The sequence below is a fragment of the Nannobrachium achirus genome (genome assembly GCF_963921795.1).
Source record: "Nannobrachium achirus genome assembly, chromosome: 5".
Taxonomy (NCBI): Eukaryota; Metazoa; Chordata; class Actinopteri; order Myctophiformes; family Myctophidae; genus Nannobrachium; species Nannobrachium achirus.
Window position 1 is genome coordinate 69,867,899 of NC_137814.1, and position 72,089 is coordinate 69,939,987.

The 72,089-nt window shown below is 41.5% G+C and overlaps 1 protein-coding gene across 1 annotated transcript; it reads left to right on the forward strand.

Annotated features, from left to right (window-relative positions):
* Positions 1-2,431: 2,431 nt before the first annotated feature.
* Positions 2,432-45,885, forward strand: LOC308285285 (extracellular calcium-sensing receptor-like; the record flags this gene model as incomplete). Its single annotated transcript, XM_080726001.1, has 10 exons — positions 2,432-2,524; positions 8,634-8,870; positions 11,574-11,783; positions 23,329-23,592; positions 35,498-35,725; positions 36,810-36,933; positions 37,876-38,161; positions 42,134-42,440; positions 44,838-44,951; positions 45,679-45,885. 10 exons carry the CDS (start codon positions 2,432-2,434, stop codon positions 45,883-45,885), a joined length of 2,070 nt encoding a protein of 689 aa, XP_080582127.1.
* Between the last annotated feature and the right edge of the window lie 26,204 nt (positions 45,886-72,089).

The following is a 72,089-nucleotide window of genomic DNA, read 5'->3' on the forward strand; positions in this document are numbered from 1 at the left end:
ACGGCACCAGCTCTCTTACTGCTTCCAGTCAATCCGGCTACCACATGTAAGTAGACACTTTTAAGAAGAATTCAGTATATATTTGAGTATATGTATGATGATCTTTCACACTGCGGTAGAGACCAAGTCTGTCACTGCTGAGGTGGAGAAAAAAAATATCTGTGTGATCACGCCAGGTCAGGTGACCCTGTATACCCCAAACATAATATGTAGGGTGGAGAGATAGTCTCGATACGATAGAGAACCACTGGTTAAAACAATTAAAAGCCCAAATAAGCAACTACACTTTAGAAGAGGGGCCTTCAATGTTTTCAGGCCAGGGACCCTCAAAATGATGGGGAGATGGAGCAGACCCCTACCACCTCGTCGGGTTGGGTGGGGTGGGGTGGGGCAGCTGCAACATTATATATTGATTTATAAAATAATGTTTCATTATGTATAAACATATTCACACTTTTATTACTTCTTATCTCTATTTGGTAGTTCCGTGCCAGCTAATTTAGGTGTTTTTACCTGTTTTGGGAGGACGATCATGCACGTGCACGGTGCTGTGCGCTTTCAGGCAGCAAGCAGATAAAAAACGCTTGCTTGCGGTCAATTCTATACCCCTTGTGTGTGTCAGCATGCAGTGGTTGCCTTTCCCTGTTCAATGTACTCCTAGTGCCGTGGGCAAACATTCATGAGGGCGGGGCCATTTTAACCCTTTCCAGCACTAGAACAGGAGATATGGCCCATTCTTCTTCGTTGGTATAATGGAACCAAATGGGGAAGGGATGTTTTGTTTCCGGGTTGTTTTGACTCCTAGCAACTATTAGCAATGCTAGCTGGATACAATGATAGGTAAGATCGATCTTAATACGCTGATTAAATAAAAAGATAAGAAGGAGATCTCCTTCTTTGGCATGGGCTAATGACCATAATTCAAAACCCCTGGCATCACATACATGCCATACTAGCCTACTTTCATTTCTAAACATACCTTATTAACTGAGAACGATGGTCAATACTATGAACAATATGTCAATTGCACAGTAATCATACTATCTATTCAAAATGGACTGAACCATGATTAGTTTTTAACATAAATGTGGATTTATTTTTTCTTTTAATATTTAAAGACGAATGAACATTTTCAGGGGAAAAACTATATTTATTCATTTTTATGAATGAAGCAATAATTTGTAGACCCCCTGCAGTACCTCTGTGGACCCTCTAGGGGTTGTGGACGCCCTGTTGAAGACATTTGCTTTAGAAACAAGATACCTCTATAAAATTGCACAGTGAACATCGAACATAGCCTATTTTCCTTTTTTTTTTAAATATATGATGTCTTTTATTTTCCAGAAGTGATTATTTGACAAAGGTAAAATGATGTGATTAATCTCGATACATATATAAAAAATAAATAAAAAATTGGAACTTCAAGATTTGTATTTGAGGACCCCTGTTATACATTATGACATGATCTAATATTCCCCTTGGATATCAATACAAAAAAATATTTTAATAAATAACAGTATGTTACATAATGTTTGGTACATTTGTTAGGTCAGTTATTCTGCCACCTGTTCTTGTCTGAGTGACCGTCAGCAGTTCCCTTCATTCTTCAGAACCATCCCAAGTGATGTCTTCCAGGTACTAGTACACACTAACAAGTACACTTTACAATTTAGGCATTTAGCAGATGCTCTTAATCCAGAGTGACTTACAACAAGCAAGGTAATACATCAATACATCAAATGCATAGAAATATCAATCTAGAGAAAAAACACAACAGGTCATTATTTAACCCTATCTGGTCATTATTTAAGTAAGCCATTTACCATGAGAGGGAGTGGGTTGTTGGCTGATTTATCACTGTTTCAGGGCCAAACAACCCTGAAACAGTGGTAAATCAGCCAACAACCCACGACCCTCGAATGGTAAATTGCTTTTCTACCACTTCTACCATATAAATGAAATAAAACACAGTTGTAACTTGCAAGGTTATTTAGTTATATACAACTGCAACACACCAGTGGGCGGGGTCCATGAGACAACTCATGGTTGTTGACTGATTTACCACTGTTTTAAGCCAATCAGAATCCAGTATCTGAACATGTGACCACAACAAGTGGTAGAACCTTCATTTAAACTTTAACTATCAGGTAATTATTTAACCCTATCCGATCAATATTTAACTAACAGGTAATTATTTAACTAACAGAACCCTATCAGGTAATTATTTAACCCTATCAGATCATTATTTAACTATCAGGTCATTATTTAACTATCAGGTCCTTATTTAACTATCAGGTCCTTATTTAACTAACAGGTCATTATTTAACTAACAGAACCCTATCTGGTCATTATTTAACCCTGTCAGGTCATTATTTAACCTTGTCAGGTCATTATTTATCAGGTCATTATTTAACCCTATCAGGTCAGAGCCATGCAGCAGATCATGAAGCGGTTCGGCTGGACCTGGGTAGGACTGGTGGTCAGTAATGATGCTTATGGACTCAGCGCTGCCACATCCTTAAAGGTACGCAAACACTGTGTTTTATATCACGGATATTCTAATTAGAAACCTGTCTATACTCACTCTGTGTCTCATAAGTTACTGCATTACTTTCTGCATTTGGCTCATGCTCAAAAAAAGGGCAAAGGGCCAGGGCACACATGTAGGGTTTAACCCTTTTCCAAAACCTGGGGGGAGGCGGGGGATACGGCTCCGTTCAATTCATTCCCTATGGAAGTCACGTATTTTAATAAGGGAAGCTTCCCTTAAGCTACCCTTATGGCTGGATTTAAGGGAAAAGGTTTTCATTAGGTTTTCATTAGTTAAGTTGTAGGCCAGCTGCTAGGAGCAGCCACGCTGTTGGGAATAGCCTTGATGAGACAAAGGGGCAGGGTTCAACCGCCGACCAATAGGACAGAATGGGCCGTGCTGAAATGCCACAGGGCGGGGTCACACCTGTAGTCTGCTTCAGAGCCTCTGGTCTGCAGTGACACTGCCCACTTCACGCAAAGCATTGTGGGAAGTGTATTCTTATTTGGATAAGGTTCTGTTAGGTTAAGGTTCTGATAAAGTTTGGATTATGTATATCACCTACCTGTGTGAACCCACCCTAACAGTGAAACAGTCCCGTAAATTAATGTCACGTCATGTCAGAAACACAGAACACCCAGCATAGCAGTGTCACACAGTTTGCTACCCAAAGTATCTCCTGATATGGTGAACATACATTCGTGTTCTTATTCTGATCATTTTCATTGCGTAGGCTATTTAATAGCAAGCTGTCAATGCTTAGGACTAAAGTGGAGCAGATCAGTGAAACCTATCCGTGCATCACAAATGTCTAGGTATGTGACAAACCAATGTAGAGACATGTGGTCGGACAGAAAACTGTGCATATTGCATTTCAGCAGTGCTAGAAGATATAGATGTATCTTTTTCAAAATGGCCACCAAATAACCATTTTTATAAAAGCTATATAAAAAGCTAGATACCTCATCTGCCGCTGCAGTTCATCTGCACGACTGGTAAAACAGGACTGGCGGAAGTGTGGAAGGCACTCTGGCACTCAAAGTGAATACTGACCAATCACAGCATGTCTTTTCCGCAGAGGCGTCAGAGCCTCTTAGAGAGTGGGGGGGATGACATGTGGGGGGGTCATGCACGCGCGTCTCGCGCGCGCGAAAAATGGCGGTTTTTCGCGGATTTGAACGCGTTTTATTCGGATTTCCGCGGTTTATTTCTTTGCAAGCTGTATACCATTTTAAAGCTAAGATTCTTGTGATTCCGAATCCGCAAACCATTTGATTATAGAAAGTGAGCGTAAGGCGGAGTTTCGCTCCAGATGACGTATTTCCCGTCGCCATCCTCGAGGGACGTCACTTATAATAATAATAATAAGTGCACTATAAACGTTTACACAACCTCCATGACGATCCTATTACTGTATGTATTGAGATAGATTGTTGTAGGCTACAACAGTTATCATCAAAATAAACCATATCAAAGTGTGCAGGACATTTCTCTCTCAAAATAACAACTTTTCTAGTGTTATTTCTTATCCTGGTAAACATCATGGGTCTGTCCCTTGTTCAGCCATGTCAGATATATTTTCTCTTTAAACAAAACCGTTTGCTCAATCTCATTGTAGGCTATATCCTATAATATATTCAATAGATATATTTTTATGACAGATTTACTGGCCTCAACCTCCCGTGTAATATGTATTAGCCTAGACACTTCAGTCAACTCTGCCACTTTACGCAGATCATCTGAGAGAGAACATTGGGTCAAGCAAGGATCACTTTGTATTGAGAGAGAGAGGTGCGCTTTCTCTAATTATCCAACAGAAGAGAGAGAGAGAGAGAGAGAAATGGTCAAGCCTATAATAAATAGAAATATAGTTCCGTCCCGTTCTGATTCCCTTTTTTTTTTTTTTTTGAGACCTGTGACATTGTCCTGAAATCCGTTCATTTCCGAGGTTCAGAGAGACCCGAGCATTTAGCTTATTATTAGGCTATTTCCATGCGTGCCTCTGCCTTTCATGTGGTGAGGTCTACTCAATAATCTAACTAACTAACTGTCTGCAGCTGTGTTAACTGATCGACAGACTGGCACTGTCAGAAGTCAGAGCGGTGTAAACTTTATCATGTAATGTAGACTTATTATTGTCCAATGCTGCTGGTTGGTTGCCTAGGAATCTATAATATTAACATTGAAACAAAAGCCAGGGAGAAAGGAATGCTTTTAGGCTATTTTCTATCTACAGAGGTAAGTCATTTTCCGTTTGTTTGTAATAGTAGGCTAGAAAGAGAGAGAGAAAGAGAGAGAGAGAAATGGTCGAGTGAGCTTCACTTTAAGACGGGACCTGTGTTGCATTGCCGATTAATATATAATCTCTTTAGGCCTAATTAAGCCTATTTATTAAATCACAATCGAATGTTGTTTACTTGATCAGTATCTGATCAGTACTGTTGCTTCAAGTTTTTTTTTTTTTTTTTTTTTTGACTGGTCCCCCTCAGCAATGGCGCTGGTTTTGTAGGCCGATAACTCCAAATCGGCCTACAAAACGTCATACGCACTAAAACTCACGCCGCAAACAATGCAGAAGTCCGACATAAACAATAAAGGTTTCCGCGGTTTCTTTTTTTGCTAAACAATCAGGAACGGCACACTACACTTTCCCTTTGCCTCTCTCCACAAGCACCAGCCAGCAAGATAGTCTATATAGTTATAGTAGCTGTAATTCTTGGTACCAACACTCCAACAGACAGACAACACCAGTATCATATAATCATTCAGTTCCAAAAGCTTTCAGTTAATCTACATAATTTTACACCACTGTCTACTACTACAGCAACTTGCACGCATCGATCCAGACCCCAGTGTTAGGAAACAGTGGTTCTGGTTCACATAGCCACTAGCCCACAACACGACAACAATGTACATTAGCCAGCAGGCAGCATAGCATTAGCATCCATTCCATCATCATTACTCTAACTCTAATATAGCCACGAGTCACGACTCACCAAGTGTTGAGTTGTTAGGATGAGAGGAGCAGAGGACGATGTTTAATGCCTTTATGTCTTGGTGTTATTCCTTTATGCCTGTAGTGTGTTGTTCATTTCACCATCAGTGTCAGAGTCCATAATACGCACGGAAGACAGAGAGGTAAAGGGACTTCCTATGAAAGCCATTTCCTCTCTGCACAGAAGCGCATTTCAAAACAAGAGCCTTTATTTTATTTTTTTCATATACAATCGATCATTCAACATGTTTATTTTGAAATTGTCCTGGAAATATAAGTAGCCATAGCCCCTACTACGCGTTTGTGTTGATGAGAGCCAGCTTGCAGCGCAGGGGAGGGAAAAAAAAAAAAAAAAAAGCACCCCGGCCGGCCAAAAAGGTGGGGGGGATGAGATCACGGTTTTATGAAAGTGGGGGTGTCGCGTCGTACTCACAATGAATGGGCGTGACGCGCCTGCTTTTCCGGTACTTACATTCAATTTAAAGGAGCTTTATTGGAGCTTTACAGTCTGGAAACAAACACAAATGGATTGTAGCTCTTAACTCGCTCTTAACACACGGGTGACTAACCGGTCCTTTAGGCCGATTTTGAGATTTCAAAGTGCAATAACTCTCCCTGTGAAGGTCTCAGAAATGTCCCCTTCCATGACTTTTCCTAAATACTCAAGATATATGTTCTCGTTTTTTTTCCCCTTCTGAAACGTTTCCTAATTATGAAATAAAATACAATTATACCACTCTGACGGTAATTATCGGCAGAATAGACCGCTCTCCCCCAGTTCTCCCCCTCCTAAGAGAATGCACACGTTTAGCGCTCCCGTTGTGCGCCTTTGTTCAAGGTAATGGATCATTTGCATTTCACTGTCAGCTTAGCAAAGACATTAAAACCACTACCTGGAAATGTTTTATTTCATAAATAGTAATATAATATTAATTATGAGAATCGCTATGGTGTATATAATGTAGGCCTATTATTATTTTAGCCGTGCATGAGCAATCATTTGCGGGGAGATGATGCTCTTGCTGACCGGGAGAAGTGCGACGCTGCTGCCACTGCACAGCGTGTTTCTAAAAGCTAAGCATCATTTCAGCTAATAATACATATAAAGAACAACTGGGTGATCTATAAGTTATCGGCCAAAATTAATATCTTGTATAGATATGCCTAGGTACACGGCACACGCTGCGCACACGCTGCGCCTGTTCTGTCCGAGTGGAGACGGCTTTTAGACGGCACGCATGTCACGGTGACATGGGTGCGATCAAACAGTATAGGCACCCGACACTTGTGTCCTGCACGTTTAATTTCTATGGATAATCATTTGCTTTTTATTGTTACATGCCTAAGCAAAAAACACTACGTGAACATTTTACAGAGTGAAGAGAATGTGAATTATCTCTCTCTCTCTCTTTCTCTCTATATAGGCCTATAGATCGCATCACCCTGCAACGCTTTGTGCCGCGTTGTGCAGAGTTGAACAGCGCGATGGATATAAATAAGTGTCAAAGACTCAAAGTGAACTTTTATATTACTCCAAAGGTGCAGAGATTGTTGACAAAATGTTACATAACGTCCATCATAGGCTATTGAAGTGGTTTGTTTCTCAACTCAAGTGAAAACTAAGAGATGCACGCAGGCTGACGCAGCACAAACCAGGCGCCGTCAGCGCAACAATAGAGTTGCGCATAAAAGCCGTGAATAAAATACATTTCTACCTTTAAAGTTTTCGGGGTCCGAGAAGAGTAGTCCTATGAACTTGTGTCTTGAGTAGTGAGTAGGCTACAGTAAAGCAGAGAAAGACATAAGACAACAACTCCAGGTATGAGGAGTCCTTGTACAGGAGTGGGACAGGACGGGATTTATTTATTTATTTATTTTTAAGATGTGTTGAGTTTTTGTTGAGTTCTGAACGCTTCGGAAAGGTTCTGTTTGGCTAAGTTATTGTATTTTTCGTTTCCTCTTATTTAGCTTATTATTTTCGTTGCTTTATAAGTTGTGTTTAGACCATTCTTTATTTGTTATTTCCCTTGTTTATGTAATTTCTTTGTTAACTTTGTGTTGGGCCACGGCTTCGCTCGCCACGGCTTCGCTCTAGTGAGCCTACTGATCAACGTTCTCTTTATAATTAACTAACTTATATCAATTTCTAGTAATAATAATAATAAAGTCGGGACATATATGAAAGCTTTGCCAAACAAATGTTTAATTATATAAGCTCACAAACTGTGTGGCTTTGGTGAGCTTGTTGTCCCGTCGTATTTTGAGAGGTCAATTGAAATGCTAATTCACATTTGGAAGACAATAGAACCCCCGCCGGCAGCAGGGGGAGGAGGTGTTGCGCAGCTCGGCCAAAAGGGAGAAAATCTAACGGTCTAAATGAACGGTAAATGCAGGCGGAGGGGTAGTTTTTTCAGTTCAGTCACCCAAGTGTTAATAGGTGTAACGATGTCCGAATCCATGCCCAGCAAGCACGGTCAGGACCTGGACCAATCAGTGACGTCTCGATTGGGGCCAGATCAAATCAAGCCATGACTAGTCAGATCTGGCCTAGAATATCACCTGATTTCAACCAACAAAAATCCTGCCCACGAAAACGGACGTCCTGGATTAATCAGAGAGGGTCCGATCGAGTCTAGATAAATATCATAGCTAGTCAGATATGTCCCAGAATATAACCTTATATGCTCATATTTCAACTAACATTACAAACAATAACAATCCTATAATAGTCCATATGACGTCCTGGTAATGACGTCAAGATCATCCCCATATGGGCTGTGATCTGGCCTACTTCTGAACGTCACCGGAGTCACCGGAGGACGTTATCATAACGTCATCATGACGCCATTTGGCTTGCAGGGTGTTTTTGTTTGGATATTGTTCATGGCAAGCACAACCGACGGTCCGACGGAGCAGGAGACGTAGAACAGATTGTTTTCCATACGTTTCAGGAACAATGCACTGTGGAAAAAAGACAACTTCCGGGAAAATTCAGCCCCACCTCCTAGAACACTCTCTGCCTCATATCTCGCCCAGGCTTTTCTCTTTGCAGATGAGTAAGCTTGGCTACGTGAGGTTAGGTTCTATATAACCCTGGTTCTTCTACAGATGGACCTCCAGAGTTCTGGTGAAGCCTGTCTGGTCTACACAGAGGTTCTAACCCTGGTTCTTCTACAGATGGACCTCCAGAGGTCTGGTGAAGCCTGTCTGGCCTACATAGAGGTTCTGCCCGGGGGCAGGAACCCAGCAGAGCTGCAGAGGATCGTTTCGGTCATGAAGATTTCTACTGCCAGAGTGGTGGTCGTGTTCGAACTCGGAGCACACATGAAGAAGCTGATGGCTGAGGTATGCTCATTAACAGTTCATTAATAGCTAATTAACTATTGATGTGTTTGAACTGGGAGCACACATGAAGAAGGTGATGGCGGAGGTATGCTCGTAAACAGATAATTACTGCAACGGAAGTTATCTACTTGCTCCACTTCATTATGGTGACGCAGTTCCTAGTGAAACGTTCCAGGAAGGAGGGACATAGCGCTGGAGGGAATGTGATTTGAGGGTAAAAAAGTAGGCGCTTTGATTGAAGACTTTATTAGAAGTTTGCATAGGAAATGGTTTCATGCTGTCACAGTTTCGTGACAGAAGCAAGGAGAGAATTTCACACCTTTTGCGCTCCCCATTTGAGAGGTGAATTGAAATGCTAATTCACATTTGGAAGACAATAGAACCCCTGCTGGCAGCAGGGGAGGAGGTGTTGCTCTCCTGGGCCAAAAGGGCGAGAATCTACCTGTCAATTTGACTGATAAATGCAGTCAAAGTGAAAGTGATTTTTTTTCAGTCACCTGAGTGTTAAAGGAACTATAGTATGTTATGTTTAATACAGTACAACAGGTAATGCTGTCATGACCACGGCCTCTACAGTAAGCCCATGTGACTGTTTGCCTACTATGGAAGCGAATGGCTGACAGAAATAAAATGAAATGGCAAATTCGAAAATTAAATTGAAATACAATAAATGCTTTTTAATCAATGCGTTCATTTCCTGAAGATTAAAAAGCATTTATTGTATTTCAATTTAATTTTCGAATTTGCCATTTCATTTTATTTCTGTCAGCCATTCGCTTCCATAGCCCACGAGTGTGCCTCTGCCCCTCCCTTGCTCTACTCCAGGAGTCTGATTGCCCTGAGTGCAGTCACCTGTGAGGACCAGCTGAGCCTGGTTTGGTGACGAGCTGCTGAGACTATAAAGACTGTGTTTTTGTGTGTGTTCAGTGTTGGGTCATAAGTAGCTCCTTTCGGAACCCCTCACTCCACTGCTACGCAGCTCCGAGATGGGGTTCCTACTGGTCGTCTGCCGAAATCTTGTTGTTGGATCCATGATCCGCCGTTAGCGATCACTTCTTACCTTTGATGAACACTCTATCCAAAAAGTAACGGGCCTCTGTGAAAGTATAATCGTTTTACTTTTTAAGTGTGGAACAACCTCGAAGCACTGGGGTGAAATGAAGACTTTATATCGGTCGAAAGACCAGCCGGCTCTGTGTTTTCCCCGTTGTAGTCTCGCGTGGCCAGACTGTTGCCTCCGCGATTTGGTCAAATGCTCACAGCCACGCAAGACTACAACGGGGAAAATACGGGAAAACGGAGGCAACAGTCTGGCCACGCGAGACTACAACGGGGAAAACACGGGAAAATACAGAGCCGGCTGGTCTTTCGAGCGATATAAAGTCTTCATTTCACCCCAGTGCTTCGAGGTTGTTCCACGCTTAAAAAGTAAAACGATTATACTTTCACAGAGGCCCGTTACTTTTTGGAGAGTGTTCATCAAAGGTAAGAAGTGATCGCTAACGGCGGATCGTGGATCCAACAACAAGATTTCGGCAGCCGACCAGTAGGAACCCCATCTCGGAGCTGCGTAGCAGTGGAGTGAGGGGTTCCGAAAGGAGCTAGGTCATAAGTGTATGTCAGGTCCTCCATTCCAGCGTCTAGTTATGAGTTCAGTTATTGTGAGTTGTATTATTCTGTCTTTTATTAGTAAACTTATGTTTGTGACCTTCAACTGCTGCCTTGTCTGAGTTCCTGCACATGGGTCCTACAACACCAGTTCCTGACAAATGCAGACATAATATAACAGGCCAACAGTATATAGTATATTAATTATGTTTAATACAACAAGTAATCAGACAGAACCTGACAGGCCTACTATAACTATAGGATACAGGGACATGCAGAGAATGTTAGAGAGGCAGGGGCCTTTTGGTGAAAATATCGAAAATAGCAGACCTCCATGTTGTGAGCTTGGAGGTTGGCTATTTTCGTTGCTTGATACCACACTCATAAGCATAATAAAGCCATTACTGGAGATGTGGCGTAACGGCATGGATTTCTACACAGAGAGGGCAATTCGTTCAACCTAAGATGTTGCGTTCAAGTTCAGGAGAGTTTGGACATGGCAATTCTCTTCAATGCTGGAAACGGGGCATTTGCATTTCTTTCTCCATAGTAAAAAATGCATTCATGGTCTGGAGAGGGCAGTATTTACAGACCTGTAAAAGGGCAGGGGCTCAAGCCCCCTTTGATGTCTATGTGTGCACGTGCCTGATTGCTACCGCCATGTCGCAGTTCCTAGCAAAACCTCGACCAGCTGTCTGTCAGTCCGTCCGTCAGTCTGTCTGTCACACGTCACACTTTTGCCCTGCTCATATCTCCGCAACCGGTGCCCCGATCCATGCCAAATTTTGCACACACACAATTCTCACATGGCCCTCTTCTAGCGCCACCATGAGGCCAATTCTTGCAAAACACATTTTTGGACACTGCTCCTACAAATCTTGCCCTAAAATCACGTAAATCGGTACACACTTGCTCTACACTCATCTCATCAACATGGATCTGTCCCATTTAGCGCCACCTTCAGGCCGATTTTTTAAAACACATTTTTGGACACTGCTCCTACAGCTTTTGCCCTAAAATCACGCTGCGACCTGACGGTCGCTTATCTCCCGATTAGGGAGTCTTACTGATAGTATATTATGTTGAACTCAACAGGTAATCCGACAGAACCTGACAGGTCTTCAGTGGGTGGCCAGCGTCTCGTGGGCCACGTACCCGGGCTTCCAGACCCCGGAGTTCATGCCGTACCTGACGGGCACCCTGGGGATCGCCATCCGTCGCGCTGAGATCCCGGGACTCAAGGACTTCCTGTCGAAACTCCACCCCGAAGATGGGGGCCCTGACAACGACCACGACTCCAACCTAGTGAGTCTATCTGTTTTTTTTTTCATTCACTGTTTACCATGAAACGAACCAGTGTTGATTTTGTCAACTAAAATTATGACGAAAAATGTTTGTCGACTGCGTTTTTTTCACTGAAGAAAAATAAAAACAAAATAAAAACTAAGCTGTGATGACTAAAAGTAAGACTAGATAATATTGACAATTTTGTCAACAAAATAAAAACTAGACTAAAACGTTAGGGAGGGACTGGTGGAGAAGAGAGTAATGTTATGTTTGGTTGCTCTCAGGTGTCGATCGCGTGCTGAAAATAGCAGATCTATAATATATTGTGAGCTTGTAGATCTACTATTTTTAGCACGCAAGCAAGTGTAAAATCAGTCATTATGATGCCATCGAGGCCTGCCAAAATACAATTCTGCAGTTGACTGAATCAACAGTGGATTTAGTCGACTAAAATCTTATGATATTTAGTCGACTAAAATTAGACTAAAACTAAAACTGTTTGGGTGACTAAATTATGACTAAAACTGAAAGACATTGTATTCAAAAGACTATAGTGGCGTTTCGGTCAGGGTACTAAAGTATCGTTAGATTTTCAATAGGAATTGAATTTAAAAAAATCCCTTTTCTCTCAATTTTCTAATGTTCTAGCTCCCCCATAAAATCAAATATTGGTTCATTTTTCCAATTTTCTAGCTTGCAAAAAAATCAGGAAAATGCTTCAATTTTTTAAATGTGTGATTCGTATTTGTCATTATTTGATTTGGAACCAACAAAGGAAAAACATCTTTAAAAAAGGTATTTTTGAATTTATTACCACATTACGAATATCAAAAAATTGGCTCATTTTTCCAATTTTCGAGCTTGCAAAAAAATCAGGAAAATGCTTCAATTGTTTGATTGTGTGATTCGTATTTTGGCATTATTTGGTTTGGAACCGACGACCGAAAAACATCTTGAAAAAGGTATTTCTTAATTTCTTACCCCATTACAACAATCAAAAAATGGGCCCATTTTTCCAATTTTCTAGCCCACAAAAAAATCAGGAAAATGCTTCAAATTTGCTAAATTTTTTGAATGTGTGATTCATATTTTGCAATTATTTGATTTGGAACCAACAAACAAAAAATAGGCCAATTATTAGTGGCCAAGGCCACGAAGTGGCAATGCCTTGGCCACTCATTGTTATTGGACTTCATCTCCTTCTTCCGCCACTTTTTCTCTAGCGGCTAGATCGTGCAGTCGCTTTTTACGAAACTCGGCAGTATGGCAGAGGACTATGCCAAATGGCTAAAACGCGAAGCTCGCAACAATCGGCCAAAGGGTGGCGCTGTAGGAAGCCTTTGAACAATGCCAACTTTGAACTGGTGTAGCTCATGCCCTGTTTCAGGTACAGCAATGAAACCTGTATACACTTATGCGTCTCCTCATGCCAAACAACTTTTACGCTCTGACTTTTGACCTCTGACCTTTACTTCTCCCACAATTTTGAATTATATGAAAAACAGTCAAAATCTATCTCCTCCTGGGATTTTTGCGTAACGTGCGCAAAACCTTTTTTTACATGAACTTTGGACCAATGCGGTCATCGCACAGCGGCCGGATTTCTTTTAAAGCGAAACATTATTTTTTAATAATTCACTCAATGTTGCAGTTTTATGCAAATTATTCTTCTGCCTCTAAATCATACATGCAAAGTGACACGTTCATGGCATTTGGCAAATATGTCGAGGGTTAGTCCAAATATCACTGAAAGCAATCTTACTCGAATTGGCCAAAGGGGGGCGCTATACGAAGCGTTTGAAAACTCAAACTTTAAAGGGGCATAAGTCATGCCTCATTTTGTTTAAAGACATGCAACTTGGTTACACGCGTGCCTTGACTCAAGCGGAAGCCATCCGTGTCTTTGTTAAGTACGCTCCGTCCTTAGATTTTCTGCCATTTTGAGCAGTTTGTAAAACACTTAAACTCGCTTTTATTCCGGAACTTTTGCGTCACGTGCACGGAACTTTTTTTACATGAACTTTGGACCAATATCTAAAGATCTGTCAGATCGGATTTTTTTTAAATTTAAACATGCTTTTTTAATAATTCAATGAATATTGCAAGTTTTATGCAAATTATTCTTCTGCCTCTAAAACATACATGCAAAGTAACATTTTCATGATGAACTACTGTAGAGGGTAAGTCCAAATATCACTGAAACCAATCTTACCCCAATTGGCCAAAGGGGGGCGCTATATCATTTTGAAAGAAGGCGTCAAGTACATTACTTGAAAATTTTTCTTTTTTCTTTTCTTTTTCTTTTTTAAATGACAGGTCCATTATGTGTGACTGCCGTAGTGTAGTGGTCAGTGCCTGTGCCTGGTATACGGATGGTTGTCGGTTCAAACCCCACATCGGGTTGAGTTTATGTTAACATTCACTTTGGCCTATTATAGAGTCACCACTAGGCCAAAAAAAACCTACCTGACCTGCCGGAGTCCTGTTCGGAAGAACACTGCTTCTAGTTTTTCTTTGATGTCTTCTTTGCTTTCCCTTGATGCCTTTTTGCTTTCCTGCTTTTTCTGCCTTGGCCACTTTATCGCTGCTTGCAGCTATATTTAAATTTTCAAGTCCAGGAAAGAAATCGTCATCATGAATGTCACATGACCACGTGTCAAGTCACATGGTACACAACTTCAAAATAAAAGCTGTAGGCTAGTCCAACATCCAAGTAATAGGATCAACAGGCAGGCAGGCAGGCAGGCAGGGGGTCCATGAGGGGTTTACAAGGGGGTCCATGGCTGGTTCCCAAAGTGTGGTTTGGGGACCCCCAGGGTTTCTATGGCTGGTTCACAACAGCCTGGTACACGTACAGCCATGGCTGGTTCCCAAAGTGTGGTTCGGGGACCTCTGGAGGTCCATGACGGATTTCCAATGGGGGTCCATGGCTGGTTCTCAAAGTGTGGTTCGGGGACCTCTGGGGGTCCCTGAGGGGTTTCCAAGGGGTCAATGGCTGGTTAGCAATAAGTGTGGTTCGGGGACCTCTGGGGATTCCTGAGGGGTTTCCAAGGGGGTCCATGGCTGGTTAGCAATAAGTGTAATAGTGTAATAGGTGAAATAGTGTGTCGCAGTTACTATCAAAACCTCGACCAGCTGTGAGTCCTTCCGTCCGTCCTTCCGTCCGTCCGTCCGTCAGTCAGTCAGTCAGTCAGTCAGTCAGTCAGTCAGTCAGTCTGTCTGTCACACGTCACACGTCACACTTTTGCCCTGCTCATATCTCCGCAACCGTTGCCCCGATCCATGCCAAATTTTGCACACATACTCCTTGCCTGCCAAACCACAACCTCCACCCATCAATTCACACATGACCCTCTTCTAGCGCCACCATGAGGCCGATTCTTGCAAAACACATTTTTGGACACAGCTCCTAAATCTTTTGCCCTAAAATCACGCACATCGGTACACAGTATGTCTACACTCATGTCATCAACATGGATCTGTCCCATATAGCGCCACCTTCAGGACGATTTTTGAAAACACATTTTTGGACCCTGCTCCTACACATTTTGCCCTAAAATCACGCAAATCGGTACACAGTATGTCTACATTCATGTCATCAACATGGATCTGTCCCATATAGCGCCACCTTCAGGCAGATTTTTGAAAACACATTTTTGGACACTACTCCTACACATTTTGCCCTAAAATCACGCTGCGACCTGACGGTCACTTATCTCCCTATTAGGGAGTCTTACTGGTAGTGTAATAGCGCAATAAGGGTAATAGTGTAATATTGTAATAAGTGTAATAATATAATAGTGTAATTGCGACCGTCAGGTCGCAGTTACTATCAAAACCTCCACCAGCTGTCAGTCTGTCAGTCAGTCTGTCAGTCAGACTTTCAGTCACACTTTTTCCCTTCTCATAGTGATTTTGGCTGCCAAACCACTACCCCCATTTCTCCCTCTTCTAGCGCCACCATGAGGCCGCTTCTTGCAAAACACATTTGTGGACACTGCTCCTACTAATTTTGCCCTAAAATCACACAAAGCGGTACACAGTATGTCTACACTCATGTCATCAGCCTGGATCTGTCCGAGATAGCGCCACCATCAGGGCAATTTTGATTTGATTTTGATTTTAGGGCAGAATTTGTAGGAGCAGTGTCCAAAAATGTGTTTTGCAAGAAGCGGCCTCATGGTGGCGCTAGAAGAGGGAGAAATGGGGTAGTGGTTTGGCAGCCAAAACCACTATGAGAAGGGCAAAAGTGTGACTGAAAGTCTGACTGACAGACTGACTGACAGACTGACAGCTGGTGGAGGTTTTGATAAGAATGCTCTATTACACTATTTCACCTATTACACTATTAAACACACTTATTGCTAACCAGCCATGGACCCCCTTGGAAACCCCTCAGGGACCCCCAGAGGTCCCCGAACCACACAGCCATGGACCCCCTTGGAAATCCGTCATGGACCTCCAGAGGTCCCCGAACCACACTTTGGGAACCAGCCATGGCTGTACGTGTACCAGGCTGTTGTGAACCAGCCATAGAAACCCTGGGGGTCCCCAAACCACACTTTGGGAACCAGCCATGGACCCCCTTGTAAACCCCTCATGGACCCCCTGCCTGCCTGCCTGCCTGCCTGTTGATCCTATTACTTGGACGTTAGACTAGCCTACAGCTTTTATTTTGAAGTTGTGTACCATGTGACTTGACACGTGGTCATGTGACATTCATGATGACGATTTCTTTCCTGGACTTGAAAATTGAATAATGGGCCTATTTTTTGTTTGTCGGTTCCAAATCAAATAATGCCAAAATCTGAATCACACATTCAGAAAATTTAGCAAATTTGAAGCATTTTCCTGATTTTTTTGTGGGCTAGAAAATTGGAAAAATGGGCCCATTTTTTGATTGTTGTAATGGGGTAAGAAATTAAGAAATACCTTTTTCAAGATGTTTTTCCTTTGTCGGTTCCAAACCAAATAATGCCAAAATACGAATCACACATTCAAACAATTGAAGCATTTTCCTGATTTTTTTACAAGCTAGAAAATTGGAAAAATGGGCCCATTTTTTGATATTCGTAATGTGGTAAAAAATTCAAAAATACCTTTTTTAAAGATGTTTTTCCTTTGTTGGTTCCACATCAAATAATGACAAATACGAATCACACATTTAAAAAATTAAAGCATTTTCCTGATTTTTTTGCAAGCTAGAAAATTGGAAAAATGAACCAATATTTGATTTTATGGGGGAGCTCGAAAATTAGAAAATTGAGAGAAAAATGATTTTTTAAAATTCAATTCCTATTGAAAATCTAACAATACTTTAGTACCCTGACCCGTTTCCATAAAGCCACTTTTTGCGCATTAACGGCTTATTCGCTAAATGTTTTTATGGAAACACTTCAAAATGCGAAAAAGATTATCCGCTTGGAGGAGGAGGATTTTGAGCCTTTATCGAATAAACTAAATGCGCATAAGTGAATGGAAACGGGTCAGACAATAAATGCGAATAGATTATGGCGTTCTAGGTCCATATCGTCTTCCAATTCAACACTTTCCTCTGTTGCTTTACGTCCATGTTAGCCCACAAAACAAACCGGTTGTTTGTTACACACAGAGTGACACGGACGGTCAGGGTACTAAAGTATCGTTCGATTTTCAATAGGAATTCAATTTTAAAAAATCATTTTTCTCTCAATTTTCTAATTTTCTAGCTCCCCATAAAATCAAATATTGGTTCATTTTTCCAATTTTCTAGCTTGCAAAAAAATCAGGAAAATGCTTCAATTTTTTAAATGTGTGATTCATATTTGTCATTATTTGATTTGGAACCGACAAAGGAAAAACATCTTTAAAAAAGGTATTTTTCATTTTTTTACCACATTACGAATATCAAAAAATGGACCAATTTTCAAAATTTCTAGCTTGCAAAAAAATCAGGAAAATGCTTCAATTTTTTAAATGTGTGATTCGTCTTTGTCATTATTTGATTTGGAACCGACAAAGGAAAAACATCTTGAAAAAGGTATTTCTTAATTTCTTACCCCATTACAACAATCAAAAAATGGGCCCATTTTTCCAATTTTCTAGCCCACAAAAAAATCAGGAAAATGCTTAAAATTTGCTCAATTTTTTGAATGTGTGATTCATATTTTGGCATTATTTGATTTGGAACCGACAAACAAAAAATAGGCCCATTATTCAATTTTCAAGTCCAGGAAAGAAATCGTCATCATGAATGTCACGTGACCACGTGTCAAGTCACATGGTACACAACTTCAAAATAAAAGCTGTAGGCTAGTCTAACATCCAACAAGTAATAGGATCAACATGCAGGCAGGCAGGGGGTCCATGAGGGGTTTACAAGGGGGTCCATGGCTGGTTCCCAAAGTGTGGTTTGGGGACCCCCAGGGTTTCTATGGCTGGTTCACAACAGCCTGGTACACGTACAGCCATGGCTGGTTCCCAAAGTGTGGTTCGGGGACCTCTGGAGGTCCATGACGGATTTCCAAGGGGGTCCATGGCTGGTTCTCAAAGTGTGGTTCGGGGACCTCTGGGGGTCCCTGAGGGGTTTCCAAGGGGGTCCATGGCTGGTTAGCAATAAGTGTGTTTAATTGCGACCGTAGTAGGTCGCAGTTACTTTTACACTCTCTACTATCCAAACCTCCACCAGCCGTCAGCCTGTCCTTCCCTCCGTCACGCCCAAGGGGGTCCATGGCTGGTTCTCAAAGTGTGGTTCGGGGACCTCTGGGGGTCCCTGAGGGGTTTCCAAGGGGGTCCATGGCTGGTTAGCAATAAGTGTGTTTAATTGCGACCGTAGTAGGTCGCAGTTACTTTTACACTCTCTACTATCCAAACCTCCACCAGCCGTCAGCCTGTCCTTCCCTCCGTCACGTCACTCGTCACACGTCACACGTCACACTTTCCCCCTACTCATATCTCCGCCACCGTTGCCCCGATCCATGCCAAAATTTCCATACAAACTCCTTGCCTGCCAAACTACAACCTCGAAGGACCCCCGGAGCTCCAGGGACCCCAAGGTCCCTGGGGGACCCCCAGGTGTAAAAAATGACCAAATGTGCAAAAAAGACCACCCCAACGGGGCTGCTCACGGGGAATTCCCGGGGACCACCGACTCCTGGTGCTCCAGAACGGATGCAAAAGTGGTGGCGCCCCCAGTGGAGGACCCCCTCCACTGCAGCTCACATAAAATGCCTTAACTCGGGCTAGGAGCGACCGGGAGAGCCGGGGCCGGTACCTATTCGTCCGCCTCGGCGGCGCGGAGACCCCACCTCTCATTTCTCATATGGCCCTCTTCTAGCGCCACCATGAGGCCGATTCTGCAAAACACATTTTTGGACACTGCTCCTAAAATTTTTGCCCTAAAATCACACAAATCGGTACACAGTATGTCTACACTCATGTCATCAACTTGGATCTGTCCCATATAGCGCCACCTTCAGGCCGATTTTTTAAAACACATTTTTGGACACTGCTCCTACAATCTTTGCCCTAAAATCACGCAAATCGCTACACAGTATGTCTACACTCATCTCATCAACATGGATCTGTCCCATATAGCGCCACCTTCAGGCCGATTTTTTAAAACACATTTTTGGACACTGCTCCTACAGATTTTGCCCTAAAATCACGCAAATCGCTACACAGAGACACTGCTCCTACAGATTTTGCCCTAAAATCACACAAATCGCACAGTCATGTAATCAAAACGCATCTGTCCCATCCAGCGCCACCATCAGGACGATTTTGGTAAAACAAACTTTTGGCCTTTTTGTGGAGATAAGCGACCAACGGTCGCTTATCTCCCGATTAGGGAGTCTTACTGGTAGTGTAATAGGTGAAATAGTGTAATAGTGCATTCTTATCAAAACCTCCACCAGCTGTCAGTCTGTCAGTCAGTCTGTCAGTCAGACTTTCAGTCACACTTTTGCCCTTCTCATAGTGGTTTTGGCTGCCAAACCACTACCCCATTTCTCCCTCTTCTAGCGCCACCATGAGGCCGCTTCTTGCAAATCACATAATTTTTTGGACACTGCTCCTACAAATTCTGCCCTAAAATCACGTAAAGCGGTACACATTATGTCTACACTCATGTCATCAGCATGGATCTGTCCGAGATAGCGCCACCATCAGGGCTCCTACGGCAAAATCTGTAAAAGCAGAGTCCAAAAATGTGTTTGAAAAATCGCCCTGATGGTGGCGCTATCTTGGACAGTGTAGACATACTGTGTACCGCTTTGCGTGATTTTAGGGCAAAATTTGTAGGAGCAGTGTCCAAAAATTTGTTTTGCAAGAAGCGGCCTCATGGTGGCGCTAGAAGAGGGAGAAATGGGGGTAGTGGTTTGGCAGCCAAAATCACTATGAGAAGGGAAAAAGTGTGACTGAAAGTCTGACTGACAGACTGACTGACAGACTGACAGCTGGTGGAGGTTTTGATAGTAACTGCGACCTGACGGTCGCAATTACACTATTATATTATTACACTTATTACAATATTACACTATTACCCTTATTGCGCTATTACACTACCAGTAAGACTCCCTAATAGGGTGATTTTAGGGCAGTGTCCAAAAATGTGTTTTCAAAAATCGGCCTGAAGGTGGCGCTATATGGGACAGATCCATGTTTATGACATGAGTGTAGACATACTGTGTACCGATTTGCGTGATTTTAGGCCAAAAACTTAGGAGCTGTGTCCAAAAATTTGTTTTGCAAGAATCGGCCTCATGGTGGCGCTAGAAGAGGGTCATGTGTGAATTGATGGGTGGAGGTTGTGGTTTGGCAGGCAAGGAGTATGTGTGCAAAATTTGGCATGGATCTGGGCAACGGTTGCGGAGATATGAGCAGGGCAAAAGTGTGACGTGTGACAGACAGACAGACAGACAGACTGACGGACGGACGGACGGACGGACGGACTCACAGCTGGTCGAGGTTTTGATAGTAACTGCGACCTAACGGTCGCAATAACATTTATGCTATTTCAATATTACAAGTAATGCACTATTACACTATTTCACCTATTACACTACCAGTAAGACTCCCTAATCGGGAGATAAGCGACCGTAGGTCACATGTATACACAAAGAGGGCTGTAACTGCCATTGGTTCCTAGTTGTGTGGGCAATGTGTAGACATACTGTGTACCGATGTGCGTGATTTTAGGGCAAAATCTGTAGGAGCAGTGTCCAAAAATGTGTTTTGCAAGAATCGGCCTCATGGTGGCGCTAGAAGAGGGCCATGTGAGAAATGAGGGGTGGGGTCTCTGCGTTGCCTTGGCGGACGAATAGGTACCGGCCCCGGCTCTCCCGGACGCTCCTAGCCCGAGTTACAGCATTTTATGTGAGCTGCAGTGGAGGGGGTCCTCCACTGGGGGCGCCACCACTTTGGCATCCGTTCTGGAGCAGCAGGAGTCGGTGGTCCCCGGGAATTCCCCGTGAGCAGCCCCGTTGGGGTGGTCATTTGGTCATTTTTGCATATTTGGTCATTTTTTACATCTGGGGGTCCCCCAGGGACCTGGGGGTCCCTGGAGGTCCGGTGGTCCTTGGAGGTTGTAGTTTGGCAGGCAAGGAGCGTGTGTGCAAAATTTGGCATGGATCGGGCCAACGGTTGCGGAGATATGAGCAGGGCAATAGTGTGACGTGTGAGGTGTGACAGACAGAGGGACAGACAGACAGACAGACGGACAGTTTGTGCAGGCTGTGATAGTAAGTAGCGACCTACGGTCGCAATTACACTTATTGCTAACCAGCCATGGACCCCTTTGGAAACCCCTCAGGGACCCCCAGAGGTCCCCGAACCACATTTATTGCTAACCAGCCATGGACCCCCTTGGAAATCCGTCATGGACCTCAAGAGGTCCCCGAACCACACTTTGGGAACCAGCCATGGCTGTACGTGTACCAGGCTGTTGTGAACCAGCCATAGAAACCCTGGGGGTCCGCAAACCACACTTTGGGAACCAGCCATGGACCCCCTTGTAAACCCCTCATGGACCCCCTGCCTGCCTGCATGTTGATCCTATTACTTGGATGTTAGACTAGCCTACAGCTTTTATTTTGAAGTTGTGTACCATGTGACTTGACACGTGGTCACGTGACATTCATGATGACGATTTCTTTCCTGGACTTGAAAATTGAATAATGGGCCTATTTTTTGTTTGTCGGTTCCAAATCAAATAATGTCAAAATATGAATCACACATTCAAAAAATTGAGCAAATTTTAAGCATTTTCCTGATTTTTTTGTGGGCTAGAAAATTGGAAAAATGGGCCCATTTTTTGATTGTTGTAATGGGGTAAGAAATTAAGAAATACCTTTTTCAAGATGTTTTTCCTTTGTCGGTTCCAAATCAAATAATGACAAAGACGAATCACACATTTAAAAAATTTAAGCATTTTCCTGATTTTTTTGCAAGCTAGAAAATTGGAAAAATTGGCCAATTTTTTGATATTCGTAATGTGGTAAAAACATGAAAAATACCTTTTTTAAAGATGTTTTTCCTTTGTCGGTTCCAAATCAAATAATGACAAATATGAATCACACATTTAAAAAATTGAAGCATTTTCCTGATTTTTTTGCAAGCTAGAAAATTGGAAAAATGAACCAATATTTGATTTTATGGGGAGCTAGAAAATTAGAAAATTGAGAGAAAAATGATTTTTTAAAATTGAATTCCTATTGAAAATCTAACGATACTTTAGTACCCTGACCAGGGACCGTGTGTAAATTCCTCCCGTTTTCACCTCTCGGAGTCAAGCAGGAGTCAAGCCATCGGTGGCTAACCCTTCCTCATCACACGGTGTTGCGTGCCTAAAGTGGCCAATCTATAAGCTCACAGCAGCTCGCATCCACGTCTCCGCGCCGCCTTGTGAGCTTGCAGATCGGCCACCTTCCAGAGGACGCTGAAACTTGCAGGATGAGCACTGTGCAGCGACGCGACCGCGGTTTTCCCGGTGAACGCAACGGTGGGGGCGCGGGAGTGTAGGGAACACACACCACTGCACTGACTATTGCCGATGATGGAGAGGTTATATAGCTTTATGTATTGAGAGGAACTCTTGCCAATTTCGTTAGAGACTCGTCGCCAATTGTAATATACAGTCGAACAGTCGATGTGACCATTTTGGCTAGCTTAGCCCTTAGCACTCCAGCTATGCTAATGTTATCCTCCAGACAGTAAACGGACGGTGTCAAGGAAGCATGAAGAAGGAAAGGCCATGACGTCACCTCTGCTTCATGTCAGAGCAGCCATGAGCTATCGGTGGACGAGCGGTGACTAGGGAAGGTTAGACGATCGCCGATTTTCGGATAAAAATAATTTATTTCGGTTTTAATGACCCAGTACGGGAAAAGACGACGCGGCTGAGACTCCTTGCTCAGATGTCCGATATATTCCGGTTTTAATATTAAGGGGCTCCCCGTGGCTTGGAAAGGGTTAATTCGGGTCTTGCAGGGTTTTTAAAATCGATTTTTCGATTGAGTTACTATATCGTTACACCCCCTATATTTTATCCATGACGCATCGTGGTGTTGCTTCTCCTCCTCCGCAGGTGAGGCAGTTCTGGGAGCACACGTTTGGCTGTAGGTTTGCCCCCGCCGCCCCGCCGGGCCGGGTGGACGACGGAGGGAGGCTGTGCACGGGCCAGGAGGACCTGGCCGCGTCCCGGACGGTCCTGCTGGATGTGTCCGACCTCAGGGCCGAGTACAACGTCTACAAGGCGGTGTACGCCCTGGCCCACGCCCTGCACCACATGCTCCGCTGCAGCCCGGGACGGGGCCCCTTCCCTGGGCACCGTTGTGCCGGCCTCGACACCGTACAACCATGGCAGGTGGATTATTCATATATTAGGCTAGCCCAGCGCGAACGTTCTATGACCCAGAAAGGCGGGGATATACTGGAGCCGGTGGCTCCTGACGGGCAATGGCAGTGGTTCACTGATCTGAGAACACTATGTTATCTTCAATATTTATATATAGTGAGTTCCGTCGCAGACAGTACAAAGGCAGGGCCCTTAGCCAATGAGAGCTTCACATGACAGTTAGCACGCGCCGCAGAATATAGTCACGAGCGGGCCCACACTGTTTCCTAGGAGCAGTACTACCGTACAACCATGGCAGGTGGATTATTCATACATATAGACCAGTGGTTCTAAAGCTTTTCAGGCCGCGACCCCCAACATAATCATATTTGAACTGGAGAACCCCCACCCTGACGAGCACTAAGAGTTGAGGCATTACCTATTGTTTAACACGGTCCGGTCCTATTGTCAAAATAGCAGATCTACATGCTCACAACGCATCACGTTGCAAGGCATTATGAGCATGTAGATCGATGTAATGTTTGACAATTTGACCCATGTTTGATTTGTCATTTTAGACGTATTAAAAAAATTTTTTTAAAGGGTTCATATTTTAGATAGTCATTCGACAAAAGAAAAGATGAGTGTTAAAATATTTTCATTTACTTTCGTCCTTGGCCTGAAAACGTTGAAGACCCCTGCTTTACAATGTTGGCTCCAATAGCACAGCAGTTCTCTGGTTGGCAGCTTTGATCTCTGTGGCTGTCACTGTCCAGATATTCTCCTGGATGTTATCTTGTTACACTTTGTGGACCCCATGGACAGGACCATTGCTCCTTGGCACAGAGACTTAACAAGTTACAATCATGGGTATGTTTGGGCCCATCTGTCTAATAGTACATGGCCCTTCCTATTTGACCATTTACAAAGCTGACAAGTGTATGAATATTTGTATTTTCAAATACATTTTGCACTATCATTAAAAAAGAGAAGATTGACTGTTTCACTGTTAGCATGAGGTTGAGACCGCTAAATACCTGTTTACTTTTTTTAAATAGCTGTCTGGACCTGGGTGCTGGACCAAAAAAAATAATACTAGAAAAGAAGAAAAGGTCTGCACACTGTCTATAAGCTCCCCAAATAAATGTATTAATAGAGCGGAATAAAAAATCACAACGTTTCGGCCTACATCATCCTTTTTTTAAATAACAATGCTTGGAAGCATCGATTTCACAAAGCTCCCCACAAGTATCTCTGTAAAAGATGACGGAAGCTCATTCAGTGCAATAATATTTAATTAAAAATGCTAAAATGCAGTGCAAGAACAGCAACAACAAAAAAATATGTATTAAAATGCAATGCAAAATAAAATAACAACAGGCTCAACAATGTCTTTTAACAAAGATTACACAAAATGCAGTGCAAGAACAGCAACAACAACAAAAAATACGTATTCAAATGCAATGCAAAATAGAATAACAGGCTCAACAGTGTCTTTTAACAAAGATTACACAATCAGGAGAGGCTTCACGGTGCCTTAGCCTATAGTCAATCTGAGGTTTGACCAAAAAATAAATTGCAATAGTAATGGTTCAAGGTTTTTTATGATCCTAGGGTCATCCAAAAAACATGTTAAAAAAATCAATTTTATTCTTAGTGGATCACGGTGAATTCATGGGGTTCAAGTTCACTTACTATACAGGGGGAAAAAAAATACCTAAAGAAAATCTTCTTTAAGTGGCATCTGAGGGGGTCTATAGAGTTTTTTCATGATCCTGAATCCATTGCAAGCCTTTTTTTTGCACGAAAAACATTCCTCTGGCAAAAAAGGGACAACAAAACTGAGCTGACCCCAGAAAAGTGATGACTCATCACTAAACCATAGATTTGGGGGTCCGTTTTTTTTTTTGCTCGGATTGACTGGCCTACCTCTCCCAGTGGTCAACATCCACAGGGAGACCAAAAACAAGGACTAAAAAAAATTCAAGGCACAACAGCGTTTGAGAAACATAACAATGGAGGGATTAGGGATTAATTGGCCTTTAGTCCCTAATGGTCTCCCTGTGGATGTTGACCACCTCATCCAGGCCATTCATTACGAAGTAGTTTTCGTTGAATTCACCGTCTCGGCATTTTGGGCATGCAGAATGGTCTTCAAGCCATCTGCGGACCCACTGCAAGCAGCCAATAAGGCTGCGGCAGTGCGGATCCATGACTGGCTCGGTCATCGTTTCTGCAAGAGTCAAACATCAAAACAATTCATCATGACGTGTTCATGTCAATTTCCACCTCAATACCATGTTCAATATTATGGTCGTCTACGGAACGCATATTTATTCTCAACTGAACCATTACAGGGCGTTTGGTGCACATGTGTACTGATCTGAGAGCAAATTCAAGAACGTTTTGCATGTAAAACAGGCTACTTCAAACCTGAGTTCCAATCAGGACTGGAAAGGGCGGGGCACATACACTTTGCACTGATCTGAATAGCAATGATGCTCCTAAATGAAAGTTTAATGTCAACGTGAACAAAATGATTTACAAACCTCTGCAGATGGCACAGCGGAAGGCCTCCTTGAGCGCCGTCACCTGGTTGTCCGTCAGGATAACAGTGGTTCTCCTGTTGGAGTTGGTGTATTGGATAAGCTGCTCCATTGCGTCTCGCACCTGAGACAGACCATCCGCCACCCTCATGAACCCTTGGAGCTGGTCTGTCAGGTCCTTGATGCCACTATTACTAGGAGAAGCAAAAATGTATGAGACTATTTTGAAAAACATTTTTAAATACTTCAAATGCTGATCTACATCTGCATGCTGTGAGGTTGCAGATCAGCTATTTGAAATATTAAAAAAATATGTCTATATAGTAAAAAAAAAAAGGCAAAGAAGTTAAGGCATAAGGCATAAGACCTGGATCATAATAGAGCCCATGGGTCTTATTTCCATCCATGCTAAACCCTCAACTTATTTCCTTTTTTTCACCCTTTTTAAAAACATTTTAAAATACTTCAAATAGCCGATCTATATGGACACGTTTTTATTTTATTTGCAATGATCTAATATATCGATATAGTAGCATTATAGCCATTACACAACTTCTACTAATTCAAGTCACAGTTTATGTTACCATCAGACGAGTTAATGTCAGGAACCAAGCTTGGTTTTACTTTCTCTTATGTAAATACAAAAATACCCACTCACTTACACCTGTAAAGCTGTAAATTGATAATATGATTCTAATGAAATCAACATTTTGCATCTTAATATTGCATGTCATTCTTGTCATTTACCACCCATTGAAAAAAAAAACATGCTCTTTTACACCACTAATTGGTTATTAGCCAACACCGACATGTTGACAGTCACTCACTCCTATAGAGCAAGGCTAGTGTCAAAAAGGCACATGAATCAATACCCAATAAATCTTAAAAAAAAATCTAAATCGGTCCTTGTGTGCAATAATAAACAGTGTTTATTCACCTTCTCAGAATGAGCAGGAAATGGTGAGACAAAACAAAGCAGTTACAACTATTTATAAAAAACACTGGCCAACTATTGGCATTAGGTCTACTCTCCTTGACAGCCCTTCATGACTGCTTCCTTGACACTTTGAGCAACAGATGTCTTGGTCCAGATACCTCCCAAAACAAACGCAGCATAATGTGCATGTCTGTTTTGATCATTGCAAATGCTCACCCTGTTTTCAGCCTCTTGGCCCTCTGGAGCTCCTGCAGTGAGCTTGCTGTTAAGGCCACACATTTTCTGGCAGGGGCAGTCCACCATTCAAGCTCTACAGAACAAACAATGGGACCAAAATACATACTTGGTTTCCAATAAATAAACGTATTTACCTCTCTCGCACCACACGCACGCACGCACGCACGCACGCACGCACGCACACGCACACACACACACACACACACACACACACACACACACATACATATATATATATATATAAGCTGTCAGGCCAGAGATCCAGCCTAAATAGACCATTTGTAGCATTTACAATCGTCTTAAAAAAACATGCACCATATATATTGACAACCTACTTGAAGTTAGGTCTCTCTCCATAATGCGAATGCCTTTAGGGCAGCAAAGAAAGACCTCCTCATCGGTACGCATTGTTGCTTTCATCTTTGCAATCATCACGGGCAGGTGGGCCTCTGGGGTGGTGTATTCCATGGGGATTTTGTGGGAGGTGTCCAAAGTGCCATTGTGCACAATCCCAATATGCAGTGTCCTTTAAAGACAAAATAAGAGATTGTTCAGACTTCAAAGTGTTAAAGTTTGTATGAATAAAAAAAGAATAGTCCTGGTAAAGCAACAGTGCAAGGACTGCCATTAGTTAGTGAATTAGGTTCATTTACAGAGCTGTACGTTCCCTTAAAGACAGGGTGAAATCAAAAACATGTTTTTCACACTTTTAGAGCATATCTGTAGTGATAATATGGTCATACCTAACACTAGATGCCAAAAAATAGAAAATACATTTTTTTTTGTGTATATTTATATCAAAGGTCCCTAAATAGGCCATTCTTAATTACTTCCTGTGAACAGAAATTCAAAAAGTGATAACATAGACGGGTCCGCTTGCATATAAATAAACCTTTGATTACATTCACCTGTTTGTTTCCCATTGCTGGCTCCCATTACTCCCATTAGATTTTAAATCCCATCGCCTGAAGGGCTGGTGCCCTCGGATTGGTTCAGAAACACACAGGCTTCCTTTTCAAACTGAAACTTCAAAATAAAATACCCAAAATAGTCTTTAACTTTGGGGAATATTATGTGATCCAAAGCATACACACTGCATTCACAGCCTTGCTGTGCTGCCTCTTGATTACCCAAGTATTCAACTTTGATTCATACAATTTGTGTGTTGTAGCAGGCCTTGGTGCGGTTGGTGTTCCCACCCATGCCGCTCCATACGAGGACCTTGTCAAACGGAACACCTCCCTGGATGGTCCTGGGGTCGATTCTGCATCTGAAAAAAATTATCGAGCAGTCAAATAGCTGTCAACGATACATTACACAGTCATTTCAGTATCCACAACTAACTAAATAAACATAGAGGCCTTTCCGAAGAGCACTCACTGAAAAGTGAATCAGGCAGAGGCGGATTAATATGGATGAATAACAGGTGTTATGCTTATCCTTGATGATTCAAATGTTTCAAAAATATAAACAGTAATATATGCGTGTGTAGAAAAAGGTCTTGATTAGGTATTAGTTAAGAGTTAAAGAGCTGATGCCATACTGTAGTAGGCCCCAGGGACGTGCTGGCCATTGGGAAAAGCGGGACAACTCCCGAACGGCCGCTTCATTCCTGGCCGGTCCAGGCCGGCCATTAGGAAAAAAATTAACTGTTTGCACAAAAGTAAAAATTAAACTGTTTGCACAAAAGTAGTAAAAACAGCAGATCTACAAGCACACAACGCCTGTGTGCTTGTAGATCGGCTGTTTTCACTAGTTTAAATCATTTTTAAAATGATAAATACAAAACAAACGGTTCCACCCGACAACGATGAAATATAACTCATGTAATTGGCCCACTGGCTTGTCACTTGTCACAAATCTTTGAGTAGCAGCAGCACTATAGAGAGAGATCTCTTCTCTATAGCGCGCAATGAGGGCCTCTACAACTCTTTTTCCCGGGCTGAATCAGGGGCCCAGCACGTCCCTGGTAGGCCCTACCTGAATTTGCTTGGGAGGAAAGCTCCTCCCCAGAGACCTCATGCTGGCGATCCAAATCAACCGAATCATTTAAAGTGCTCACAGTCTCCTGCATCAGACAGCAGGAATATTGTGTCTGGCCTCAACTGAAAGCACAATGGGTCAAGATGTAAATTTACGCAATCATATTATATATACATTTTTTTAAATACATAATCACAACATCTATCTAAATCACTAAACTATCGTTTTAGTGATTTTAACTATTTTAATTTGCATGGGGGCATGCATGCAAGTGGCTAAATATTAGGGGTGTGTATCCATCCCTTACAAGGCGATTCGATTCGTATCCGATACATGGCCTGCGATTCGATTCAAAGACGATACATCTTACATACAGAACGATTCGATTCGATTCGGTGCAATTTCGATACGATTTCGATTTTGTGGAAGTTTATGCGATTCGATTGGATTCGATTCGATGCGTTTTGCTGTGATCTGATACATACGTTTAATGAAACATTCATTCATTTTCCAATCAATTAAAAAGCTATAATCTATAAAGTAGCATTGCTGACCTTCAAATAATGGATATCTCATAAAAGACCAAGGAATAACAGGAAATTGTAAAGAAAGATGGATGAGAAATCATTTTAGTATCATGTCGTTGTTGTGTTAATTCTAAATAGACGCAGACATGTAGAATTGTAGATATAAAAAATAATTAATGTAAACTACAAAGCCTACTGACATGGTTTGAAAATCTGTCTCACACACCCATTTCTAAGAGCTTCACTTTAGCAGTTACAGTTAGTCAGGTGGAGAAATATTAAAAAAAACACAAAAGGGCTGGCCCTTCAGGCTTCAGTACATTGCAATAATTGTACTTTGCAAAGCTGCTATAACACTGAAAAACTAAAATACATCCTCACCAATGCCACAGATCAGATCAATCCTCACCAATACCACAGATCAGATCAGATCAGATCAGATCAGATCAGATCAGATCACCAAATAAAACTAGTAAAAGAGCCTGCTGTTATTCAGTCAATAAGATCATTTCAAAGAGATCCACTTTACAACAGTAACAACAGCAGTATAAATTTATAAGTGCAACATTTGAAGTCTGGCACACATCATGTCTTCTTGTTATCTTATGGCTCTACTGCAGTAGTTCTAAAAAATAAAAATAAAACAATGTCAAAGACCCCCAGTTTGACATGCACATGCTGCATGTTTGGTGCATGTGACATGCACCAAATGGGTCCATTTGGTTCGATTTGTACACTCCCCTGAGTTACACATACCCAAGGGTCCATTTGGTTCCTATCATTACGCCGAGGACCCCCTAGAACTCCCTCAAGGACCCCTGGGGGTCCCCGGACCCCACTTTGAAAACCAATACTCTATAGTAGCGTAGCCCTTTGCAATAAAAACAGATGCTGTGATTATTACCTTTGCTGTCGACAAGTGCGGGGATAACCTCGCGTCACCAGAGTGCGGGGACTTCTGACGGTTCTACTGGGAAAAGTGTTATGTGTAATCCAATCCATTACTGTCGCATTCTTAATCCAAACGTTGCATTTCTCCACTGGAATAATACATTGAGTTATGGAACTTCCACGTTGGTTTGTTTACAAGTCGCTGTTGTCGCGGAGTTGCGAGCGTCAGCAGTGTGCTGCGCCGGAAGTAGCAGATATCCAAGTTTACAACTCATCCACATGCAACACGCTGTGGGCTTGTAGATCTGCGGCTTTTCCCGCAGGACAGGAGACGGGTATGACTGCAGTACGCAGAAACCCAGCTCTATTGGAGGACAGAGCAGGCAGCTTTTTCCTTTTTTTTCTTCTTTCCATTACACTCAATGCACTGACCGTGTTAGCAGCGCTAACTTTTGAACTAATGATTTGTAACATTAAACGCTGAGTAAGTGAGTTCAGAGTTTCACAGCAGGTTAATTATTTAATGCTAAAATCCGATTAATCCGATTAATAACTTTAGGACCGATACATCGACCGATACGGCCGCGATTTGGACCGATCCAGGTAAACGCGCATCGATGCAGCCGTATCGCTAGTGTTGAAACCGATAATCGATTCATATCGATTTTTTCCGGCACCCTTACTAAATATGTCTTTTTAGACACAATAAGCCCATTCCCAAGATGCACGGCAATCTTTCATGGGCAGATGTGACTTTTTGGGGCTGGTGTGAATAGTAACAAAGACATTGCTGGCTTATTGTGTCTAAAAAGACATATTTAGCCACTTGTACGCATGCCCCCACCCACTGAAATCAAAATACAAAAATTGCTAAAACATAGAAAGCAGTAAATGAAAACATTTTAACACTCATCTTTTCTTTTCTCTAATTACAATCTAACCTGACTCCAGATGGTGGCAGCAGTGCGTATACTGCATATACCACCCTACTTTTACCATCTGAATTTCCCCCGTGAGATAATAAAGGTATCTATCTATCTATCTATCTATCTATCTATCTATCTATCTATCTATATGGGATTGCTTGGGCAACATCGATGTAAGGGGCGGGCCATTTTTTCAAGTTCTTTAGCAGCTGATTGGATGGGGCCGTCTGTCTATCACAGTCTGGGACTGTGATAGACAACCACTCCAGCCACTCATATTGGCCTGTCTGCATGACGTTATTGACGTATCAAGGAAGTTCTGTGACGAGAGCCCGTCCGTAGCTGCCGCTGATTGGTCCGGACTGGGACATTCCGATGATATCCACTCTGAGCGGGTTCAGATGGTAAAGTAGGGCGGTACGGTACGCACTGCTGCCACCATCTGGCGGAGTCAGGTTAATTGCAATCTAAAATATGAACCCTTATTGTACAAAATTAAAGTTGTCCTTTAAAGCTGAAGGTTTTCTGGAACCAGTAGAAGGTGAAATAGTGACATCTGCTGGGCCATTAATTGGAGCAAGTGGTTAAAAGTCATTTTCAATCTGTCCTAAAAATGGAAACAGATATTCTCTCAAGTTTACTTTGTGACTGGCCTTGGAAACCGACATAAACTGTATCTTAGGGGGATTGACATATTGACATACGTGGCATAGTGTTACTAAGGTTACGTTTAGGAATACCGGTTAGGATTAGACATAGTTTTAATGTGTTTACAATTAGGAATAAGGTTAGGTTTAGACATTGTTTGACTGAGGTTAAGTTTAGGAATCTGGTATAGGTTTAGACATAGTTTTACTGTGGTTATGTTTAGGAATGAGGTTAGGTTTATGCATCGTTTGACTGTGGTTAAGGTTAGGAATAAGGCTAGGTTTAGACATAGTTTTACTATGGTTACGTTTAGGAAAGAGGTTAGGTTTAGACATAGTTTTACTGAGGTTAGGTTTAGACATAGTTTTACTGAGGTTAGGTTTAGACATAGTTTTACTGAGGTTAAGATTAGGAATGAGGTTAGGTTTAGACATAGTTTTACTGAGGTTAAGATTAGGAATGAGGTTAGGTTTAGACATAGTTTTACTGAGGTTAAGATTAGGAATGAGGTTAGGTTTAGTTTGACTGTGGTTACGTGGCATAGTTTTGTCAGCATGCAACGTCGCCGTAAGTGACATCCCGTCAAGTCAAAAGTTGACATTTCAGGGCTACTACAAAATGTGAGGCCATGGGGCAGTTCACCCAAAATGTATCCAATGGTTTGATGATGATGATGATGATGATGATGATGATGATGATGACGTTTAGAATCTCTATCCGACTCAATCTGCATTTGGCTCAATGTTTAATAATGAATAAATCAAGACCCGAATTAATTTCTACTTGCCAAAAAAAATTGAAAAAATCAGATGGTGTTGTAGGAGTCCTAATCACAGGAAAATGTAATGTTTAAAAATTAATAATGTTTTTGTAAGGTTTTATAGCCATAAATCATTTGCATTTTGGGGATATTTTTCACAATAATATCGCACATGTTCTAGACATTCTAATGATCGCCAAAAAAAATATTACAGGCATTTTACTTATGTTTTAGTGAGGAATAGCTTCAGTTAAAAAGTGAGATGTTGTTCGTCCAGGCGCTGGAATTTCAACTTCTCTGGGAGGTGTGAATTTCAGTCTCTGTAGGGGGTATTTATATGCAAATATCGTAGCCAATGGCATTGTAATACTAAACAATAGGATTTAATGGTGATGTTAATGTGAAAAAAGAACAGGAAAACTAATTATATATATATATTTTTAATGATTTAAAAAACGTTGCCAAAAGGGCAGGGTTAAATGACTTTACAGGAAAATATCAGTAAAGACTAAAGGTGTAAAGATGTTATATCTGTATATCGTATAAAGTAGGGTTGTATTAACGTCTCATGTCCTTCATAATGTCAGTAAACTATAGCTATGTGCGCCAGCAGGGCGCGCAAGTACTGAGTTCGGCTGCATATGTACATATGTACGTCTGTTTAAAGGGATTTTTCACTTTTTCTTTTTTTTTTTTTTTTTTTCATTTTTCATTTTATCGTCTAATCAGCCTCTTGGGAACACCCAGGACAGTTTTTGAATTTCTTCATTCTGTATTTAGATATTTGATATTCATTTTCCCCCTTCCAGGACCTTCCTATACAAACCCATTGTAACTTCAAACTCCATTTTTTTCTGGTGACTCCTGACACCTTCTGAATACCTGAGCAGGCCGTGTTTTTCCGATACAAATTTTCATTGATTTCTATTAATCTTTTGGGGAAATAAAAATGATTAAATACAATAAAATATTACAAAAAATAAATGAAAAAAGTTATCGGTTAAACACCCTAACCCACCTATACGGAGGGTGTCAGGAGTCACCATAAAAAAAAGGATGTTTGTCCTTGTTCCTTTGTATAGGAAGGTCCTGGAAGGGGGGGAATGAATGATCAAATATCCAAATACTGAATGAAGAAATTAAAAAAACTGTCCAGGGTGTTCCTAAGAGCCTGATTAGACAATAAAATGACAAAAAGTTTTTTTTTTTTTTTAAGTGAAATATCCCTTTAAGCCCATAGCCCAATCGGGGTCTAGAATTTCGGGAAATGTCATCATTAACAGCCACTGAGGGACCAGCATTCCTAAAGATGCCAGAGGTGATGACATTGCCAGTGGTGATGCCAGTGGTGAGCGCACCTCATGGCTCGCTCTGTTGGACTGTTTATATTGTACACAGTAGGGCATTAAGAAAAAGTCGACAAGTCGACTCAGTCGACTTCAAGTCGACAAGTCGACTCCCACTAGAGAAAGTCGAAAGTCAAAGTAAAAAAAAAAAATCCTTATTCAATATTAAGTGTTTCTCAACCTTTTCAGGCCGCAACCCCCAAAGTAATCATATTTTAACTGGGGACCCCCACCTAGACGAGCACTAAGAATTGAGGTGTTACATTTGGTATAAAACGGTTCTATAGGGTTAGGGTAAAATAGCAGATCTACATGCTAGGCTGTTTTCACAATTTCTGCCTCTATATATTTGACAATTTGGACAATGTTTAATTTGTAATTTTTAATTTGGTATTAAAAAGTCCTTAAATTGGCACTTTAGAAATGTGAAGATACCCTCTATATACTTAAACTTTATGTTGGTTTGTTTACAGTTGAGTGAGAAAACAATGTTTCACATTAAGTTAATCATCTGGGAACCCCCCAAAATAATTGTGAGGTTGTGTGTGATGTGATGACGTCATCAAACGATAAAGTCGACTTCAACTCAACTTTTTACTGAGTCGAGTCCACTTGCAAAATTCACAAGTCGTTAATGCCCTGGTACACTTGCCTGGCTCCAGCCCATAGACCCACCCACTCTCTGAGCGGACTGGTTCTCTTGGTCTGGTGTTGTCACATGACGCTTAACTTGATATGGTATCTTGGCGTACCAGCCAATGAAATCAATGCAAGGCGGTGGAGGGGGTGGGTCTAACTTTTGAAAATCAACAGAAACAGTGGAGGGGGGAGCTCAGCCAAAGCTCTTAATTGCTCCCTTTGAACTTCAAAGGGGGGTTGTGCAGGGGGTTGTTAGCATCAAAGACAACAACCTGTTTGATGCCTGTTATAGAGGGGAGGGGGAGGGCGGAATGTTTTTGTGTACACACAAGTCAAACACAACCCCTCCCACCAGATCTCTTGTTATTGGTAATTTCAAATTTCAAATCCCCTCCCCTTTGAAGTCTCTTGTCAATGGGACAATGTCAGACTCAAGCTCAGGTAGGTTTTATCATGTCATGTCCTCCATGTTGTTCGCAGCTCCTTCATTACCTGGAGAAGGTCAGCTTCACCACGCCAGCTGGTGATCATGTATCATTTGATGAGAACGGCGATCCTCTACCAATCTATGATGTCATGAACTGGGCGTGGCTTCCTGACGGACGCATCCAGCTGCGGAACGTGGGCCTGGTCAGGACGTCGGCCTCCGGCGACGAAGAACTCTCCCTGGACGAAGACGGGATCTTCTGGGGCTTTGAGTCCTCCAAGGTCTCGTTTAACATCTGGCATGTCCCCCTGTAGTATCTCCGAGGACCCCCTTGGGGCCGCTCTTGTAGATCTAGAGTGAAACTTGTTTTTCTGTGCAGTGAGAGCTGGTCCTCTGGCTGGTTGCGCGTTTTGATGCTGGATGGCGCTGTTCGCTAGACCAGTGGTTCTCAACCTTTTAAGACCGTGACCTACGATCACAACGTGAGGCGTTGTGAGCATGTAGATTGGCTATTTTCACAATTTCTGTCTCTAATATTTGACAATTTGGCCAATGTTTAATTTGTCATTTTAGAGACATTAAAAAGTCCTTAAATTGTCACTTTAGAAATGTGCAGTTACACTTAAACTTTATGTTGGTTTGTTGTTTACTGCTGAAAGAGAAAACAATGTTGCACATTAAATTCATTACCTGGGGACCCCCCAAAATCATTTGGGGAACCACCTGGGGATCGCGACCCACAGGTTGAGAAACACTGTTCTAGGACACCCAGTGGCGTCTTTTGAATACTCGACGTGGAATATTCAGCCATTTTTCAAAAGTTGTCGAAAAATGTATCATTGTTATTGGAGCCTCCTGGTTTAATTAAATGATTATTCATTAGATTAGTACCAGTAAGACTCCCTAATCGGGAGATAAGCGACCGTCAGATCGCTTACACAAACTTTGGAAGGCAATGGTAGCCAATCAGGAGGGAATATGGGAAATGGGACAGATCCATGTTGATGACATGACTTTAGAGATGCTGTGTACCGCTCTGCGTAATTTTAGGGCAAAATCTGTAGGAGCAGTGTCCAGAAATGTGTTTTGCAGGAATCTGCCTCATGGTGGCGCTAGAAGAGGGCCATGTGAGAAATGAGGGGTGGAGTGGTGGTTTGGCAGCCAAGGAGTGTGTGTGCAAAGCATGAATGGGGCAACGGTGGCAGAGATATGAGTAGGGCAAAAGTGTGATGTGACGGACAGACTGACAGACTGACAGATTTTTTATTTTTTTATTTTTTTAGGTTTTGATATTAATTGCGACCTGACGGCTGTCCTGGATGGTTTAATTAAATGCTTATTAATTCATGATCTTAATTTATTCAGCCTCCTCGGTCAGTGTGCAGTGAGAGCTGTCCTCCTGGAACTCGTGTGGCCAGAAGGAAAGGAGAACCTGTCTGCTGCTTTGACTGCATCGCCTGCTCTGACGGACAGATCAGCAACCACACTGGTTGGTTTACACTAACTGGTCCATTCTCATTGGTTGGTTTACACTAACTGGTCCATTCTCATTGGTTGGTTTACATTAACTGGTCCATTCAGGCATTATTCACACCAGTTGGTTTACATCTGCGGTAATCTCAACCACTTGAACATCTGAAAAGCTTGAAAGTGACCCCTCAACACAGCTGAAGTGTTAAGTGTTCATCTTCAATCAGTCGATTGCGGCTGTGGGAAGATTTCAAAAGAGTACCGCTCAGATACGCCAATTCATAAAATCACTGAAATGAAAGGCAAGGCTTAGAGTTAACCCATTTAGGCCTAGAATTATTGACTGCTTTAACTATTGAAAAATAGCAGATATACAAGCTCACAGCGCGGCACCGAGTGCCGCGCTGCGAGCTGGTAGATCTGCTATTTTTGAAAAATCATGATTTTTCTTTGCAAGTCTTATTTAAAAGTAAACATTTGTAACTCAAATATTTGCTTCTGGGGGGTCCCTGGAACAACATATTTTGAGATGGGGGTCCGTGGCTAAATACCTGTAATTTTGGGGGTCCTTGACATGAAAAAGTTTGAGAACTACTGATTTAGAGGAAGGATTTAGAAGTCGGGTCAAAGATCGGGTCAAAGATATTCAAAGACTTGCACACATTTTCACGATTTTTTCAAAAATAGCAGATCTACAAGCTCGCAGCGCGGCACTCGTGAGCTTGTATATCTGCTATTTTTCTAAAGTTAAAGCATACTATAATGGTTAAAGTGGTTAAAATCTAACGCGACTCGGGCGCGTTCCAGCCAGGCATTTGAGAGTTAATGAATTGTTTGGTTTTTTTTTTGGGGGTGGGGGGGGGGGGGGGCTGGAAGAGACACTGGGAAGACCAAAAAACAAGAAAGAAAAAGTGAAATTCATGGTGTAGTCCCTTTAAACCTTTTGCTGTCTTTGTGTCAGACTCTACAGAGTGCGCCAGCTGTCCAGAGGACTTCTGGTCCGGTCCTCGGCGCGACCGCTGCGTCCCCAAGGGCGTGGAGTTCCTGTCCTACCACGAGGCCCTGGGCATCTCCCTGGCGGCCGTCTCGCTGCTGGGCGCGCTCGTCTCCGCCGTCGTCCTGGGGATCTTCGTCCGCCATCGGGACACGCCCATGGTGCGCGCCAACAACTCGGAGCTCAGCTTCCTCCTCCTGTTGGCGCTCAAGATGTGCTTCCTGTGCTCGCTGCTGTTCATCGGACTCCCCAGGCCAGTAGGGCATTGTGCATTCTTCCGTATACACCATAGAGTTATAATAAGAATAGAGAGGACACCAGATATCCCCGCCCGTCCACTTGCATGGGAGGCTCTCTCCATTCCGACATGTCGCCACTCCGAAATTGACTTCTTATTGTCGGAGTGGCGACACTCCCATAGGCCTAAGGTTTAGGGTTAGGGTTAGAGATAGGGTTAGTGTCGGAATGGAGACATGTCGGAAAGGAGACATGTCGGAGTGGAGAGATGCACTCCACTTGCATTGAGTTGCTCACCCAGTGCATGAAGCGTACTTCCGCGTTTGAAACGCCTCTGAAACGTGACGTAGTGGGGCCACTGTGACGCATTTTGCGTCATAGTTTGTGTTCATGGACGCGCTGGGGCTCCAATTCATGAACGAGCACTTCCGGTATGAACGCGCGTCAATACAAAGAAGCCTAGATGCGCGTTCAGGATTAGTGGCCCCACCTGCAGTACCTCAAACGGCCACCATGTCCATTTTTCAGAGGGTTCTGGGGGCTTGGTATACACATGTCCTTGTATGAGCGAATGGGGGAATGGATCAATGTCACGTGATAAGTGCAGCCATGTTTAACCAAAATCAGTGACACTCCGACACACACACTTGGTAAAAAACTATTTTTATTGAAAAATACAGACTAATACATTAAACAAGGCTTCCTACTCAGTCGCACACATTTTGCAGAACTACTACGGAGTCCTATATTTTTCATTTGTGCATGTGTAGAGCCGCTATTCCAGTTTTGCCGACCATCCCCCCGAACTGTCTGACAAGTCTGTAAGACGCCCCTGCCGCCGCCACAACGTCTCTGCAAGGAGTCTCTTAATGCAGGGGTTCCCAAACAGTTTTTTCTCAGGGCACCGCATAAATATTTTTTTAATCCGAGGCACCCCTACATTATCATTTTCACTCCCAGCACCTTAAATTTATAGCATATCGCCGTTGTCGGGTGGAAACCTTGTACAGGTATGTCCAAAACCGTTCGTTTTGCATTTATCATCTATAAAATGTACTAAACTAGTGAAAACAGCAGATCTACAAGCACACAACGCCTCGCATCGTGAGGCGTTGTGTGCTTGTAGATCAGCTGTTTTCACTAGTTTTGTGCGACAGAGGCCTCTGCCCAACAGTGACGATATTTTAGTGATTATGTTGCGAGGAAAACGTTGAGATAATAGCCATTTTGGTTAGAACTGACTGAAAATAACTTTGTACTTCAAGTTTAAAATGATACTAAATATTTTTTCAAGTATCCAAATGAATTCCAAATATTATCAAATGATCTCACGGCACCCCTGGACTTCCGTCGCGGCACCCGTCACCCACTTTGAAAACCCCTGCAGTAGGGCATTCACCAAATATTCAAAAATTCAAATATCAAAGTCACTATTCAACGTTTTTCACTGAAGTTGAATATTCGCTTATTTTTTTATTTTTTTATTGTATTCTCTTTAAAAAATATATATAGTTTATAAAGCTTGGCTAGATAGGAAGTCATAAGAATGAGTTGTCAATGCCCCTGGTGGATGGATTTGACGGCGATTTTGATAATGCTCTATACCAGGGGTTCTCAAACATTTTTAGGCCGTGACCCCCAAAATAAACAAATTTGAACTGGGGACCGCCACCCTGACAAGCACTTGGAATTGTAGGTATTACATTTAATGTGACTCGGTTCCGCAGATAAATATTGTGAAAATAGCAGATCTACATGCTCACAACGCCTCGCAATGCCCAAATTATTTTTGGGGGTCCCCAGATGATAAACTTAATGTGCAACATTGTTTTCCTCACTCAGCAGTAAACAAACCAACATAAAGTTTAAGTTTATAGAGGGTATATGCACATTTCTAAAGTGACATTAAAGACTTTTTAAAACCTCTAAAATGACAAATTAAACATTGGCCAAGTTGTCAAATATTAGAGGCAGAAACTGTCAGAATCTTTTGCCAGTAGGCGTTCCTGCACAACATCCGGGTATGATGATGATGATGTCACGCGCATGCGCTCTATTCCAAAATGTGTTTTAATTTAAATAAATTGGCTTCACTGGTCAAATAATTATATACGATTAAACATGTGATTAATTAATTACAAAGCCTCTAAAGCCCCTTTTCGACTGCAGCTTTAACACCACACCACAGACCACACCACATAAAAAATATCTACATTTTCCATTACACAAAAGTACCCCTGTCAGTAAGAAACAAATTTACCCTTTTAACTGTGATTATAATACAATATACATTTTATTACAACTATCCTAAATTATAATACATTATAATGGATTATAACTGTGATTATAATACACTATAACATATTAATGTATTACTATGATAATTATAATACACTATAATATATTATAATAGTGGTTATAACACAATAGCATCTATTATCATGTATTACAACTACAAAAACCTTGCACAAGTGGGCGGTGTGGTGTGGAGTGGTGTGGTGTTTGGCCAGTAGAAAAGGGGCTTAATTTAATTTGATTATTGTTCCCCGCCCTAATTTGAACGGGAAGTTAAAGTTGTTGGGGAAGTTAAAGTTACATGTAACTGAGTTACGTAACTAAGTTACATTTTGCTGTAACTGGCTGTTAACTGAGTTACATTCATATTTCTGTAACTCGTCAAGTAACTGAGATACCTTTTGGGTCATTTTTGGCACAAGTTACAAGTTACAAGAAGTTACAAGCGAAGTTTTAATTTTACATTTAAGTTTTGTTAAGATTGACGATCAAATGTCCTCAACAGATCAAAATGTTCTTCTTTTTTTAACTTTATTTTAGGAACACAGATGTTTACTAAAGAAAATGTCAACCTTTTTGAAATAAAACTTTAAAACTCAGTTGAGTGGCATATTTCTGCTGGCATGTGACTTTTTTTGTAAGATATTATATTTTGTTCTCAATTTAACGCTGAAAAAAAAAATAACTCAAGTTACTCAAGTTACTTTTTCTATGTAACTTGAATCTTTATAAGTTACATTTCTCCAGGGGTATAACTTTAACTTGATCAAGTTACTGCCATGGTGAGTTACTTGTAACTGTACAAGTTACGCTTTCAAAGTAACTTCCCCAACACTGAATTTTAATCCATGTTGTCCGCGCCTTCCCCAGAGGGTATCTTCACATTTCTAAAGTGCCAATTTAAGGACTTTTTAATCTCCTCTAAAATTTAAACCTCTAAAATGACTAATGAAACATTGACCAAATTGTCAGATATATAGAGGCAGAAATTGTGAAAATAGCCGATCTACATGCTCACAACGCCTCGCAACGCGAGGCGTTGTGAGCATGTAGATCTGCTATTGTGAGCATGTAGATCTGTGAGCATGTAGATCTGCTATTTTCACAATAGAACCGTGTTATACCAAATGTAATGTAGCACTGTAATATTGGATCATTCCGTTCCTTGACAATAAGCAATCCTACCGTTTGAATGCTCTACAGAGGCACGCATGGAGCAAAAATAATGATAGAAAAAAATACAAAGGATTATTTTTTTCAACTTCGACTATCGACTTTCTCTGGTGGGAGTCGACTTGTGTAATGAAGTTGACTCATGCCCCTATAGTAGGCACCGCGGTGATAAGCTATCCCCCGCGGTGTAGTCTTTTTAAGTCATAAAACTACAACATTACGTCATTACTCGCGGTGAAGAGCTATCCACCGCGAAACCCGACACATCTCTCTGTTTTTTACTATCAGACAGATCGGCCCATCACCCCGTTCACTGATTGGTCGATCTGGACCAATAGGACTTCACCGTGACTGACTATGATGGCCTCCACTTATTTTCGCACTTTAGGTGGATAGCTTTACACCTAAAATTTGCGGGGATAGGCTCTTCAACGCAAACTCTGATAAGGACTTCAGTCGACTTGTCAACTTTTTCGTTGATGCCCTAATTTGAATCCATCTTTTCCGCGTCTTCCACCAGACCGTGGACGTGTCAGCTGAGACACGCCGCCTTCGGCATCAGCTTCGTCCTGGCGGTGTCCTGCATCCTGGTGAAGACCGTGGTGGTGCTGGCCGTCTTCAAAGCCTCCAAGCCCGGCGGCGCCGACGTCCTGAGGTGGTTCGGCGCCGCGCAGCAGAGGGGAACGGTCCTGGCGCTCACCTCCGTCCAGGCCGTCGTCTGCGCCGCCTGGCTGGGGTCCGCCTCGCCGACGCCCCATAAGAACACGCGCTACCACAGCGACACCATAGTCTACGAGTGCGCGGTGGGCTCCGCCGTCGGCTTCGCGGTGCGTTATGGCATGAAATACCAGTGGTGTAAAGTAACTAACTGTACTTAATTACAATATTGAGGTATCTGTACTTTACTTGAGTATTTCTAATTTGCAATACTTATTGTATTACATGATATAAAATATTGTACTTTTACCCCACTACATTTATTTGAAGACTGTAGTTACTGGTTACTTTGCAGATTTAAATTATAATATTATAAAACATACATTAACCACTTTAGCCCCATTTCATATATAGGCTATTTGAAAATAGCTGATCTACAAACACACAACGTGTCACAGTGGGACGCGTTGTGAGCTTGTAAGCTTGTGAGCTTGTAGATCATACTTTTACTCAAGTAGGCCTACATTTTGAATTCTTGACTTTTACTTGTAACTGAGCATTTCCAAAATGCAGTATTGCTACTTTTACTTTCTTTTTAGTAAAAAATCTGAGTACCTTTTCCACCACCATGCAATACTAATAATTATAACAAAACATAAGGAGAGCACAAGATGTGATGAGACAATCAAATCAATTTAACAGGGATCCCTAGAGAAACAACCAGCCCTCCGGCATGCGAGGTGATTGAGTCTCCAGAATAGTACAATACAATGCATTTCATATATGCATTTCTGGTACACGTTACACTGATAAGAACCTAGATGCGCGCGCAGGTCGGTACCAAATGAGCCAATAAAACCAGCGCTCGACCAAAACAACAGGTTTGGGGATTGTTGGGAATTGATTACATGATACAGTCACCTGTGCATTTAGTCTCAATGTTTGTAAACAAGAAATGGGTCTATAGAAAAGTAAAAAAAGAGGTGGAGTGAAACGATTACGACCAGACAGCTAATGAGCACAACAACTCTTAACTAGAAATACTCCTACGAAACAATGTGGGCTTGCATGGAACACCATGTATGGGCACAAAGATCTACCCTTTGTCTAGCCCCATATAGAACCTCAAACGTCGCTGCATACTGTTGTGCTCCGAGATGAGGTCCTAAAAAGATGGCGTAGCGATCGCTGGGACTGCCGCAACAACGAGTTGGAAAACACTCAAAACAACATTTTATCGAAAAAGTAAAAAGGTAGTTCCGAGCTCACAGACTGTGGTTTACCTAACCTCGGTAAATAAAACATCAACCACGGCGTTGGGAAAACTGTATCTGCTACAATGGGAAAGATGCAGTACTTGCACCTGCCGCCGGGGGCTTTTCTGAATTTAATGAGACTAAATAAGCCATTTAAACCGTTTTCCCAACGCCGTGGTTGATGTTTTATTTACCGAGGTTAGGTAAACCACAGTCTGTGAGCTCGGAACTACAGTACCTTTACTTTTTGGATAAAATGTCGTTTTGAGTGTTTTCCAACTCGTTGTTGCGGCAGTCCCAGCGATCGCAACGACATCTTTTTAGGACCTCATCTCGGAGCACAACAGTATGCAGCGACGGGTGAGGTTCTATATGGGGCTACCCTTTGTCTGCTGCTCATTGACTAAGGGCCCTGCCTTTGTACTGTCGGCACAAAGGTTTGAGGAGAACTTGACTCATAGATAAATAATGAAGATAACATATGTGTGCTTGCTTGCAGCGAGCCCACAATTAAAGAAACAAAGAGTTCCTGTTCACACTTAACCACAACATAAGAAGACCAAGTCATTGAATTATAAATCAACTGAGGAAGTCATTAACAGGCCTAGAGAAGACGGTGTAAACCATACCCAACTACACCCGAACACAGAATAAGCAAGATACATTTGAACAGAAAAGGAGTAGTTCACCCCTTTTTTTCTATTGCTTACCCACACCATGGAGACTTGAGTTAAATAATATTTGTTTGTATTTGTCACATTCATAAGATAATTATGAGTACCCCCATTGATTCTATGGGGACCCACATTGCATTTGGGTCCCCATCCAGAATCAATGGGGGTACATTTATTGAAATTATTGTCTTAGAATTGGTACAAAACACTAAACACAGTATTGAACTCAAGTCTCCAAGGCATGAGTAATCAATAGAAAAAAGTCATTTTGGGGGTGAAGTACTCCTCCCTCTAAGGCTCACTGTTGTAATATTACGTTTGTATTTTATCCAAAAAAAGGTTTAAATCATTTTATTTTAGCTCCCCCTATCACCATTGGATTCTATTGTTTAGTATTACAATGCCATTGGCCACAATATTTGCATATAAATACCCCCCACAGAGGCTGATATTCACACCCGCCACACCCGCTGACATTCCAGAGTTTTGACGAACAACATCTCACTTTTTCTTGGAAGCTATTCCTCTTATTAGGACTCCTACAACACCATCAGATTTTTTTCAATTTTTTATTTCAAGTATTTCTATTTTTGGGCCTTAGAGGGTTAAGTGAATAATTCCATATTTCTCTCTCCAGGTGTTACTGGGTTACGTGGGTCTGCTGGCGCTCCTCAGCTTCGGCCTGGCGTTCGCGGCCAGGAATCTGCCCGACAACTTCAACGAGGCCAGGCTGATCACCTTCAGCATGCTGGTTAGTGAGGGCATTTTGATCAGATGTTTCAGCCAACATGAAAAACATTCCAGTTTTGTGGGGGCCGTTTTTAGCCCGAGGAATGTTTTTCGTGAAAATGAATTCAGAATCATGAAAAAAAAACTCTAGTTTTGACCCCCCACATGCTACTTAAAGGAGTAGTTCACTTCACCCCGAAAGCAAAATGACTTTTTTTCTATTGATTACTCACACTATGGAGAATTGAGTTCAATAATATTTGTGTCGCATTCCTAAGAAAAAAAAAAAAAAAAAAAAAAAAATATATATATATATATATATATATATATATATATAGAGAGAGAGAGAGAGAGAGAGAGAGAGAGAGAGAGAGAGAGAGAGAAAATGTACCCCATTGATTCCGGATGGTATGATGGATATTTTTGTCTTAGGATTGCAACAAAAATATAAAATTATTATTGAATTCAAGTCTCCATGGTGTGAATAATCAATTTAAAAAAAGTCATTTTGGAGGTGAAGTCCTTTAAAGCAATTTTTTTTTTTGTATTTTTTCCTAACTTGGACATAATATAACTAGAACGATGCAATTGGAAATTGCAAGTGTTGTTGCCTATGTATTGCCTAGATAGCCAGAACGTCATGTGAAGCTCGACCAGTCAACGGTTACACACCTTTAGAAACACATTGGTGAAGACATTTCTTGGTAACGATTTGGTTGGCAGATTTTTCATAATGTTTCTTTTACTAGGTGTTCTGCGCCGTGTGGACCGCCTTCGTCCCCGCCTACATCAGCTCTCCGGGCAAATATGCAGACGTCGTGGAGGTGTTCGCCATCCTGGCATCTAGCTTCGGCCTCCTGGTGGCGCTGTTCGTGCCCAAGTGTTACATAATGCTGCTGAAGCCAGAGAGGAACACGAAGAAGAACATCATGGGCCGCGGCACCACCAAGACATAGAGCATACATGTGATTAATAATTAATGTTTTATTTTATAAAAGGCCGTAGGAGTAACAATCAATAATATGTGTTTTAATTTCTAACAATAATATTATTGCGACCGAAGGTTGCAGTATATCATTAGGAATGTTGCAGCTTGTCTCCATCTGTCTGTGTCAGTCCTACCTTCAGTCAGTACACATTTTTACAGTCTATTGGTTCCCTTGTCACTGTGACATCACTCTGACATCATGCCATGTTCCCCTACTGTGATGTAGGGGAACAACGAATGGGTTTGCTGCTCTGACATCACATTCTGGCTTCATGTCCCTTTTATGCCCATATATTTTATGCCCATTTATAGTCGACAATGTGATGTCAGAACATGCCCATATATGGGCATTCCCAGATCACACCTGCAAATGAATTACATCCTTGTCCATTGTATGCCCATATGTGGAGATCCCTGTCCCAGTGTCATCAAAATTAAGGGCATATATGGGAATGCCCATATATGGGCATTCCCAGATCACACTTGCAAATTAATTACGTCCTTGTCCGTTCTATGCCCATATATGGAGATCCCAGTCCTGATGTCATCAATATTAAGGTCATGCCTTACTAGTATTATATATATAATATACTGTAAAGGAGCAGACATGATAAATAATACATGTTTTATCTTATAACAATAACACTGTAGTATATTATATTATATTATATTATATTATATTATATTATATTATATTATATTATATTATGTATAGGAGCAGACCTGATGCAACGATAAAGAACATGTTTTATTTTATAACAATAATATATGGGTGGGTGACGTGACGTAACGTTTTCGCTGTCCTCGGTGTCAAACATGTATAAATAAAAAATATATTTGTCAAAAACCTTCTGAATATTGTGCAGGACATTAAGCTTTATGTGAACTTACCAAAGATTAAAACATTTCATTCCTCATTTCTTCAGAATTTTCAACCAAACATGGCAAAACTCATATGGTGTGACTGTCCTGACCTTGTTTCTCAAAGTGGGAACTTGAATAAAACTAAGAAAAAGAATTGCTAAAAATCATTTGAAAATGAATTTAGGCTAAGAAAATGTCTATTTGTGAGCCTATATCTTTTCAAAGTCAAAGCATAATGTTTTCAGTCATTTCTGATCAAAAACATTTTGTCCCCCAAACCAAAATCATTTGGTGTGACACTAGTTTGGACAAATTAAACAGGCAATTATTTGGACACCTATTGGCTAGAGAGGTCCTTCTTCTGTATTCAGCACTCCCAGCACAACTGCAAGACAGCTAGGTGTCTGAGGTGAGTTATGATTTTAACATTTTCATGAAATGCCATCTTGTTGAAACTTTGACAAACTCACCACTTTGGATGTCTGTTGGTGTGACACCTTTTCATTAAAAAAATCTTAAGTTATTTGAAGTTTTGGTCATATTTCCATGTAGATCTAGGTTGCTTTGTTATAGCTAGCATGCTGTTAGCATGCTAATGTGTACATAGTAGCCTCAAGGTAAACCTAAATGCAGAAAACGTAATATGGTGTGACACTTAATCATAATGGTGTGACATGTCTGCTTGTCACGCCATATGACTTGATTGTCACACCATATGATTTATACTGTATTTAACTACAGATATAACAATAAATAACAAAGTTCCATGTTTCTTTTGTACATTTAAACATTTGTTTTAAACATTTTTACATAAAATGTAATTTAGCTTCATTCAGTGATACTTCAAATTCATCAGACAGAGCAGAAACCCCTTCACAGAAACCTTAACATATTGTTTCAATCTAAACAATATTTTCTCTTTGTCTTAAACTATACATTCCATTTTCTTTTGTCAGCTGGAAAATGACAAGTACTGAGAGAACGAGAAAGTACAGGGAGAAACTAAACAATGACCCAGCAAGGAGAGAGGAGCCAAAGGGGCGAGACTGCATTTTCTACGAAGAGCAGGAGGTTGTCTGTGGCATAGCAGAACCGCAACAAGGCAGCCGGTTTGCTACCCTCACCAAATACGACTGGCTGATGTACAATACAGTCTAAATGTATAATCTAATCTGATCTAATACTTTTGTACTTTCACTCACTGGACTGGACAGTGGACAGTGTTAAGGTAGGACCCGAGACAAAACTAGCGAAAATAGCTGATCTACAAGCTCTCAACACGTTGTGCTGCGAGAGCTTGTAGATCAGCTATTTTCGGAGTTGCGCAACCCAGCACTCTTTAGCTAGTGGAGATGTGGTGTAATGTCATGATTCCTAATTACATTTGTTCAACACAAAATGCTGTGTTCAAGTTCAGGAGACTTTGGAAAAAAGCAATTTACCTGAATGCTGAGTTCTGTTTCCACTAATTGGTGTTAATAAAATGTTGCCTTGGTTCCAAGTGTATTCGCCTTATTGTCTCTTTAGGATCCTTCTGCCGTGGGCCGGCAGAAGACTTAGGTGTGCGTAGCATTCCTGTGCACATCCTCATCATCCATCTACTACTACAATTCTTTCTTATCCCATGTTAAAGCCCTACAATAATATCCTGTTCAGAAATATTAAGGCCATGTTATCCTGGGTAATTGTTTAATCAATCAGTAAAGTTCAGTACTCACTAATAGATAGGTTAAAACACAGTTTGCTTTGACACATGAAGATATGATCATACGGTGTGACACTAAATCATTTGGTGTGACATTCCAAATAGTGAAAAATCATACCTTTATTAATGATTAAACCAAAAAAATGTTTATGGATTACATAGAGAATATTATCAGGAAGAGTCACAAATATTTGTGTAATTTTAGAGAAAGTTTTGACAGAATACATTTAAAATATGTTGTAAGATCATGAACATGGGCCTCACACAGAGTGTCGATTATGAAAAAAATATACAGATATAATTAATTTTCAAAAAACTATAGTGGATCACTGGTTAGTTATGATAAAGGACTTTGATAAAGTGAGTAACTTAAGAAAGATGTACTCCATTTTCATTTTATGAACAATTATTTTCATGTCACACCATATGACGATTTTAGGCAGTACAACAAACTGCTGAATAAAGTCTGATTCCAATAAAATATCTAAAAACAAAATGTATTTCCATAAGGTTGAGAGTGAGTAGAACAAAAGTAAATAACTTTTATGCCTGCAATTTAAAGTTTTTTTAAAAACACATTTTTTGGGGCGTCACGTCACTGACCCACATATAAGAGGAGGCTGATGGATCAACGTTGACATTACTAGCAGTGAAAAGTGAAGGTGATGATGAAAACAGAGAGACAGAGGCTGTAGCCAGCACCTCAACTGAACACATGAAAACACAAGCTGATCTACTACTCTCCACACTGTTCTCACACTGTTCTCACTCTGACGTCACTGAAGACCGTGATGAGCGGGAGGAGACCAGGGAAGGTCAGTCGGTTGTAAACACACTGGATTCACACAAGACACAAAATGTGGAAGGACAAACATTGTCTGTAAGCAACAAGCTGTCCCAGGACCTGCCATCGTCAAAACAAACTCACTCCACGCAGAGCCACACAGGGAAGAAAGGTTTTAGTTGTACAGCTGCTTATATTGAAATGCGAATAAAAATATATGCAAACGTTTCACTGTTATACAAGTATTTTATTTGTGTTATATATCATAACAGAAATGTTCAATCAAATGCTTCGTTCGCCTCTAACTGTGGACCCATAATAGCTACTGTTGACAATACAGCAACGATTATTGCTCTCTCTCTCTCTCTCTCTCTCTCTCTCTCTCTCTCTCTCTCTCTCTCTCTCTCTCTCTCTCTCAATCTGCATCCTCCTGACATAGTTCACTATCCTGATTGGATACAATTTGCATCCCAACCTGAAAATACATTTTCTGTTTAATAAAGAGCTGGAGAGACAGGGAGGGAGACCCCTGTTACTGATTAAACAATGCATAGCAATGAGTACTGTCATATAGAGATATTTAACATTTAATTTAACCACAGACAATAGCTTTTAGACTTAACCCTACTCTTAAACTATCACTTCTTTCATTTTAGTCTGCATAGTGTACTTAAAACTATTATGACACAGCACATTATATATTTAGCATCACAATGACATTCATGGTTTATTTTTCTGTATTAGTGAACAGTAGACTGGCAGGAAATGGCGAGTGACACTCAGCAAAGGTCGGCGGGACTCGTACACGCTGTCAGGCTGAATTAGCAGTGTGGTTCCTGGACCACTACACTAGCTGGCCAGACCCATCAGTTCATTCTCACCACTGTATCCATTCATACTTTGGCTATAGCAGATACAAGCCCACAGCGTTTAGATCTTTTTATTTATTTAAGACATAACAATTTTGGATGGTTTTATTTGTTTTATACATACATCTCTTCTGGGTGTCCCTGGCACAAAACATTCAAAAAACATGGGCTAATAATAGTCAATGTGGGCGTCCTGGACATTTGAGAACCACTGTTTAGTTTAGTCCAGTGGTTCTCAACCTTTTCAGGCCCTGACCCCTTAAACATAATCATCATTTTAACTGGGGACCCCACCCTGATAAGCACTTGGAATGTAGAGTTGACATTACATTTAGTCTGACTCAGCTCCACAGATAAAAGAATCTGCCATTTTCACAATGTCTAGTTTGTTGACACTTTTGATGATTTATTCTTTTTAATTCTTTTGTATTCAAAAAAAGATCCTTCGAGTCCTTCAATTGTCAATTCACTGTCCCGTAACACAGAATTAAAATAAATAGCAGATGTACAAGCTCGCAGTGGGGCACAAAGTGACATGCTGTGAGCTTGTAAATCTGCAATTTTTGAATAACGCTAAAATCTAAAAAGACATACGCTTTCCTGGTTAATCACAGAGTGAATAGCAAGACATTAATATAATAATAAATATCTCCTATACATTTTTAGGCAGTGGGTTCAGATAAGCAGACAGATATTAATGAGGCCAGGTGAGCTTTCTATGTGTTGTAATTGTGTTGCAGGTTGGTCTAGTAGAATTGGTCATGGTCAGGATATGACTAAAGCCATTGTGTTTTTTTTTTTCTTTTTCTTTTCTTTTTTTTATAGTTAGTGTAAATACTGCCATCCAATTGGTGATTTTAAAACTATATATTTGTTATGGTTAGCCTATGGGGCTGTTAAGTATGACATCATTTTGTAGGCAGAGGAGAATTTCTGCCCCCAGTTTCCGTGAATCTTTTTACTATTTTTACTATTTACACATTTTTCTTCTCTTTGTTGTTGAAAGGAAAGTGTTAGAATTATACTTTAGTCGTTATTTTTGTCTCGGATCTGTTGAAATAGCGAGGGACAGAAAATGCTCTGGGGGCAGAGTTCTCCTCTGCCTACAAAATGATGTCACGGCTTAAAAGCCCCATAGTTAGTGCTCAGTGTGAATGGCCCTTTACCTGGGTTGAATTTTAGGAGAAAGTCTTTCCGGTCGAGGGAAAAAACTAAAATCATCATAAAAGCCAAGAATATTTTTGGTACAGGATCTCCTCGTTGGTCTGTAGGAATACACAGAGGACTCTAGCTGGAGCACTCATCCAATGTAACTTTGACTGGCTATACAAAGGCTTTTAAAAACTAGACCAGGTCACCTGGTCGTGCCAGACCCGCAATGAAAACTAGTATGGCACTGAACTAACACATGAACACACAGGATTTTATAGTCTCAGCAACAAAGCGTAGTGAGCTTGTAGATCGGCTGTTTTCACTAGTATGGCACTGAACTAACACATGAACACACAGGATTGTATAGGCTGAGCAGCTGGAAATGTTTGTGAGCTTGTAGATGGGCTGAGGAATTTATAGTGTCAGCAGCTCGTCAGCCAACTCAACTCAGCTGGTCCTGTACAGGTGACGGCACTCAAGGCAATCAGCCGAGCAAGGGAAGGGAGGAGCAGATGAGCAGTCACAGGCAAACACAGGCACACTGAGGAAAAGAGGGACAGGCACACTGAGGAAAAGAGGGACCGACCGACAGACCGACCGACAAAGCCTTTTGTAGGCCGACCCCCTGGGTCTGGCAACAAGGCTCCTTTGTTATGTAGTCAATTCAATGAAGTCCCCTCACATCTGTTTGTGCAAATGACATCCTGCACATAATTCCACATCAAACTGTGAACTCTGACTGAGGAGGAGTCTGGGAGAAAGGTGGGTTACTGCTCTGAGTCTAATAAGGGCCTCTCTCCGCGCCGCCTTCTTTCCTTAGCGCCGCCCCGCCGCCATCTTGGTTGTGACAACGAGATGTTTACATTTCAAGCCTTCCATAGCAACGCAGTGTTTTGACCGCGTCAGCTTGCTGCAGCTAATCAATGGACCCGACAGGACATTTATCAACTGTAGAGAGAAAACGATATGAAGAAAATATCAGGGTCATTGGTGTTGATCCTTACAATTTAAAAAACGAGTGAATTTAGGACTACTATCTGTTGGTGTATCCTAAAGCAGGACTTAAGGACCTGCAAAAAAACACTCTCCCGTTTTTCTCTATGGATGTTTTTTCTTCAGATGAAAGGCAACAGCAACAACGTTTAATTTAGAAAGGTACAGTAGACTAATAATGGCTTTGCAATCTTGGTTCTCTTGCTAATGTTTTCGGAAATGATTTAGTGGGACCATAGAGTTATAATAAGTTATAATAATATATAAGAAGAGTGGGACAGGAATTGAGCTAGCTGTGCTAATTGGTAGCTATTTTCCTGTGTAGGGATCAGTAGGCTACTCGTTTTATTTTTGTGGTAGTCAACAGACAGCAACTTTGCAATCTTTTGCCTTGCTGGTGCTATCTGTCTTTTGCATTTTACAATAACAAGAACAATAACTAGATGTGGATAATGGAATCTAGCAATGCTAATATTGCTAACTTCCCTGTGTATACTCCGTTTTAACCATGTCATTTTATCAATCTGTAAAATAACTAACTAGTCATTATATCAACCACTGTGTTTATGCAACTCCTTTACTGCCTAATTAAGGATGTTATAGTCTGTTCCCTGCCATAAAAGTAGCTTACCTTAGAAAATAGCCAGCCATTGTTTCTTGGGGAGCGTTTTGCCCACCAAAACAAGACAATGGTTGTTGAATGTTCAGTTACATTTTTACTTGTGAACGATCCTAATGAAGCTTTGAATATGTGCATAGATCACAGATGTGTCAGGTCTGGACCTTGCCCCACGTAATTAGTATTCAACAGAAACTATATGTCCACCATTATGGAACATGCATTATAAACACAGCAGTGTTTTAAAATCTAGGTTTAATATAAATGGTTTGTTATAGATTGATATAAAGGACATGAATAACAAAGCCTATGCCACAGTCGAAATGCCTGCCAAAATGACCAATCTAAGGAAATGGTTTAGGCTATATTAAGAGCAACAACACCCATTGTTATTTATTTTCTAGGTCACAACCGCTACATGGAACTGGAGCGGGCACACATCTCCTTGCTGTCTGTCCTCCATCATCTTGGCTCCTCTTGATGTAGGCTACTTGAAGAGTCCAGACCTCCATGCAACATCTCCCTTTGCATTTTTTTAAATGGTTATGGTTCCTCTAATGTAAATGTTTCACACGACAAGGACAAAGTAATTGTGTAGTAAACACAACAGGATCATTACATATATACATATAGCCTACATTTAATTTTCAGCTGATCAAAATAAACATTAAGAAAAAATAAACATTGAAACCTTGTCAACCAATATATAAGGCTAGCAAAGCATATTTACATATGTTTACAGTCCATCAGCGGGTATTCAAATACTCATTGTAAACAATGTATGTAGACAACATGCCTGGCCACGCCCCCTACTTCCGACCGGAAGCCCTTTTTTGGGCTTGATCGTAGCGCGATTTCCTGTTTACGTTCATCTGATCTGATTCTCCTCTTAACTAATGAGACGGGATTGTTTTACTTTGTAATTTTACTTTGTAACTTATGTTAACAATGTCACTTAATGGCAACACTCATCCACTCTGCTGATAAATAAATGAGTTGTGACGATACACACCCGTTCTGCCGTCATTCAATGTTATGAGTTGGAGGAAAAAAAAAGAGATCTCAATTGAAACAATGCCATAGGCTTTCTTGGGCGTATGCTTTTAGTTGACCTTGTACTAGTGTACTGTCATGAAACTACCTTTTTTCATATGCAAACTTCTTAAAAAATAACGCTATTTAAATTGTTTCAAAAGCTTTATACCCTGTATATATATATAAAATGTCACAATGCGACATAGCTTTTTACACAATGCTGTACTCCCTCCAACTGCATGTCATATTATATGTTCGCCATTTTAAACTGTTTTTATTTTATTTGACACTTGCTTTGGCAATATAAACATGTCTTCTCATGCCAATAAAGCTCCTTTGAATTGAATTGATATAGGCCTACAAATAAACAGATTTGTGTATTTGAAAGCAAGCATTGAACCTAATCAGTATTTCATGGAAGCGAATGTTGTATGATTCTAGCTAGCAAACCTTTTCCCTTCAGAACGCTGGTTGATCATGTCAAACGTCATCTTCTCCATTCTCCACTCTTCTGGGATGTCACCATGAAGTCACAGTTGGCTTGTGTTGTGTGATATGCTTTAATGTTTTTCATTCTCATTTAATCATTAAATCCTAAACTGTCACGTCAAAACAATGAATACATTTGGCTTTAATAGATACAAAAACAAACTGGATTAATTGAAAATGACAAGTGTTTAAAAGCATTCCTTCAAAGCATCATTGGGAACATTCCTTATCTCAATAACACAATATACAGTACAACATTTGAAACCCTCAACTGTTAAAAAAAAGGCATGGACAAGTCAAAGAAAAGTGTGTATAAATATTTTATTGCAATAAATATGATGAGGAGATCTCGACCCTCACATCTGGCTTCATTGGTCCTGCATGGACGTACAGTACGGTCTGAAAGACAGAAAACAATTGCATTCACAGATACAACACAACAGCGAAGAGCTTTTATTTCAATTATAATCAATGTTGTGTTGTCACAAGTGAAAATAACTTTTACTTAGTTGTAACAAGAGTAGTAGTCACCATACAGTAAAAGATCGTAGCTAACAATGCTAATTAGCTAGCATGAGAGTTTTACCTTGTTGTTGTTGTTGTTGTTGTTGTGAGTCGTGCTGCTTCTCTGGGGAGTTTGCTGAGTTTAGGATATGTTAAGGATGTCATCAATACTATTAACGGGTGTAGATAGAATAAAAACATCGAAGATAGCGGTGGCTTGCATATCAAGAGACCATGACCGCACCGCACCATCTAGCTGACAGCTGGAAAAAAAAACCTCCGTTGGTTTAACCCTTTCAGTTCATTGTCATAATCTTTTACTGCAGCGCTGGGCAGTGTTGCCAAAATTTGTGAGAGAAATAAGCCAAACAAGCCAACTCTTGCAATATAAATAAGCAAAAAAAACAAGATAGTTTAGGTAAATAAATTGACTTGGCAACACGTTTATATGCATGCCTGACAGAGAGAACCCGGAAGTTCCCTTTCGACTTGGGGGCGGGGCGTCCCTCCTGCAATCGGCCAGGAATGTTGTCTATACAGGTTTGTAGGCCTACATCTACATGCTGAAGAGAAGTAGTGGAAAAGTGATGACTACTTTAGATATAACTGAGAAAATTAGCTTAAAACAAAACAGAATTATGTTTTGTAACTGACCCAACAGTTTTTATCTTTAGAAGACTGACTACTGTGTTGATGTTCTTTTCCTCTAATACTATGTGATATTATAAAAAATGTGTTCAAGTATAAAAAGCAAAGATACAGTCAAATTATGACATTAGAAAGTGGACATCATCTCTCTGTATTCCTGAGAGGGACGAATGATTCATATAATTGTTATTGTATTTATTTTATTGAGACCATACAAATATTGTCAATAAAGTTGTTGATGACAGCCAATGCATGTCGAACACCCTCTGTCAAACTGTCTATTGATGCAGTCATCCGCCAGCTTCCATTTCCTAGAGGAGAAAGACAAGATATGCACTTGATTGTCATACGTTTTTGGTAGTGATGTATCATAAATGTTTTAAATTGCTAAAGGGTTGCATTTCATTTGTTGTATGGGTTAATTCATTTATTTTCATCTACAAAGAACGGCCCAATCACACCCAAAAATAACAGACAATGGTCATTTAAATTGTACTTGTAGCCTAGTTCTTGGCGTGAACGATCATAATTTTAGCTGTGAATACAAGCATAGATCACAGATGTGTCAGGACCTATTGCCCAATAAATTAGTATTCAACAGAAACTGAACATCCACCATTATGCAAACAGTATAGTGGTTTAAAATGTAGGTTTGATATAAAGTAGCCCTGAAACATGACGGTCGTGAGTGACCATGTTTCATGGCTAGATATAATGATGTGTTACAGATATATTTAAGGACAAAAAGCATAAGTCACAGGCGATATTCCTGCCAGAATGACTGGAAATGGTTTAGATTAAGCCAAAGCTATGGTGAGTGTACATTGACATAAACATGATATGATCCTTCCACAAAAATAAAACGAGTAGCCTACACAGGAAAATAGCTACCAAACAGCTAGCTCAATTCCTATAGTCTGCCCCACTCTTATTATTATAACTCTATGGCCCCACTAAATCATTTTCAGACCGAAAACATTAGCAAGAGAACCAAGATTGCAAAGCCATTATTAGTCTACTGTACCTTTCTAAATTAAACGTTGTTGCTGTTGCCTTTCATCTGAAGAAAAAACATCCATAGATAAAAACGGGAGAGTGTTTTTTGCAGGTCCTTAAAGGGCCTACACCATGCTTTTAAAACTATATTTTTTGTATAAATATATGCTCAAAATTGAGTCTTAGACAGGTCATAATCCCCAACACACACCCTGACCATTCCTCTTGTTTCTTATAGCTGTGCAATAATGAGGCCTTCCAGCTGCAATACCAAAACGGCCTCTGTTTGCTCAGTGGCGCATCTAGTGGAGTTTTTCCACCCTCCCCCTCCCCCCCTCCCCTCCTCTCCAACATTGTCGGCAACAAATAATGTAATATTGGGCCAATACAAAATAGGATAATGTTGCAGCTCTGATTATAGCCTACTGTAGGCCTATGTTGTATGATATAAGCCTACTGTCAAATGACACAGGGCGACCGTTGCTAGACCAAACATTAGAGAACGTTAATATACATAGACAATCAACCCCACGCGCATTGTATTTATGTATAATGTATAAAAATGTATGAAATATAACAGCCCATAAGCGAATCACAAATGGGTCCCGACCCAGTGTTTGGGAAACAGAGGGAAGCATCCATTTCATATAATAGTAAAGTACGTTCAGAATCGGCGATGAACATTTTTGCTATCAACATGTCCAAGGAGAAGTCTTAGCGTTCCTGGATTGCACTATAAATGTGACGTTATAGACTGCGAGGACCCAAGCTTCGTCCCTTCTAACAAGGAAACAAAAGACCTATTTTTAATGATCCGAGGCCTTCTGAAGCCTGGGCCTAAATTTTCCACGGTGGCCGGGTGGGAGCTTGCGGTGGCCGAATCCACCGCGATTCAAGCAGACAAGCATCCTCCTCCTCTCCTATCGCTGTCCCCGGCTTGAGAGAGCTTCACAGCCCGCCTCTCTGTCCCCGGCTATAGAGAGCTGGCCACCCCGCCTCTCCCTTCACTATATCCGGCTAGAAAGAGCACGGCTACACGGGGCTGCTGCTGCCCGCGGCGCTGCAGATGCAAACGCTCCAACCAGGAGGAAGAGGAGCGGGTCGAGCGACCAGACCGAGCGTAGGTGCCCGACGTAGGCCGCGACAAGCAGCTCCGACTCGGCGGTGGACAGAGCCGCGGTCCCGGCAGCGACAAGCAGTTCCGAGCCGCGGTGGCCAGGTGGGTGCTGCCGCCGAGCGCGCCTCCTCCCCCTCACTGCCCCCGCTGGCTCGGAACTGCTTGTCGCTGCCGGGACCGCGGCTCTGTCCACCGCCGAGTCGGAGCTGCTTGTCGCGGCCTACGTCGGGCACCTACGCTCGGTCTGGTCGCTCGACCCGCTCCTCTTCCTCCTGGTTGGAGCGTTTGCATCTGCAGCGCCGCGGGCAGCAGCAGCCCCGTGTAGCCGTGCTCTTTCTAGCCGGATATAGTGAAGGGAGAGGCGGGGTGGCCAGCTCTCTATAGCCGGGGACAGAGAGGCGGGCTGTGAAGCTCTCTCAAGCCAGGGACAGGGAGGGGAAAACCGGGGGTGGGACAGCGATAGGAGAGGCGGTCTATCACGGACACGGAGGAGGAGGATGCTTGTCTGCTTGAATCGCGGTGGATTCGGCCACCGCGGCTCGCTCCCACCCGGCCACCGTGGAAAATTTAGGCCCAGGCTTCAGAAGGCCTCGGATCATTAAAAATAGGTCTTTTGTTTCCTTGTTAGAAGGGACGAAGCTTGGGTCCTCGCAGTCTATAACGTCACATTTATAGTGCAATCCAGGAACGTTAAGACTTCTCCTTGGACATGTTGATAGCAAAAATGTTCATAGAATAAAAGTGAGTGAGAGCACTGAGTGAGCAGCCCCAGAACAGTAAGCCAGCTGCAGATGCAGGTGGAGGCTAAGCAAATTAGAAACAAATGAGGGGCTGGGTTTAGAAGAGTAGCTCTGGTTTGTACCTGAAGGGCGGGGGGGGGAGGAATCCGTGTGACGTCACACGGATCAACTCTCAGAACAGCACCGTTCTGAGAACCCGTGGAAAGCTTTTCATCTCTGTCTGCCCAAAACCAGAGAAAGACACAACGGTCAGAAATAGGACTTTGTGAGGATAGAAGGTGCCAGTGGGACCCCAAAAAAAGGTTTTAAAATAGAAAAAGTGAAAATTCATGGTGTAGGTCCTTTAAGTCCTGCTTTAGGATATAAAAGTCCTAAATTCACTCGTTTTTTAACTTGTAAGGATCAACACCAATGACCCTGCGCCAGTTAAACACAAACTGTACTGTTAAATGAATAAAGACTACTACACGCATTCACAGGACGGTCAGCTTTACTAGGGAGCCACACACAACAACAAAGACCCGGAAAGGATAGTGTTGGCCTGAATAATCATAAGCTGGGCTTGGGTGCCCTCTGGGGGTGAACACCCAACACAACATGTGCACATAACATGGGCGCTGATATTTTCTTCTATCGTTTTCTCTCTACAGTTGATAAATGTCCTGTCGGGTCCATTGATTAGCTGCAGCCAAAAGCTGACGCGTTCAAAACACAGCGTTGCTATGGAATGCTGGGAATGTAAACATCTGGTTGTCACAAACAAGATGGCGGCGGTGGGCGGGCCGGCGATAAGCGGGGAGGGGCAGAAAGCTCCTTATGATCATTACATCCTGAAGTGAAAGAAAACCCTTTGTTCTCTCTAATTTAGTAGTTATGCCAATTGATTCTTCCCCACACACATTTCTGTATTTTCACTGCTGTTGTATCCTAGTGACTCAGTGACAGTAACAGTTACACATCTCCTCCACCAGGGGGCGAAAGGCATTCAAACATCAGTGCATGGATTCATTATTGCGCATGCGTTGAACACGTTGATCCGGAAGCCGGATCTTCCGGGAGTAGAATGTTTCTGGTGTGGCGTTTCCACAACAAAGGAACTGTTGGTGTTTCATGGTGGTTTTGGGACGCGACCTGCCGTTTGCCAACGAACCTAAGCATAACGGTGGTTGCTGGGGGGCAAGGAGCTCCGCTGTGTTCACTTGGACAGCGCGGAGGTGCTTAAAGTCGGGGGGACGAAGATGTACTATTCTGTCCCTATCAGGACATAACTCGGACGGACTTCGCAACGCTCCACACGGGGACTAGCTTGCTGTAGCTCGCTCGGCGGCGGTGTCTCACTCAGTGTTGGTGTTTCCTGGTGGTTGGGTCACAGCGCGTGGTGAAAACCTTCTCATATTAAAAGGAGTTAAAACACTTCAAATGGAGTCTGTACGGCTGAAGGTAAATGAACACATGACGTCGGTGGGAGAAGATATATTGTGTGTTTTGGAAAAGCAACAAAGTGTTGATGTTTGTCGTGTGAAGCTCGATGTCAGAGTGTTTGTGTTGGAGCGCCTCCGTGCGGCCGCAGAGGTCATGTGCAACCTCTTCCAGAGAGAGTTGGAGACACTACACAACACCACACTACACACTGCAGGTATGTCTGTTACACACATACTCCTCTCGGACGCTTAATTTAAAATACAAAGTGCTTATTCCATGGCCACAGATGATTCTCTTCGGGTGGGTACATGTAAAATATAGAGATTGTGCCATTGTGTAATGCACTCTGATACATTTTATAAATAAACTCAGCACAAAAAGAAAGGAAACGTATTAATAATTAATTATATCTCCCATAGGAGAATTATAATGAATTATATCTCCCATAGGCATAGTTCTGCCGATTTAAAATAACTCCAATACGGAAGTAAAACTTACTATGATTTGCAGCTAGTTGCGCTGTTTCCCCCCCCCGGCCGATCGCAAAAAGAATTGTTCTCCATTGGATCCCATTAATTTCCCCCTTTCGTGTTCTAATCGCTAGTTAAAAATTGCCTTTCAATCACCATCATATGCGTTTTCTCGAAATTTGGACCAATTTATTTTAAAATAAATGATAAAGTTGTGGGGGGCGTGGCCAACTAAACTGATACCAGCCGGCTGTGTTGTTCTTCGTGTGCTGTATTTCGGGAGGCTCCGACCACATTCTCCCATGTATCCCTGTGGTTGCACGTGACCGTTGGCAGCCAATAGCATCCTTTGATGCCTTTACAATCTATGATGGCAACGGGGTAATGTCGCCATTCCGACATGTCACCATTCCGACATGTCACCATTCCGACATGTCGCCATTCCGACATCCCACCATTCCGACACATTTTAGTCCCACCATTCCGACAAGGGCAGCAAATGGTGACAGTTACACTTTTCAGCCACTAGATTGCACCATAGTATTAGAAATCCTCAGGAACAAAATGGCATGTAACTGTGGAATGAATTAACCTTTTTTAATAATTTAAAAAATCACTGAATCAGAGGGACAACCTGCATCAGTGGACCCCCGCAGACACAGCGGACCCCTGGGGACCCCCTTGCAAAAAAAAGAAAAAGCCTTGACATGTTTCCAGTTTATATTGTAAAATCAATGTTAACTTATCTCAGAGAAGCAGAGAAGTGTATTTGGTATCACAAGCTCTGAGTTATCGACAAGGGTCCATTTGGTTCCTGTTATCCATCATTAAGCTAGGGACCCCTTGGGGACCCCTTGGTACTCCCTGAAAGATGTAGCCTAGTATGCAATCTTTCTGGGGGGAGGGGGTTTGGGGTGGTGGTGGGGTGAAGAGAATGTTTATAAACAAACCCCTGCCTGACTAACGACCCTCTTTCATTCCGCCAGGAATGTTTATAAACAAACCCCTGCCTGGCCCATTCTCTACCCTGATTGGATACGATTTTTGGAGGCACCTCATGGGCTTAACCAATCTCTTTGCCAGAGCCACAATGGAAACTAGCACAGTTCCCCCTCGGTATTGTAGTTCATGGCTGCTTATGTAAAACTACAGGGCTTGAAAAAAAAAAGAATACTTTTTTTGATAAATTGCCATTACATACTATACCTTTAAGGACCCCTGTGTGTGCTGGACCTCCTATTTATGGGTTTCCAGCCATGTTGGGGACGTCACAGATGATTCAAATTAATTAATTACTTCTACTACATCTCAGCAAAGCTACTGTAATCAGAAACTTCAAATCACCCGTGAGGGTGATTTGACATGGCTGCTAAACATGGCTAATGGAGGACTACAGATGAAACCCATGAATTGGTTACCAAATGTGTCCCAGCACCCCCAGCAGCCAGTCATTGCAATTTTTTTCATTTTCATTTTTTCATTTCATTTGAAAGCTGGGGATCATAGCTACAAAATGATATATTGGTTGTGGAGATTGACCCAACAGTTTTGAAGATATGGCTTATAGAATGATGCCATGCTGAAATAGGACTTTTGAGATATTCAAGTTTTAAATAAATTTCTAACCTGCAATGACCTGACTCCGCCACATGGGGAGCAATCTTCAATTCAATCTTCAATTCAAAGAAGCTTTATTGGCATGAGAACACAAACGTTTACACAGTGGTGGAAAAAGTACCAACATTTTATAATTAAGTAAAAGTATCAATTCTGCAATGTAGAATCACTCTGTTACAAGTAAAAGTCCAGAATTAAAAATGTACTTGAGTAAAAGTACAAAAGTATTGGTATCCAAATGTACTTAAAGTACCAAAAGTAAAAGTACAAAATGTTTGAAAATAGCAGATCTACAAGCTCACAACGCGTCGCACCGCAATGCGTTGTGAGCTTGTAGATCGGCTATTTTCAAATAGCCTTGGTATAACATAGGGCTAAAGTGGTTTATGTATGTTTTAAAATGTAGTTATTGCTCTCTAAAAAGATAATGCCACAACAGCATCTCAAGCATTATTGGGCTAAATGTAAAGACGCTACGCTGCGCCAACCGTGAATTCAACACAATCTGCTGTTACGCAGTTTAACCAATTTGCTACATACGTCTACACAAACGGTCAGATTACAAAGATAAATTGCTTAGTGAAGGCTCACAGATGTCACCATAGGGTACGCTCCAGCAGAATGTCCCGTAATGATCGTATTATTTAATGAGGAGCATTTTAATCCGATCGGTCGTCGTTTCCTTAAAAAGGTATTAGTGTATCTAAGTGCAGTACACCTCGCAACCGATGGGGTCGCATGGCTGAAAAACAACAGAAAATGGCATCTGATCGGATTAAAATGCAGTTTATTAAACAATACGAAAGATACAGGTAATTCTGCTTGAGCGTACCATACTGTGACATCTGTGAGACTTCAGTAAGCACGTTATCTTTGAAATATGAAGGTTTTTGTAGACGTACGTAGCAAATAGGATTAACTGCTCAACACGAGGGTGAAGCATAGGGGTTGAAGTGAATGTATTACGTGCGCAACGGGGCTAACTGTGCTAAATGTAGCATAATCAGTGTTTGTGTAACTTCAGTCAGAAAAATTATCTGACCTGATAATAAAACACAATCTACAGGCTTAACCGCCTCGCGTTGTGAGCTTGTAGAAGAGAGCAACAATAGAGTTGGGTCACGTTTTATTTGTTTATAGCCTGCAGCTAGCGCTGCAGCTAACGCTAGCTAGCGTTAGCCGTTAGCCACTCATAGCCAGTCAACCAGAATAGTCTACTCTAAAGTCAACTTTCCGACGGCGAGTGAACGATTGCATTCCATCCATGTTTTCTTGGCTGTCAATTTATTGTCCAAAAAAACAAACGCCCTGAACGTTAGAATTAGATAGTTTAGGACGACACTGATCTATTCAATGCTAAGCTAACTCAGTGACAAAGGAAGCTTCCGCACCGGAGCATACGTCACAGACGTCTCCAGGCCGCTCCAGGATCATTTCACCAGCGTAGAAGAAGAAACAGCGGAAGTCAAGAACGGCGGAAGAATAATAAATAATAATACACAAAATCATACATTACGTGGTTAATAATTGTTCATTTGGAACACACGTGGCATTAAATTAATGGGATAAATACTGTGCGTTGCATCGCTAAGTAATGGAGTCCCGATATTACCGCATTTGGCTACAAACGGCTAACAAAGGCTGGCTAGTTAGCATTTTAGCTAATATAAACTGGGAGGACTAACAGAATTATGTACCGATCTCTCACATTAATTAAAAAAAGTCTTATTTACATGCAGAGTTAAGCTCTGGCGTTTAAGTGAAATGTAGCCTAGATATTATGAGATGCTGTTGTGGCATTATCTTTTTAGAGAGCAAAAAAAAAAAAAAAAAAAATCATTTTGGCTACAGGGAATAATGACAGTCCCCGAGATGACTGGCTGCTGGGGGTGCTGGGACACAAATGAACTGTTGACCTTTATTAGGTTGCCTACCTTTATTTTGAAGTGCTAAGGATGTCCTTGTGGCCTTGCTCCCTGTGTCGTTCACAATACTAAAAACGTCTATGAATAATATAAAGGATAAGAATGTGTACAAAATAAAAGCCTCTTGGGAGATTACATTATTGTGGATAAGGGAGGCGATATGTTGTGGAGATTATAGGAAAGGGGCTGTGTGTCATTTGTGCCAACGTTGAAGTTGGAGTGACCTGAAACTACAAACCAGCACACCCCAAAACCACAGGTTTGGATATCTGCTGGGAAATCATTAATTTATTAATTAGTAATAATCTCTATGCTCTTTGCCATTAATTGTGTAACCTATAGGGGGTCCAGAACCCCCAGGGGTCATCAAGGGAGTACCAGGGGGTCCTATCTGTTACTCAGAGTGTGGAATACCAAATACACTTCCAATATATTTCTTCTATTTTTCTTTTTCTATTATTTATTTTTTACTTATTTTTATTTTTTGGAAAAAGGGGGGTCCCCGGTGATTTAAGGGGTCCCCCGTGGGTGTGTCAGTGATGTCTTTGAGGGTCCACTGATGCAGGTTGTCCCTCTGATTCAGTGATTTTTTAAATTATTTAAAAAGGTTAATTCATTCCACAGTTACATGCCATTTTGTTCCTGAGGATTTCTAATACAATGGTGCAATCTAGTGGCTGAAAAGTGTAACTGTCACCATTTGCTGCCCTTGTCGGAATGGTGGGAATGTCACCATTCCGACACAATTTAACTAGTCGGAGTGGTGGGATGTTTTTCTGTCGGAATGGTGGGATGTTTCCAAAATGAAGAAGTATCACCATTCCGACAATTAGAAGTCAATGTCGGAATGGTGACATGTCGGAATGGCGAGAGGACCCCGATGGCAACACCCATGCCAAGGACCCATATTGTGTCATTTGCGCTGCATAGAAACCAATGGCTTCGCTTTGTCCATATATTTTATACTGTGAATACAGTGAATAATAACAAGAGGTTGGCAAAAAGGTAACATTTATTAACAGTTTAGGAGAATTGTACAAAGTATCTCCGGTTCAAAAACACCAATATTACAGCATCCAGCAATAGGTGAACCAAAAGGTTGGATCGGATAATATAGTGTAGGTTGAACACCATTAGTCACATCCAATGGCCAGTGAACAAAACATTGCCACTAAATGGCCAGAATAATATTGCTGTGTGCTGCTTTGTACTCTGAAGGGGGAGGGGGTAGCCCCACACGCAAATCAACACAAAGTATAATAAAACCACAGCAAAATGAGTAAAAGAGTAAAGTATTTAAAAAGGAAAAAATGCACCCCGCTACACAGCATAGCAAACCTATAGAGTAGCTCTGCAAGCCCCAACATTTATTTCTGCCTTATCAGCTGTACTAGTTTCAGTTCCCTTGCTTCTTGGATGTGTGACAATAATGGTGACAAAATGCAATATATCTGCTACAAGTTTCAGTTCGCTTGCTTCTTGGATGTGTGACAATAATGGTAACCAAATGCAATATATCTGCTGCTCTACTAGTTTCAGTTCGCTTGCTTCTTGGATGTGTGACAATAAAGGTGACTAAATGCAATCTACAAATGACTAACTCAAGTAGCAGCATATATATTAAAAAAAACAAAGGTTAAAAAAACAGCGGTCTGACTGAAGGCATTCTGTAATAAAACAAACAAACAAACACTGAATTAGTCTCACAAGTGAGCTGTGGGTTTGCTTTTGTCGGGGTAATGTCGCCATTCCGACATGTCACCATTCCGACATGTCACCATTCCGACATGTCGCCATTCCGACATGTCGCCATTCCGACATCCCACCATTCCGACACATTTTAGTCCCACCATTCCGACAAGGGCAGCAAATGGTGACAGTTACACTTTTCAGCCACTAGATTGCACCATAGTATTAGAAATCCTCAGGAACAAAATGGCATGTAACTGTGGAATGAATTAACCTTTTTTAATAATTTAAAAAATCACTGAATCAGAGGGACAACCTGCATCAGTGGACCCCCGCAGACACAGCGGACCCCTGGGGACCCCCTTGCAAAAAAAAGAAAAAGAAAAAGCCTTGACATGTTTCCAGTTTATATTGTAAAATCAATGTTAACTTATCTCAGAGAAGCAGAGAAGTGTATTTGGTATCACAAGCTCTGAGTTATAGACAAGGGTCCATTTGGTTCCTGTTATCCATCATTAAGCTAGGGACCCCTTGGGGACCCCTTGGTACTCCCTGAAAGATGTAGCCTAGTATGCAATCTTTCTGGGGGGAGGGGGTTTGGGGTGGTGGTGGGGTGAAGAGAATGTTTATAAACAAACCCCTGCCTGACTAACGACCCTCTTTCATTCCGCCAGGAATGTTTCTTGTCGGAATGGTGGGAATGTCACCATTCCGACACAATTTAACTAGTCGGAGTGGTGGGATGTTTTTCTGTCGGAATGGTGGGATGTTTCCAAAATGAAGAAGTATCACCACAATTAGAAGTCAATGTCGGAATGGTGACATGTCGGAATGGCGAGAGGACCCCGCTTTTGTCTAGCAGCTGTACCCATAATAAGATTCTGCATACCACTTGACAAACAATACAATTACCAGCAGACTGAAATCAATGTACTTTACAAGGTTTAGTCCCAAACATTAAAACATACCCAGACAGACGGTCAGGGAATCCCAGACTGAATGTTCAACGCTTGCTTACGGCCTGCACCGTCTGCGGGGTACAGAGGCATCGTGAGAACTAATTCATTTCATTCCTAAAACAGTTGTGCTGTGTCGCAATGCTAAAGACGTGCCTACCTCCAGATGATGTGTGTAGCCACGCACAAACACACTCCCTGGAATGGCTCTAGTCTACTCGTCACAGTCTAATAAACTCTCTCGCTTACAAGCTGTACCTCGTTGTAAAGGTGACAAATCATATAAAAAAAAACAATAAAAATGATATAAAACATAATACAATTTGTTATTATCAAAGGGGAGATATAATTAATTATTAATGTTTCCTTTCTTTTTGTTTCCGAGTTTATTTAAAAATAAAATGTCAAACACCTATGCCTGCAACCTATGCATAATATATACATGATACAACTCCACTGATTTGCATTCATTTAGTCGGCTATAACTTGAATTTAGAGCTTAATTATTAGGTCCCTCGGCGTGTTAAAGTGGGTGACTAAGCCAAAGGTTCAAGTAATAATGAAAATAGACAGGTTTAAAAATCAAAGAGGTATGAAATATGAAATGTATTAGACATTAGCGGCATGTGTGATCTGTCTGGAGCTCTAAAGGTATCACTATAGACAATTGATTACTTTGATGAGGTGTTTGTGTGTGTCTTTGTATACGAAGGAGTGTTCACAACTACTCGCAAACTGTACAAGCGATTCAATTTATAAAAAAAAAAAAAAAGCTTTACATACAAGAATCTGAGCTGTATGTCTGTATGTTCGTAAATGTGTCTGTATGTGCTTTGTCTTACTTAAAAAAAAAAAAAAAAAAAAAATATATATATATATATATATATATAATTAAAAAATTGATATGACATAAAGTTGCTTGTAAATAATGGTGGTTGTGGTTGTGAGCTTGTAGATCAGCTATTTTGAAATAGCTGACGTATATAGGCTTGAAGTGCTCATTCGTCCTATACTCGCTTCTCTTGGGCTTGTTTTCATAGACCTGGTTGCTTATTCCTCTTGCAAAATCTGGCAACACTGACTGCAATGCATGGCTTTGAAGAGGAGCAGATCTACAAGCTCTCACATCACCATGACTCAGCCATAAACCTATAAGGAGTTTGTTGTCTAAGCTCAATGTTGTGTCGTCTGGGCATTGCATCAGGGGGTAAAAAGAAAAAGTAAAGAAATGTCAGCTCCATATATGGGCATAAAAAGGATGCATGCCCATATGTGCTGTCCAGATATGGGCATGAAAGGGACAAGGACAGACAGATATGTATGGGCGTATCAGTTGGATTGGCGGTGCGACAGAGTTGTGAGCGCTCTGTAGTGGCCCAAACTCTTGACCTATAGTAGCAAAACTATAGACAATCTGGAAGTTCACAATGTCCCACATGTTGATTGTTTCGTCTTCTCTCTTTTTTCCCAGATTAAATTTGTATTTTGTTTTACCTAGTGTTTATATCAGGACGAGGACAATTATTTTAGCTCTTAGAACAAGTAGTGACTGATACTTTCAACTGAACAAAATATGGTAAACGTCTATAGTTGTTTTGATTACGTCATGGTATAATATATGGTTGCTGAATGATAACCAAAAGTCATTTCTACTGGTGATTTCCACAGAGCACCACAGGGAGAGGTCTACAGAGTCTAGAGAGATGGCCTCCCAAACATATTCAACGATGTCAGAGGAACAGCGAGAGACGGACAAGGGACGTGTCCTGTTTGATGCAACGATGCAACCTGTTGTAAAGTTGTACAGGATAGGTATGTACTGTTTTATTTACTGTGGTTTAAACCTATAGTAAAGTTGTACAGGATAGTATTGTTTTATTTACTTTACAACTTGTAGTAAAGTTGTACAGGATAGGTATGTAGTGTTTTTTTGAATACAAGAATTCAAGCCCAAAACACGCTTGACCCGTGTCAAATGCCGGCAACCTCAGAACGGGCAGAGTGTGTTTTGGGATGAGCGATCCGGTCACCCTTAATTCTTATGACAATTAATATTATTATGAGAGTGTACAAATGGACCTGTAACGGTTGATTTGGTCCCATGTGTACACTCCCAGACTTAGACACCCGTAAGGGGCCATTTGGAACCCTTTCAAGGAACCATGGTCCCTGGACCACACCTTGAGGCCCACTGTTATAAGAGAGTGTTTCCACTGAACTAACATGAGCAATACCAGCACTCTGAATCTGTTTGACCAGAATGGAACTGAGTCTTTATCATTATCATTAGCAACACCTGTGAAGAAAGTAAGGAAGAGGCCCAATTTCTTTCTAATATGGCTGCTGTGCATGGAGCCTAATGGGCTGGTGAGGGGCGCTAGTAGCGCTATCGTGATGGTGAATGATAGCGGCCTTAAGGCAAGTCCTGGAAAAGACACGCTGTGATTGGCCAGAGGAACTTTGAGTGACAGTTCACCCCAAACGTTATTTACTCTTCTGGCGCCTTCGTTTACAACTTCTAACGGTGCTGAGTCTGCTCATGCGACCTTCGCAACGCTCAACACAGTGTCTTGCTCGCTTGGATGAAGGTGCTTTTTACATTTACCATAGAAAGGAAGCTTACCACACAGCTCTCTACGAACTGTGAGAGACGGCCAACCCACAAGGATGGTTGAGTAATGCATCATAGAGCACTGTGGTAAGTCCTTATTCATGTCATATCAAAGTCCTTATTATTAAAGTCTTTATTATATTCCTTCATTGCAGACCAGTGTGCAGAGTCCAGCCTGAAGGTGAAGATGAGTTGGAGTGTTTCTGTTAAACAGGAACCTGAAAACCACCTGGACATTGGTACGTTTCATGCTCCCTTTTTTTGTAAGGCTAATTAGTTACAAAGAGCACACACATCCAAATCTGGAATATGCTCCAAGCATCTGTTGTTACATTTTTCATATTTAATCATAATTTAATAATATAATTTAATGAATGAGAATATTCTTGTTGTTTGGAAATGGATAATGTAATTAGAGCTTAAAGGGGGAGTTCAGTCAAATAAAGATGATAACAAGGGTATTCCAAGTTTGTCACACAACAGAGAAATGTATTTTTAACCAACAGACAAAATTTGAATGATGAAAAAAATCAAAAAGTTTAAAAAATTACGTTTCAAAATGTGTCAAATCCAATACATATTTTTCTGTCCTTTCTGCCTAGGGCTGTAGGGGCGTGGCCTATGTACAGTATGAAGCCACGCCCATTCACAGAGGTTTCTGCTTTGGTTTTCAGTGATGTAAAAAAAAGAAAAAAAGGCACTAAAGTACATTTACTCAAAAAGAAAGTAACTAAGTACATTTACTCAAGTACTTTGTACTCAGGTACTTTGTCTTTACTTGAGTATTATTGTTATTATTAGTATTTTCAAATTAAAAAAGAAAAGTAAAAAGCTCACAATGTGTCAAGCTTGTAGATCTGCTATTTTCAAAATACTTGATACATTTGAAAACGTTTGCAGTAGTAGTGATACTTTTACTCAAGTAAAATATTTGAGTACTTTTTCCATCACTCCAGTGATTTGTCGTCACAGGACGTGCAGCGCGCGCGCGCACACACACGCACACACACACACACACACACACACACGCACACACTGTGATTGGCTGAGTTGGGCAGCATGAGTTTGCCTGCTTCTCTCATCTCCGCACCACCAGTCTCACAACACAGACAGGGGTAGGGTTACCAACCGTCCCGTAAAATACGGGATCGTCCCTTTTTTGGAAACTAAAAGACGTGTCCCGTATTGAACTGAAACGGGACGCTCTTTGTCCCGTATTTTAAGGTTGGGGGATAAATATGAATGACGGGATGATTTAATTGAGAAATGACAGCGATTCTGCCTGTCAGAGAGCTTCCACTTCCACTCTGCTCTCCTCTGAGACAAGTGCTGCATCCCATTGCTGTGAGAGGCGCTGCGCTGTTTGTAAGCAGCTGATTGGCTTATTAACACAGTGTTGCTAAGACACTTTCTCCGCCCCCTACACACTCCCTTCCCAAGCATGGGCTGTAGGTTCACTCCACAAGTTGCCTGAGGCTGCGAGAGACGATACGAGTGCGTGCGAGCGACCATACGACGGTGCTCGGCTCAGAACATTGTTTAATGTCTTTAAAAAAACGTGTGCCAGAAGATTGTGTACAAACATATTAGACATGAATCTATGATAGGTGATAGGCTAAACAAAAAGGTGAAAAAGCAGGCAAGCAACAGAAAATAAGCCATGGATATTGGTATTCCTGGGAACACTACAGTAATCTTGTCTGCCAACTAAAGCGACCCCAGACAGGCTGGTATGTGAAATAAGCATGCGTTGATTTTGTTTTTAAAACCTAATGGTTATTGGTGTATGCCAATATGATTAAACTAGTGTTGGGTAACCAGAGAGTGGGCACATTAGGACCAGGTAGACCTAGGCGATATGTTTTGGAAAATTGAGAGAAATACAATATAGGACTACACTACATGATTTTAAGGTAATAGGTTAGCTGGCCCAAAGACACCCGAATTAATATTGTGAAAGGAAAAATATGATTTAATAGAGGAAAATACCCGTTTTAGCCAATTTATAACCAAAAATATCCGATTTTTCGCCCCAAAGACACCCGAATTAATATTGTGAAAGGAAAAATATGATTTAATATAGGAAAATACTCGTTTTAGCCAACTTTATAACAGAAGATATCCGATTTTTCGGCGCCGCCTTCGGCGGCGCATGTCTCCTTAGAAAGTGTCCCGTATTTGAAACTCTGGGAGTTGGCAACCCTAGACAGGGGACTGAGGGGAGACGAGGAAAGCTAGGCTATGCTAATGGCTAACCAAACTCTGTGGGTCTGTGGAGTGTAGTGAAAGCCTGCGAGGCTAGTGGAGCGTGGATTGATGCACGCACGTGCATGCGTGTGTGTGCGTGTGTGTGTGTGTGTGCGTGTGTGTAAATGACAGGCAAGTGAGGCAACAGCCACAGTGTGAACGTTAGCGTTTAGCTACCGGCGCTAACTAACATGAAGGGAAGAGGAGATGCCAACTCTGCCTAGCAACTCTCTATCAAGTAGCCTATCAAGAGTAATTAATTAATAGTATTACCGTGATGCGCACGACAGTAAAGCATTAAAAATAATGATTGCCCAGGCATGATTCAAAAACGTAAAGCAGTCTTATTCCACAATGCTTTAATATAAAGTTCCAATTTTTTTAACAGGCGTTCAGAAGCTATTATTCTACATGTTTAATATATCTATAAACAAATAGCTTAATTCACTGAACTGCCACTTTAAGGTTTTCCAACTATCAAAGCTATAAAACACAGGAAACGTGTGCAAAATGATGTAGAGTTACAGTACATTAACAGCAATATAACAATGTAAATGGATATCTATCTAGAGAAAAACTCAATATAATCAAGTTCTAAAGAAACCTAAAAACACAAATGTTAACTAGCTTCATGTATGCTCATTGATTTTCCTGTAGTGCTAAGGGTTTAGGTGGAGTCTGAAAAGGTGAGTCTTCAGTCCACGGCGAAAGGTAGCGAGT